Source organism: Lontra canadensis, unplaced genomic scaffold (genome assembly GCF_010015895.1).
Source record: "Lontra canadensis isolate GAN:19392208 unplaced genomic scaffold, GSC_riverotter_1.0 scaffold125, whole genome shotgun sequence".
Lineage (NCBI taxonomy): Eukaryota > Metazoa > Chordata > Mammalia > Carnivora > Mustelidae > Lontra > Lontra canadensis.
Genome location: NW_022631119.1, coordinates 5323956 through 5395380, shown reverse-complemented (window position 1 = coordinate 5395380; position 71425 = coordinate 5323956). Strand labels below are relative to the sequence as shown.

General features: G+C 42.5%; 3 protein-coding genes and 1 non-coding gene across 4 annotated transcripts; 3 read left to right on the top strand and 1 right to left on the bottom strand.

The window, feature by feature from the left end:
- Positions 1 to 2529: 2529 nt before the first annotated feature.
- Positions 2530 to 18603, top strand: LOC116857600 (zinc finger protein 780B-like). The gene is given in 8 exon segments (XM_032841845.1): positions 2530 to 2877; positions 7925 to 7979; positions 8234 to 8360; positions 9940 to 10035; positions 17014 to 17616; positions 17619 to 17822; positions 17825 to 18120; positions 18289 to 18603. Coding segments are annotated over 7 exon segments (1686 nt in total). The 5' UTR covers positions 2530 to 2877; positions 7925 to 7934.
- Positions 18604 to 26365: 7762 nt separating this feature from the next.
- On the top strand, positions 26366 to 26469 carry LOC116857795. Its single transcript, XR_004380803.1, has one exon. It is a non-coding gene; the product is annotated as a U6 spliceosomal RNA (small nuclear RNA).
- A 12919-nt stretch (positions 26470 to 39388) lies between these two features.
- Positions 39389 to 48874, bottom strand: PSMC4 (proteasome 26S subunit, ATPase 4). Its single transcript, XM_032841831.1, has 11 exons — positions 48768 to 48874; positions 47867 to 47965; positions 47565 to 47751; positions 45632 to 45778; positions 45441 to 45550; positions 45260 to 45353; positions 40556 to 40723; positions 40398 to 40474; positions 40081 to 40249; positions 39811 to 39866; positions 39389 to 39638 (listed from the first exon to the last, which is right to left on the bottom strand). The coding sequence occupies exons 1-11, from the start codon at positions 48801 to 48803 to the stop codon at positions 39525 to 39527; spliced, it is 1257 nt and encodes a 418-aa protein (XP_032697722.1). The 5' UTR covers positions 48804 to 48874; the 3' UTR covers positions 39389 to 39524.
- Positions 48875 to 65495: 16621 nt separating this feature from the next.
- LOC116857701 (40S ribosomal protein S24-like) lies at positions 65496 to 66039 on the top strand. Its single transcript, XM_032842012.1, has 2 exons — positions 65496 to 65907; positions 65948 to 66039. The coding sequence occupies exons 1-2, from the start codon at positions 65516 to 65518 to the stop codon at positions 65952 to 65954; spliced, it is 399 nt and encodes a 132-aa protein (XP_032697903.1). The 5' UTR covers positions 65496 to 65515; the 3' UTR covers positions 65955 to 66039.
- Positions 66040 to 71425: the final 5386 nt, after the last annotated feature.

Here is a 71425-nt window from a genome sequence, read left to right as displayed (position 1 = left end):
TGTAAATATTAAATAAAGTTTTTAGAGGGAACAGAAGAGAATACCTTCTTGACTTCGGAGGAGACAAAGATATACATTTTTAAAATATTTATTTATTTATTTTTTAAAGTTTTTTATTTATTTATTTGACAGAGAGAGAGATCACAAGTAGGCAGAGAGGCAGGCAGAGAGAGAGGAAGGGAAGCAGGCTCCCTGCTGAGCAGAGAGCCCGATGAGGGGCTCGATCCCAGTACCCTGGGATCGTGACCTGAGCCGAAGGCAGAGGCTTAACCCACTGAGCCACCCAGGTGCCCCCTCCTTCTTCTTTCTTTTCTTCTTCTTTTTTCTTCTTCTTTCTTCTTATCTACCCTCTAAGCAAGTTCGAAATATACACAACAGGATTGTTAGCTAGAGACAGTATGTTGTATAGTTTTCCAGAATTATCTTTATCAATAAAATTTAACAATATTAATTCTTGATAATGTAACTTGTAAAACTGTAATTTTGTAGCTCTTGAACATCACCTCCATGTTTCTTCCTCCCCAAGCCCCTGGCAACCACCATTTTACTCACTGCATCTGTGATCTTGACTATTTTGGATTCTACCTATAACTAAGAGATATAACTATCTGGCTTATTTCACCTGCCATAATGTCCTCCACGTTTTTCAATGTTGTCACAAATGGCAGGATTTCCTTCTTTTTAAAGGATGAATAATATTCCATTGTATGTTTGTGCCACAATGTACATCCCTGCATACTGTTTTCCATAGTGGCTGCACCAATTTACATTTCTACCGACAGTACATGATGATTTCCTCTTCTCCACATCTCCACCAACACTTACCTTTTCCTTTTTTTCTTTTAATGATAGTCACTCTGACAGATGTGAGGTAATATTTCACTGTGTTTTGATTTGCACTTCCCTGGTGATCAGTGTTGTTGAGGACTTTTTCATGTACCTGTTGGTCATTTGCATGCCTAGAAAAATGTCTATTCAGGAGCTTTGTCCATTTTTATTTTTTATTAAAGATTTCTTTTAATTTTTACTTATTTGACAGAGATCACAAATAGGCAGAGTAGCAGGAAGAGAGAGAGGAAGGGAAGCAGGCTCCCCACCGGGCAGAGAGCCTGATGCGGGGCTCTATCCCAGGACGCTGGGATCATGCCCTGGCCAAAAGCAGAGGCTTTAACCCACTGAGCCACCCAGGTGCCCTGCTTTGTCCATTTTTAAATTAAATATCTATAGATCTGAGCTCTTAACAATTACAGGAGTTCCTTATTTTTTTAATATTAACCCTTTATTGTATATATGATTTACAAATATTTTTCCCTAATCTGTAGGTTGCCTTTTCATTTTGCTGACTTTTTTTTTCTATGAAGAATGTTTTGACTTTGAATTAGGCTCACTTGTTTATTTTTGCTTTTGCTGTTTGTGCTTTAAGTGTCTTATCCAAGAAATCATTGCCAAGACCAACATCAATGAGCTTTTTTCTGTTTTCTCCTAGGGGTTTTGTGGTTTTATGTCTCATGTTTAATTTTTAAATACATTTTGAGTTGATTTTTTGTGTATGGTATAAGATAAGGGTCCATAATTCTTTTGCATATGGTATCCTGTTTTTCCAGCACCATTTATCCAAGAAACTCTCCTTCCACATTACGAATTCCCAGCTCCCTTGTTAATGACTGTTTGACTGTATATGTGTGAGTTTATTTCTGGGTTCTCTATTCTGTTCCATTGATCTATGCGTCTGTTTTTATTCCAGGACCATGCTGTTTGATTACTATGGCTTTATAATATAATTTGAAATCAGGAAGTGTGATGCCTCCAACTTTATACTTCTTGCTTAAGATTGCTAGGTGCCTGGGTGGCTCAGTGGGTGAAAACCTCTACCTTCAGCTCAGGTCATGATCTCAGGGTCCTGGGATCAAGCCCTGCATCAGGCTCTCTGCTCAGCAGGGAGCCTGCTTCCTCTTCTCTCTGCCAGCCTCTTGCCTGCTTGTGATTTGTCTCTGTCAAAGAAATAAATAAAATCTTTTAAAAAATTATTTAAGATTGCTTATTTGAAGGCTTTTGGGCTTCCATCTGAATTTTAGGATTTTTTTTTCTATTTCTGTGAAAAATGCCACTGCAACATGATAGCGCTTGCATCGAATTAGTCCATCACTTTGGGTAGTATGGACATTTTAACAATATTCTTTCAGTCCGTGAACACGAGATGTCATCCCATTTATTTTTGTGTTTTCTTCTATTTCTTTCATCAAGGATAATTTATGCACCTCCTTGGTTAAATTTGTTCCTACGTTTGTATTGTTTTGATGCTATTGTGAATGAGACTGTTTTCTTAAAAAATTTTTTAGACAGTTTGTTAGCGTACAGAAACACAGTTGAGTTTTGTTGAGTTTGTATCCTTCAACTTTAATAAATCTGTTTATTCCACATTTTTTGGTGGAGTCTTTAGGGTTTCCTATATATAGGATTCCGCCTCCTTTAACAGTTATGCACATTTGCATTTTTCTCCATAAAGAGAAAAGTAAGTTACAGAGACTCTAGGAAGAATCAATGTTCCCTCAGAGGAACCCTCAGTCACCAGCAGCCTGCACCTGCACGCTCCTGGGGGCTGGAACTCCCACAAATCTCTGGGCTGAGCTCCGTTAGGGGCGGACCCAAGTTGCATGCTGGGAACAATCTGAAACCGCAGAACGCTGGGCTTCGGAAGCGTTTCCACTTTGGGACTGCATTTCCCAGTGGCCACCACGGGGAGTCAGCGACCACTTCCGGCCATCCCAGGGTCGTCGTCGTCGTGGTGGGGCGAGGCCGTCAGGTCGAGGAAGGGGTCGGGGGCTGCTAGAGAGAGGCCTCTGCTGAGCAGGACCCCAGCCGGAGGGATCCGCCAGTGTGGGTGGGCAGACAGAGGCGCTCAGGACAGGCAGCTCACAAGCACCCGAAGGAGCCTCGCTTGAGCGTGCGCGCGCAGCGAGGAGGGGATTGTGCGACCGCCAGAGGCGGACGTGGAGGTTGGGGGGGCGGCTGCGTGAGGGCGCTCCTGGTGCTGAGGTGCTGTGGTGACGGGAGGGGGGCGTGGGGACACTGAGCGTGCTTTGCTGTGGCTGTGTGTGTCTGTCACTGGGATCAGTGGGCCCTCCGCTTCCGCCGTTTTCTCCCCTCCCAGCCACGTGGCTGTAGCCTACCAATGGCCCCAGTAGGGAGGTCGGATACTGTCCCTAGAATGAAAGTTTCCCCCTGAAAGCCCAGGCCTGGACTTGGAATAGGAGTTTGAGAGCTGCAAGTGTCTGTCTGCGTCCCGCACGGGGGCAGCTCCATGTTCAGAACCACCGCATTTTCAGAGTACTGTCCCCAGGAATCAGCTTCCAACTCGGGACAGATTGCTCCTTTAACTCCCATCCCATTCTGTGCGAAGTAAGGGAGGTGTGACCCTGGAGGGTGCTTTCAAATTTAGTCTGCCGTCCAAGAAAAGTCTGGGGTCTCATGCTTGTCTTTTCCTTCCCCTTCTACCATTATCCATAAGGACCCCAGGAAGGATGAGAGTAGTAGTATTGCTGCACGTCAAAGTCAAGGGTGAGTTCTGCTTTGTTTTGCATAAGAAAGGCGTTTTTGTTTTTAGAATATAGAGGTTCCAGTAAATTTTCAGGAAATGTAGGGAGACCTGCAAATTGATACCCCACCATTTGGTCCCCCGTTGCCTCTCACATCTTCACTTAATATTCACTTGGTAAATAATTTGATACACCAAAAACCGTTTGGTAAATGTGTTCACATCTTCTTGAGCACTCCGTTTTTCTAAGATGACACGGAAATAAACCTCCAGCGATTAATGCTAAAGCTTAATTTTAGACTCTGATTTGGTAAGAAGGAAATCAGTGTTTAGGTAGAGTCACACACTGAATATCTTTTGCTTTGTAAGGGCCTGCTTTTCGAAGGAGAGAAGAATGGAGATGGTTAGCTGATTTCAGTCAGTCTGAGGCTTTCAGAAAAGCGCCTCTGTCTGCCCACCCACACTGGCGGATCCCTCCGGCTGGGGTCCTATATGCTCATTTCTCTCAATTTCTATACAACGTGGGCCTTGGGAATATGTGATCCATGATTGCTGCCTGCATGTTAAGACAAGGAGTGAGATGCTCAGGCGATATAAAAATTCTTGGGGCACCAATGTGGTTCAGTTGGTTAAGCATCTGACTCCTGATTTCAGCTCAGGTTGTGGTCTCAGGAGTTGTGGGATCAAGCCCTGTATGGGGCTCCATGCTGGGCATTGAACCTGCTTAAGATTTTCTTGCTCTCCCTCTGCCCCTCCCTCCCCTTCTGTCTCCCTCTCTTAAGAAAAAAAAAGAACAAAAGTGCTTAACCTGAGTTGCTGTGACTCCATTTGTGGTCTCAGGGGACGACAAATCCCTTCAAATAGTATACGGAAGTGTTATGGTGGATTTGGTGGGGGAAGTGTATAGTTTCATGAGATTATTCGAAGCATGCATGACCTAAAAGGCTTGGACTCGATCTGTGTAGATCAGTAGTTCCTAACGGGGTGATTCTGCCCTCCGAGAGGCGTTGGTGGTATTTAGAGGGAGCTTTGGTTCCCACACTGGGGGCCAGTGATAGTTGGATCAAATAAGTAGAGGACAGAGATGCTACTAACATTTTACAGTGCGCAGGAGAGTCCTCCCCACCCTCCTCCCCACCCCACCCCGGAAACAAAGACTTTTCTGGTTTAATATGGCATTAATGCAGAGGATGAGAAACCCGGGAGTGCTATTTAAAATGATCTTGTACAAACTGAGTAGTTAAGCAAATCACACTAGACTTGTGATGGAGTATTATGCACTTAGGAAAATTACGTTCATAAATAATCATGAAAAGAGAAAACATTTGCTCTCGTGTTAAGCAGTATTCATGTTAGGGACAGTAATACTCAGGAAGATGTATATGAGTCCCATTTACTAAGCGAGGGCATTCTGTAAGGATTCTCTCCAAAATGATGTTTTCATCAGTTTCTTAAGAAAACCAAGCCTGGTACTGTGTATATGCGTATGATTTTCTTACTCAGTCTGTAGGTGCCACTTACCTGCCTTGTGTTTTTCAGAAAAGAATCTTGATCATGGAAGTTTGATTGTCTTGGTGAGATAACAGGTAAAGGTTAGAACTGGTTGCTGTTACTTGTGATAGTTACATTGATTTGTCGGCTCTCATGACAAGCTCGACTCTCCTGACTCTCCTGACGAGCTCTGTTCTTTAATGACTGATAGCTTCCTGATAGCTCTCTTTTTGTTTTTCTGGTTTAATTTGGAAGTAGCTTTACTGTGGGTCTTTGTTTGTTTGTTTTGGGTTTTGTTTGTTTTAGAGAGACAGCCTGAAGCAGGGGGAGGGAGGGGCAGAGAGAGAGAGAGAAAAATCTTCTGCTTCAGGCTCAGTGTGGAGCCCCATTCTGGGCTTGATCTCACAACTCTGAGATCATGACTTGAGCCATAATCAAGAGTTGGATACTTAATTGACTGAGCCACCCACGCGCCCCTTTATTGTCTATTTTTGATGATGGAATAGTGCAAAACTTATTTTTAAGGAACTTAAGAAGAAAGTTAAAATTACAATACCCCCCTCTAGGGGTAGTCATTATCTATGCCTTGGTTTATATTTTTCTCATTATTTTTTTGTGTGAATACGAGCGTTTTGTTTCTGTAGAATAGAATCAGAATCAGTTCAAAAAACAAATCAAGCCATTGTTTTCATTCATTTCTGGGCCTGTGAGAGAGGGCATGACACCAATGCCTCTCTCTGAGGCTTCTGGCCTGGAAGACTCCTTTTCTCCTTGTCTTTCTGAGAACCCTCTTTGCTAATGTGATTCTTTAAGAATTTCATTCTCCAAGTTAAGCTCTGAATATTTTTGGTTAGCATTCTAAAAAAGAACAGGCCTTACACTATATTTTGTTGTACGACTTACACAAGGAAAAGGGAAACCGTGGAGTTAAGTTTCTTTAACAAACGTAATCTTTATCCTCAGTTAATATGTGTCATTATGCATTTCCATTGAATTCTCTTAGTATTTTTTTAGGTTTCTTATTTCTGCAGCACAGAAGTCTGAACAAGAGTAACTAGAGCAGAGGTTGGCAGAGCCCAATCAGAAAAAGTCATCTCGTGTACTTTGAACGTTTACAGGAAAGACACCTCTTTTGGGCTGTAGTGTCACCACACTTTGACCAAATTATAAGCTCATGGAATTTCTATAGAGTTAAAGAAACTGTTGGAAAATTTGTACCTTACTTAGAAATTCTAAATCTGTTCAATGCAAAGTGATTAATAGTAGAAGATGATACAGTGGCTGTGTAGGGAATATTGTGGCCAAAATAATAGTTTTATTATTAATTAAACTTAAAAAAAAAGATTTTGTTTATTTATTTGACAGAGAGAAACACAGCAAGAGAGGGAACCCAAGCAGGGAGATTAGGAAAGGGAGAAGCAGGCCTCCTGCCGAGCGGGGAGTCCGATGAGGGGCTTGATCCCAGGACCCTGGGATCATGACCTGAGCCAAAGGCAGACGTGTAATGACTGAGCCACCCAGGTGTCCCCGAAGTTATAGTTTTAGAGACTGTTAAGAGGACATGTGAAACTATCAAATATATACAGGACATTGCTCGGGGCCTACAGACATTTTTTCCTACAAATTATTGTAACCTGCTCAGATAAATATAGATATTTTAGTGTTGATTCAAGAATTAGGAAATAGGGGCGCCTGGGTGGCTCAGTGGGTTAAAGCCTCTGCCTTCAGCTCAGTTCATGATCCTGGGGTCCTGGGATTGATCCCCGCATTGGGCTCTCTGCTCAGTAGGGAGCCTGCTTCCTCCTCTCTCTCTGCCTGCTTCTCTACCTACTTGTGATCTCCGTCTGTCAAATAAATAAATAAAATCTTAAAAAAAAAAAAAAGAATTGGGAAATAAAGGAAACAAACCCATTAAGTAAAAACAAGAGTTTATTAGAATATCTTGAGTTTTTCCAAGTTCATAGGGAAGTTGTTTAAGTAAAAGTTTGTCTTTCATCTGACTTAGAGAACAGCTTCCTCATAGGAAAAAATACATATAAATGTACACATACATATATGTATGTGTTAATGAATATAACTATATATACATTCCAAGTTGCCAACGCACCATAGTTGCAATTGTGAAGCACTCTTAAGCAAAAAATAGAGAATTGGAGCCACAATACGTGATAAGAACTGTTAATGTGAAATGTAATTTTCCAGAATTTTTTTCTGTCAATGTCTGTTAGTTTTTACATATATACACATGTTTTATAGATGTAATCATATTCTGCATCCTGTTTTGTAACATGAGTTTTCTGCTGACCATGTATCTTGAGAATGTAATGACTACTTAGTATTCTGTTATGAGGATGCCCTGCCCTGTGTAACCGGCTGGCTTTGGTGGACTTAGAAAGCCAAACTCTGCCTGAGTAATTCCATTTACATCCTTCTCAGTTTTCATGCCTTGCCCCACTTCTCCCAATTCTGAGTTCACAAAGAGGTTCTGATGTGGTTGATGTGACCCATTCTCAGCCCTGAAAGGTGGGATGGCGGAGGAGGATCTGCACAGAGCAGGATAGGGGGGCCCAGTCCTAGGCCTAGTCATGCGTCCCAAGAATGGAGGATCCCTCATGCTAAGATATTTTGGAGGACAGCATGTTCCCCGGGGCTTGGGAGAGCTTGATTTCGTCCAGACTCCTCATGTTTGAGGCCAGTTTGTATGGGGGATGGGAGGAAAAGGCAGAGGGATGGAGGGAAAGGGAGATTGTATGAAGCAGAGAGGGATAAAAGAGGAATTTTAGGGAGTAGGTGAGACATAAAAGTGGAAGAAAAAATTGTTGTATTAATATGAGTCACTTAGAGAGCACCAAGGCACGGCTTGGCTTGAGTCCTTCTTTGTTTTTTCTCTCTCTCTAGGAGGGGAAGCATGAGGAAGATGGACCAGTTTTGTCATTCTAAAAACATGGCCTATGTAAGTCGATATTTCTTCTCCCGAAATATAATGACTTTTTTTTTTTAGCCATTCCCTGCCATGCGGGTATCAGTAAGTCATCCCACAGCACCCAGCGAGTGTGCTGTGCAGCCACAAGATACTTCAGGAACCGGCAGGCACGCTGAGAAGTGGCATATTTTCCCTGTCCTGCATGGCGGTTCTTCGCCTCCTCTCTCTTCACCTTGCAGTAATTTCCTTCAGTTTCACGGTAAAGCATGTATGTGTGGTTTCAGGGATCTCTGTCATTTGGGGATATGGCCATCAGCTTCTCCCAAGAGGAGTGGGAGTGTCTGAACCCTGCTCAGAAGGCCTTGTACAGGCACGTGATGTTGGAGACCTACAGCAACCTGGTCTCCCTGGGTAAGACTATCCCGCAGTAGTAGTTCAGTCTAAAGATTTATATTACAATAAAGGGATGCCTTGGTTAAGTGACTGCCTTCAGCTCCGGTCACGATCCTGGGATCCTGGGATCCAGCCCCGCACTGAGCTCCCTGCTCATTGGGGAGCCTGCTTCTCTTTCCCCCGACCCTGCCCAGTGCTCTTGCTTACTCTCTCTGTCTCTCTTTTTCTCAAATAAATAAATAAAAATCTTTAACTAATATTACAATGAAATTGGTATTGAACAGTTATAATTAATAATTTAAATTTTAATAATTTTGTAATTTAAAACAATTAATAATTTAATAAAGTATTAATATCTCTTCTCTGGAACATCAGCTTGCTTCACCGTGAGTTTCAGGGCCATCTTTTAAGAAATAGCTGAGTTCCTTCTTGTTCCCAGAGGAAATCGTTTGGAATTTGTCAGATTGAAAATGGGCCTGTCTGTTTTTACAAATTTAGGGGCACCTGGGTGGCTCAATTTGTTAAACGTCTGACTCTTCATTTCAACTCAGGTCATGATCTCAGGGTCATGAGATTGAGCTCTGTGTCGGGCTCCACACTGGGTGAGGAGTCTGCTTGAGATTTTCTTTCTCCTTCTCCCCTGCCCCCTCTAAAAAAATATTACTACAGATTTAACCAGATCTCAACCAAAGGTTTTTGGTTTGTTTTATTTTGTGGGGTTTTTCTTGTTTGTTTGTTTTTGAATATTTAAAAAATTTTTTTCAGGATGCCTCGGTGGCTCAGTCAGTTAAGCATCTACCTTCAGCTCAGGTCACGTATCCCAGCGTCCTGGGATCGAGCCCCGCATCGGGCTCCACACTGAGCATGAAGCCTAAAATTTTTTTGTTCTGTCTCTCTGCCCCTCCCTCTCCCTGCTTATACTGTCTCTCTAAAACAAACAAACAGGGCGCCTAGGTGGCTCAGTGGGTTGGGCCGCTGCCTTTGACTCGGGTCATGATCTTAGGGTCCTGGAATCGAGTCCCGTATTGGGCTCTCTCCTCAGCAGGAAGCCTGCTTCCCTCTCTCTCTCTGTCTGCCTCTGCCTGCTTGTGATCTCCCTCTGTCAAATAAATAAAATCTTAAAAATAAATAAATAAAAATAAAACAGAACCCCACAATAAAGCAACTTCCAAATTAAACCACAGAAACAAAAACAGAGCTATCAGGAAGTGGGTACTTTCAATCATTAAAGAACTGAGCTTGTCATGAGAGTTGACAAATCAATGTGACTATCACAAGTAACAGCAACCAGTTCTAACCTCCTTTACCTGTATCTCACCAAGATAATCAGAAATTTCCATGATCAGGATTCTTTTCTGAAAGAACACAAGGCAGATAAGTGGTACCTGCAGACTGAGTAAGAAAATCCATGTGCATATACACCGTACCAGGCTTGGGTTTCTTCATTAAGATACTGATGAGCCTGTTTCTCCTTCTGCTTGCTGCTCCTCCTTCTTGTGCTCTCTCTCTCTGACCAATAAATAAAATCTTAAAAATAAATAAATTTCTACACCATATGTCATGTGATTTCTCTTTTTGTTTGTTTGTTTTTAAGCAGAAAGTTCCATTTCTAAGCCAGATATGATTACCTTACTGGAGCAGGAGAAAGAACCTTGGATGGTTTTGAGGAGAGAAACAACTGGATGGTACCCAGGTGAGTAGAGGAAAAGCTGGCAGAGAGGAGCAGGAGGGTCAGAGAGGGGTCATACCCCTGAGATGTGGTTTGGAAAAATGCCTTCAAAGACCCAAGGCCTGTTGGATTAAAAATGCCCGAGATCTGAGAAGGAAATAAAGATCACACAGCATGGGCTCTCACAGGAACTCCATCTTTTGCTAATTATCTCTAAGTTTTGTTCTTTTATTTCCTCTCCTTTCAGTGGAGTGACCTTTTTTTTTTTTTTAAAGATTTTATTTATTTATTAGAGATCGCACGCACATGAGCAGAGGGAGAGGGAGAACCCCAACCAGACTTCCACACTGAGTGCGGAGCCTGCCGAAGGGCTTGATCCCACGACCCTGAGACCATGACCTGAGCCAAAATCAAGAGTCAGACACTTAACTGACTGAGTCACCCAGGTACCCCCCCACAGTGTAACTTTTTAACATATATTTTGCATCCATCTGCTTTCTAGCTCTGCTTTTGCATTTAAATTTCTAAGATTTATTTATTTATTTATTTGACAGATCACAAGTAGGCAGAGAGGCAGGGAGAGAGAGAGAGAGAGAGGAGGAATCAGGCTCCTCCCCACTGAGCAGAGAGCCCGATCCGGGGCTCGATCCCAGGACTCTGGGATCATGACCTGAGCCGAAGGCAGAGGCTTTAAACCCCTGAGCCAATATGTGTTTCTAGGATCTAAAAAAATGTTTTCATATATTCAGCAAATATTTATTGAGGGTCCACTCCAAGCAAAGCACTGTGCTTGGCACTGTGTACAGTGAAATGAGCATGACTGATAGAGTCATGCTCTCATGGACTTCACCTGCCCTTGGCAAGAAAGACATGGATCAGTCATGTAAGCAGATGAGTAAGTCAGTACTGTCGGGAATGATGCTGTGCAGACAGGTGTACAGGAACAGTGCAGGGAGAATGACAGGGTTGGGTGGTTAGGGAGCATGTCTTGAAGTGGGCGTGCTTGCACAGAGTCATGAAGGAAGGGTTCAGGCCACAAATCTGGGCAGGAGCATTCTAGTCTGAGCAGGACACACAGAGGTCCTGAGCAGGAGATGGTCTCTTTATACCTGGGAACAGTAGGAAGTTTCAAGCCAAAGAGACAAAGGGATGGTGGGAAGGGAGGTCTGGGAGTTAGGCCAGGACCAGATCCTACAAGGTTCTGATTATCATTGTGAAGAACACAGAATGTTTTCTAAGAGTTACTTAGAGCCATGTTCTATGTTGAGAGTGTTCTTCACTTCTTAGTTTTTAAATAAACTAAGTATGACAAGGACACAGAAAACTGCAACACAGAGAATTGCATGATTAAAAGTACCTACACTTGTGGGGCACCTGGGTGGCTCAATGGGTTAAGCCTCTGCTTTCGGCTCAGGTCATGGTCCCAGGATCCTGGATCGAGCCCCGCATCGGGCTCTTTGCTCAGCGGGGAGCCTGCTTCCCCCTCCCTCTCTGCCTGCCTCTCTGCCTACTTGTGATCTCTGTCTGTCAAATAAATAAAAATTTAAAAATATATAAAAAAAATAAAAATAAAAGTACCTTCACTTGTAACCACCAGGCCATGAGTCACAATTTTGCCAGCTGTTCTGGAAGCCTGTTGTGGGTTTCTTTGCACTCACAAACTATCCCCTCCCTGCAGGAAAGGTTTTCTCTAGGGTTTTATTGTCTGAGTGAACATCTCCAGTCTGATTTCATTTTACCTATCATTTTAAAAAGTCTTTCAAGTCTCTTTTAGATGAAAGGTTTCTCTTTGTTTTTTTGTGAACTGTTTTTTTCTTCATTAAATTAGAGCATTTGTCCTGTAGTTTCAGACCATCTGGATTTTGCTGACGACATCTTGGTGTTATGGAGGAACATGTTCCTCTGTCTCCTCTTATGGGTCCAGAACCTTAATCAAACTTTTGGGAAACCTTTTTTCCCCCTAGGTGTTGGTGACACTCTTCAGTCCGTTGACTTGTGATGTCTGGATTTCCTGTTCTAGTGTTATCAGCAGCCACTGACAGGCAGTAACTATGTCCCTTAATTCGTCAGAGGTTGTAAATTGGTGGATATTCGAATTCTGTCATTTATTCTTTATTAGCTGGAATGCATGTGTAAAAAGAAACTTCACCTTATTTACTACTCAGTTACTCAGTTGTACAGCTCATATGAAAATTGAAGATAAATATTCTTTTCCTTTGTTTACTAATTTTCTAAATAACGTGTTGGTTTCTTACATCCGTTCAAAGGTGACCCTTTTGGGGGGCACCTGGGTGACTCAGACGGTTAAGCGGCCGAGTCTTCATTTTGGCTCAGGTCGTGATCTCAAGGTCCTGGGATCAAGCCCCGTGTTGGGCTCCCTGCTCAGTGGGGAGCCTGGTTCTCCTGCCCCCCCCCAAGCTTGTTTTCTCTCTCTCTCTCAAATAAATGAATAAAACCTTTAAAAAACAAGAAAGAAAACTAGATTCACCGGTCGTGAACATTTGGCCACCTTTGCTGTATGTATTTATGTATCTAAATGTTTGAAACCTTTTTTTTTTAATTTTTATTTAAAAAGATTTTATTTATTTATTTGACAGAGAGAGAGAGATCACAAGTAGGCAGAGAGGCAGGCAGAGAGAGAGGAAGAAGCAGGCTCCCTGCCAAGCAGAGAGCCCGACGCGGGTCTTGATCCCAGGACCCTGGGATCATGACCTGAGCTGAAGGCAAAGGCTTTAACCCACTGAGCCACCCAGGCACCCTGTTTGAAACCTTTTTTGCTGAACCACTTGTAGGTCTAAGTCACTGATGTTTTGACATGTGGTACTTAAACATTTCACTTTGCATCTTCTAAGAATAGGAAAGGTCCTAATAACCTTTCATTATTCCTAATTAGCTTTATTATCTTAATTAACCTAAATAACATACTATTGTCACACCTAAGAAAATCACCCTATTTCAGGAGTATCATCTGCAGGTCACAGCTCACAGCTCATAGCTCACAGCTAAATTTCTCTCATTTCTCTTTAAAACTTTCGTTTATTTGGTTTTGTGGGAGTGTGTTTCAATTTAAGATCCAGTCAAAGTTCATGAACTGATTTATGGATCGGTTTCTTTTTAAAACATTTTTGTTTACTTTTACTTTTTTTTTTTTTTTTTTTTACTGTTAGGCTTTTTCAGTCCCTTTTTATCTGAAGAGCTTCTGTGCCATAAAATTTATTTAAATTTAATTTTTTTTTAATTTGGCTTTTATCTCTCTCTCATTTTCTAAGTCCAGTCTTGTTTACCTAAACTATGACATTCTGAATTTTTTTTTTTAAGATTTTATTTATCTATTTGACAGACAGAGATCACAAGTAGGCAGAGAGGCAGGCAGAGAGAGAGGAGGAAGCAGGCTCCCTGCTGAGCAGAGAGCCCAGTGCAGGGCTCAATCCCAGGACCCTGGGATCATGACCTGAGCCGAAGGCAGAGGCTTTAACCCACTGAGCCACCCAGGCACCCCTGATTGGTTCTTTTTAATACTTACTGTTTGTTTTCAAAGGTCTCACTGAGATCATCCACTCTTTACTCAAGTCTAGTGAGTATCTTTATGATCATTACTTTGAATTCTTTATCAGGTACATTGCTTATCTCTGTTTCATTTAGCTCTTTTGCTGTGATTCTGCCCTGTTCTTTCGTTTGGGACATTTTCCTCTGTCCTCTCATTTTATATAACTCTGTTTCTGTGTATTAGGAAAGTCAGTTACAGCTCTTGATCTTGAAAATAGTGACCTCTGGGCACTTGGGTGGCTCAGTGGGTTAAGTGTCTACCTTAGGCTCAGGTCATGAACCCAGGGTCCTGGGATCAAGTCTTGCATCGGGCTTCCTGCTCAGCAAGGAGTCTGCTTCTCCTTCTGCTGCTCCCCCTGCTTGTGCTTGCTCTCTCTGTCAAATAAATTGATTGAATCTTAGGAAGGAAGGAAGGGAAGAAAGAAAGAGAGGTAGGCAGAGAAAGAAAGAAAGAAGGTCCTGTGGTACCCTGGGGTGCAGTGTCTGTCGTTCACCAGAACAGGCACTTCAGGCTGTCTTTGTGTGGGTTGCCTGTGCTCTGCTGTTGTGGCAGAGCCTCTTTTGCCTTCAGCCCATTGGTGGCGATGGCTCACTTTGCTTGTTCTGGGTAAGGTTTGGTCTCTCTGCTGTTAAGAGGTCTGTTGGGGGCCACTAGGGGCTTGCAGATCGGTGGTGTCAGCAGTCAGACTCCGTGCTTGCTCTCAGCCTGTCTACTGGGACTGTAGTTGCGCCACCTTGCAAGGCACTGTCTCTGCCTTTCCCCCTGAGAGGGGGCCAAGTTCCCTTGCTCACTGGTAGGCAGGACTGGCAGTCACACTGCCTGCTCCTAGACCATCTGCCAGGGCTGAAGGTGCACTGATCAGCAGGGTACTCTCCGTACCGCTAGCTATAAGGTTTGGTTGCTGGAACTGTGGGTACACTGGTGTGTGTGCTTATCCTTCCCCTGACCACAAAGCAGGAGTCTCTTTGGAGTGGCACTTGTCCCGACTGGGGCTGCTTGGAAGGTGTGTTGAGGCCGGAGCCTCTCTGGAGTGCAGTGGGTTGGATGGGGCAGATCCTCAGGAGAATGCGAAGGTGGGGCATGCAGTGCTAGAAGGGTAGGTGCTGTGTGTTTACACTGGTTTGCTAAAGCTTCCAGCTATCTAGGCAGTGATTGGGGGTGGGCAGGGAACGGTTCCTGCTGGCTCTTTTGTTCTTGGGGAAGTTTCCCAAAGATCCGTGTCCCTCCAGCGCACATTCTGAGATTAGTAAATAAATGTTCTTCATGTATACCCCAGGTGCTTTTTCAAACTGCTTATTCTATGTTGTTATCTGAGCAGGTTTTTTGTTATGCTGGCTCTAAAAGGACAGGGACTCGAGTTTCCTGTCACCCTCTGGCTCTCTCCCAGAACCAAACCTGCTGATTTTTAAAGTAACCAGAGTTAAGCCCCACTGATTGTAAAAACTTGTGAAGTTAAGCCCACTGGTTTTCAAAACCAAATGTAACGGGACTCATCTTCCCAGTGTGGGTCCCCCATTCCTGGGGTGCCTGGTGTGAAATCTGATCCTCTTCTTTGTGTTTGTGGTGTCCCTCCTGTTTGTGGTTATTCTCACTGGGGGTTTGGTTCCCAACTTCATCTCCACCCCTTCTACCCTTTTTGATGTGGCCTGGTCTATGTTATTACCTGTGGAAAGTCTGTTCTGCCATTCTCAGGTCATTTTCATAGTTGCACTGATGTGGCTGTTATCTTGGTGTGTCTGTGGCAGGAAGTGAGCCCAGGATCCTTCTAATGCACCATCTTTCAGAACTCTCCCTATATCTATATTTTTGTTGAGATTTTCTATTTTTCCATTTGTTTCAAGAGTATTTGTGTTTGCTTATTGGAACATTTGCGTAATTATGGTTTTAAAGTCTTTGTCAGGTAATTCAAACACCTGTTAATCTCAGTGTTGGCATCTGTTGATTTTCTTTAACATTGTGATATATTTCGGCAGGTGCTCAACCTAGTTAAGGTTCCAGCTTCAAGTTTCTACCTGTTTTCTGTGGTTGGTTTTCCCATAGTGACATATACATGACCAGTGGGGTTCAGATGTGAGTTTGTTCCCATTTGAAACAAATAATCCGAGAATGGTTCAATTTATCAATTTAAGTAGTTTTGAATGAGTGATTATTATGATAAGCCTTTCCCAGTGGCTCATTTTTGCATTATATACCTTTATTCTCAGCCTTACTTCTTTTATCAGTACTTTTCCAATTACTTAACACCTACTGTGTGCTATGGGCTTATTATTCAGTGGTGAATTCTATGAGGATTGTGTCTCCTCCTAGGCAGATTTAGGAATAAGAAAATATACAGAATGAGAAATGAGCTATTGAATGAGTGAATGTATAATTAAAATAGAATTGTGAAGGCAAGGAATGAGACTTTTGAATAGAGAATAAAGGAGAGGGATATAATTAGATGGGCCCAGCAGGAAGGCATTTCTTTTGAGTCTTAAAAATGAGACTGTTGTCTCCTACAAGCAACTAATGCCACAGGATTCTTGTGTGATGGATGAAACAGTCTGACCAAAGCATGAAGATACTGAAGAAATCACTATAATGTTCAGAGCACTAAAAGAAGGCAGTGGGGTAGAAATAGGGTCCAAAGGATGACAGTGGCTTCATAGGTCTTGTTATCCATGGTAAGCGTTTTGGATTTTATTATAAGAGTAAAGACTAACCATTCAAAACAGTTTTTAAGTGTGGATCCTTGAACTTTGATCTGCATCACAATTATCTGATAGAGATGTTAAAAATACAGCATCTTAGGACTTATTCCTAACAATTCTGATTCTTTGCATCTGAGTTGCTTGAATATCAATACTTTTAACAAGCCTACCAAAGGATTTTGATTAACACTTAAATTTCACAGTTCATCCCTTCCCATATTATGAACATCACCATCTAACATAAACTTTCTGCATTTTCGGAGCTCTTCTTAATCCTTTTCCAAATATTCTGGAAGTGTCTTTTATATACTTCACTATATATTTAAAAAAATTTTTTCTAAGACAGTTATCATATGATCTGTCTGATATGAGAAATTTGAGAGAGAAGGCAAAGGTCTGGGGGGTAGGGAAGGAGAAACAAGATGGGATCAGGAGGGAGACAAACCATAAGAGACTCTTAATCTCACAAAACAAACTGAGGGTTGCTGGGGGGAGGGGGGTAGGGAGAGGGTAGTTGGGTTATGGACATTGGGGAGGGTATGTGCTATGGTGAGTGCTGTAAAATGTGAAAGCCTGACGATTCACAGACCTGTACCCCTGGGGCAAATAATATATTTATATGTTAATAAAAATAATAATAATAAATAATCCAAAAAAATTTTTTTCTATATGTATATATATTTTTAGAGTTATATACTCTTCAGTGGATTTTGTACATGTGTGTACAGGAAGATAAAATGTGTTTGTTTTCTCCTTTTCTTTCAGATTTGGAGTCAAATTATGGAGCTGAGAAGTTACCTTCAGAAAATTATATTTATGAAATAAATTTGCCTAAACTGGGTATAAAACAAATAAGTAAAACTCTTGGCCTCAAGGCCTCCAATTTTAGAAATGACTCAGATAGCAAAAATAGATTTAGGGAACAACAGGGACATCAAGATGGGTATATCAGTCAACATATAATAAGCTAAAAAAAAATGCATACTTCTACTCATAGTACTTCTCCTATTCACACTACAGATAAGCCATATGAATGTAAGGAGTGTGGAAAGTACTTTAGTCGTGGTTCAAATCTTGTTCAGCATCAGAGTATCCATACTGGAGAGAAACCCTATGAATGTAAGGAATGTGGGAAGGCCTTTCATCGTGTGTCAAACCTTGTTCAACATCAGAGTATTCATGCTGGCGTGAAACCGCATGAATGTAAAGAGTGTGGGAAAGGCTTTAATCGTGGTTCAAATCTTGTTCAGCATCAGAAAATTCATTCTAGTGAGAAACCCTTTGAATGTAAGGAATGTGGCAAGGCCTTTAGTCTTCTGACACAGCTTACTCGACATCAGAACATTCATACTGGTGAGAAACCATTTAAATGGAATGTGGCAAGGTCTTTCATCGTGGCTCAAATCTTGTTCAACATCAGAGTATTCATACCGGGGAGAAACCCTATGGATGTAAAGAATGTGGAAAGGCTTTTCGACTTCACCTACAACTTTCTTGACATCAGAAAACACATACTGGTGAGAAACCCTTTGAATGTAAGGAATGTGGGACAAGCTTCAGACATCAATACCAACTTAGCATCAGCAAATTCATACAGGTGTGAAACCCTATGAATGTAAGGAATGTGGAAAGAGCTTTAGTCGTGGTACAGACCTTAGAGTACATCAGAGAGTTCACACTGGTGAGAACCCCTATGAATGTAAGGAATGTGGGAAATGTTTTACTTGTGGTAGTGAACTTAGAGTACATCAGAGGATCCATACTGGTCAGAAACCATATGAATGTAAGGAGTGTGGGAAGGCATTTAGTCGTAGCTCAAACCTTATTCAACATGTTAAAATTCATACTGGCGAGAAGCCCTATGAATGTAAGGAATGTGGGAAAACTTTCAGACTTAGTTCAGTCTTTACTGCCCATCAGAGAATTCATACAGGTATGAAACCCTATGAATGTAAAGAGTGTGGAAAGACCTTTAGTTGTAGCTCGAACCTTATTCAACATGAGAGGATTCATACTGGTGAGAAACCTTATGAATGTAAGGAATGTGGAAAGGCCTTTAGACTTAGGTCGGTTTTTATTACCCATCAAAGAATTCATACAGGTCTGAAGCCCTATGAATGCAAAGAATGTGGAAAAGCCTTTACTGTGAATGGTCAGCTTACTCGACATGAGAAAATTCATAATCGTCAGATGTCCCATGAATATAAGGAATGTGGGAAAACCTTCACTGGATATGAACAACTTATTCAACATCAGAGAGTTCATAGTGGCAAGAAGTCCTATGAATATAAAATGTGGGACGACCTTTCATCATGGACTGAGATTCACTCAACAGCACAGTATTCCTACTGGTGAAAAACTTTGAGTAGGAGTAGCATGGAAAGATTTTACAGTCAAAGCAAACACCTTAGTGTTGAGAGGACCTTCTGGTGAGAAAGTCTTTGAATGTAAAGAAATAGAGTAGCCTTCACGTTCACAGTTTACTAATCATGAAAGAATTTTCCTAGGTATTTTAGTTTCACGCGCTTAGAAAAGCCTTCAAACTCAAACTGGAGGAGAATTTGTTGGAACAAACGCAAGCTAACATCTACTTGAGGCAGGTGCTTTATCACCACTGCCATTTCACTACCTGCATGACATTAGGTGCCTATCCTCTTTGTGCGTCATTTGTAAATGGCAACAATGGTGAGTGCATACTAGTGCAATTACGGAAATAATTGTGTTACAATACGTACAAAATCCTTACAAGAGTACTTGGCACATGCTTGTGTTCATAAAGAACAGCTTTTATGTTTCATTAGCATCATTGTTGATGACACGAAAATTATATTATTGTGTATAATTTAGAAAAATCTATTCCTTAATTATTAAGTTTTAAATAAGTACTGTATAAAATTTTATGGTAAGGAAAAGAATATGAGGATTTTCGTTAAGAGTTCATTCCTTAAGTTACATCAAAAAGTTAATATTGAAAAAAAGAAGTTAATTTTGAAAAGAAACCCTATGGATTTAGGGAATGAGGAGATGTTAAAAAACCAGCTGTTGAAGAGTCAGTTTTTGAAGTGATTTGTCTATAAAAATAACATGCAGAAAATGTATAATTTATTTCCCTGTCCAGAAGTTAAGATAAGTATTAGTGAAAGATCAAAATAAAAGCATCCATTTGTATATTCAACTTTATCATGAAAATTGCTGCACATATGAAAAGTTGAAAGAATGAACACCCATATACCCCTATGTAGATTCAAAGTTGTTAACAATTTGACATTTATTTTTCTGTATATTTTATGTTGTACCATTGAGAATATGTTTTTGACCTCATGATACTTTCCCCTTTATTACTTCAGTATGTCTCCCAAACATAAAGACAATCTCATATAGAGCCATAGTACCATAATTACCCTTAAGGAAATTCTCCATAATTCCACAGTATCTATCTTACCAGTTTCTTCACCAGCCTCTAAGAGTGGGTTATTTAAGGTTCATTTAAATAAATGAACCACAGAGGTTCATTTAAGTAGAATGCATTCCAGATTCTGTACTGTATTTTGTTAGCACTCTATATTTTAGTCTACAACGGTGACTCAAAATTTCCTGGGTATCAGAATCATCTGTGGTTCTTAGTAAAAATACAAAGGTCCAGGCCCACTGAACCTCTGTTTTTTCTAGCTGTCCAGGCGATTTTGGTATGCAAAATGGTATCTCTATAGAGAGCCACAGATCTAGAACATTTCCCCTTTTGCAAATATTCTTAAATAATGTTGACTTCTTGAGAAGTCCAGGAAAATTGTCTGCCATGTGTTTAGATTTTTTGTTTCTGTATAGTGTCATTTGGCCCCCTTTTATTCTTTGTGTTTTCTGTACAAAGGAGATGGGGGTGGGGAGCTTCAGCCGCATTCCACAAGTTCAGTCATGTTTGCATTTTAATGGATTTCATTCCTGAATAGTCTATTTCATTTTTTAGTTTTCTATTTGATTCAGAATTTAAATACATATGATTATAAATTTCCAAAGAGGTGACAGTCTCTCCACAGATCTTTACAATGGAGGTCTGGTGTCCTCTGACCCACATGATCAAACTTAGTTTTACTAACAAAGCAATGACCTGTCCTTACATGCTTTCTGACCTGTTGCAATATGACATATAAACATAACCTACAAAGTATTCTCCCCTTAAAACATGTAATCTGAACCTAATGGAACCTCTAGGCCCAGTTTTCTTTGTTTTGTGCATTTTTTAAAAGACTTTATTTATTTGACAGATAGAGATCACAAGTAGGCAGAGAGGCAAGCAGAGAGAGAGGAGGAAGCAGGCTCCCCACCAAGCAGAGAGCCCAATTCGGGGCTTGATCCCAGGACCCTGAGATTATGACCTGAGCCGAAGGCAGCGGCTTAACCCACTGATCCACCCAGGGATCCCAGCCCCTGTGGTTCATATGATTTCAAGATACACCTCAACAATGACCATCAGAGAACTTCAAAGAACAGGCATTATTACAGATCCCAGAAGGCACACCCAAGGGTAACACAGTGGGGTTGCAGGTATAGGGAGAGAGAGTTCAGACCTGGGGCTCTGCTTTTATTAGGAACTGAGTGTAGGATGTCTAGGGTTTCACAGTTTCCTTATTGGCCAATTTAAAGCCTGAGCAAGAATTAACTTACTGGAAGGGAGAAGCAAGGTTAATCAAGTGGTCAATTATCTAGGTTACCCAGGGCTTTCTGAAACAAGGAGCCTCATGAGTGAAGGTGGCCTAATTCCTTCTCTGGTTGTTTTGCTAGTAGTTGTGTCAAACAGCTGGTGATATGTCTATTCAACATGGCTGTCTTTTGAAGTGGGTGCCTCAGCGGTGAAGATTAATGTCAGGTATTTACACTATCTATTATCAAAAAACTTAATGTCAGCACTTATTACCCTGCTATATTTTACACGAATTGCTTTTTCTTTAAATTCATTTAAGCTTTTTTATTTTTAAGATTTTATTTATTCATTTGACAGACAGAGAGCACAAGTAGGCAGAGAGGCAGGCAGAGAGGGGGCGGGCAGCAGGCTCCCTGCTGAGCAGAGAGTCCCTGGGATCATGACACAAGCTGAAGGCAGAGGCTTTAACCCACTGAGCCACCCAGGTGCTTCAAAATTCATTAAGCTTTTAAATCACATAAAAAGAAAAAAAAACTACAAAACATTGCATACTAGTTTGTCTTGTTGCTCAGTATTTACCTTTATTGAGATCTTTATTTCTCTATATGGCTTGTGTTACTGGCTAGTGTCTTCATTTGACCTTGCAAGACTCCCTTAAACATTTCTTGCAGGGTAGGTCTAGTGAGCACCTGGCAATGTCTTCATTTCTCTGTCAATTTTGAAGGGCAGTTTTTCTAGATATAGGATTCTTGGTTGAAAGGTTTTTTCCTTTGGCATTCTGCATATATTGACCCACTGTCTTCTGGCCTCTAAGATTTCTTCTGAGAAATCTGATAATTTCATTGAGTATCCCTTATATGTAATGATTCACTTCTCTCATCACTTTCAAGTTCTCTTTGTCTTTTGAAAGTTTGTAATGTGTCTTATGGATCTCTTTTTATCAATTTTTTAAAGATTTTATTTATTTATTTATTTGACAGAGATCACAAGTAGGCAGAGAGGCAGGCAGAGAGGAAGCAGGCTCCCAAGCAGAGAGCCCGATGCGGGACTCGATCCCAGGACCCTGAGATCATGACCTGAGCTGAAGGCAGAGGCTTAACCCACTGAGCCACCCAGGCGCCCTATCAATTATTTTTTAAATTGAAATGTAGTTGATACAGGCATGGATCTCTTTGACTTCATTTTGTTTTATTTAAACCATTTTGTTTTATTTGACAGAGATCACAAGTAGGCAGAGAGGCAGGCAGAGAGAGAGAGAGGAGGAAGCAGGCTCCCCACCAAGCAGAGAGCCCCATGTGGGACTCGATCCCAGGATCCTGAGATCATGACCTGAGCTGAAGGCAGAGGCTTAACCCACTGAGCCACCCAGGCACCCTGACTTGATTTTATATAAAGGTTGGTGTGCTTTTTGGATGTGCATGTTTACATCTTTAATCAAATTTGGGACATTTTGGGGCACCTGGGTGGCTCACTGGGTTAAAGCCTCTGCCTTCGGCTCAGGTCATGATCCCAGGGTCCTGGGATCGAGCCTCACATTAAGCTTTCTGCTCAGCAGGGATCCTGCTTCCCCCTCTCTCTCTGCCTGTCTCTCTATCTACTTGTGATCTCTCTCTCTGTCAAATAAATAAATTTAAAAAAATTTTGGGACATTTTCAGCATTATTTCTTCCAATAATTTCTTCAGATTTTTTCTGCCTTCCCCCGCGACTTTTCTCCTTCTTGGACCTGCCTGATGCATATATTGGCCACCTTGATGATATCCCAGAATTCCTTTAGGCTGTTTGCTTTTCCCTAATATTTTTTCTTTCTGTTCCTCATACTCACAAATTTTCATTGTTCTATATTCAAGTTCCCGGAGGCTTTCTTCTGCTGCCTTTGGATCCCTCTAGTGAATCTTTAATTTCAGTACTTTTCAGGTCCAGAATTTGTTTTCTTTTTTAGATTTCCACTCTTTATTGATATGTCCATTTTGTTTGTGCATTATTTTCCTGACTTTCTCCACATTTTCCTTTAGTTTTTGAGCATCTTTTCAGCGAGCATCTTTAAGGCAGTTGTTTTAAGGTCTTTGCCTAGTATATCTGCCATTAGTTCTTTTTCAGGGACAGTTTCATTGATTAATTTGTATTTTCTTTGAATGCTCCACACTTTCCTATTTCTTTGTATGCCTTTTGATTTTGGTGTTGTTGCTTCAGTTGGCCATTTGAATCTAATAAGTGTGGTAACTCTGGAAATCAGATTATCTCCCCTCCCCTCCCTAATAATTACTATGCTGTTTTGTTTTGTTTTGGAGGTTATTTGTTTATTTTTGGTTTTTGGTTTTGGTATTGGTTTTTAATTATTGTATGTCATCTCTGTGCCAAGGAGAAGTCTGAAGTTTATAGGTCATAGATCTTTTCTGATCTAATACCTCGTGTTCCACTTCCAGATCATAGAGTAAAAAGATATCTCTGCAGACCCATTCCCAAGTAAAAGAAGTAAAGCTGAAAAATAACATTTGAAATTCCACAACTAAATATTTACAATATGGAATATATCCTAAGGTCATATGGCAAGTGAAATATTCTTCCAAAAAAAATTTACTGAAACTTGGCAAGAACATCAGGAGTCTGGCCTTTAAAATATGGCCTGTTCCCTCCTCCACTCTGGAGCTCCCCTTGATAGAAGCTTCATTGTAGGTAGGTGTGGCCAAGAAGATGGGGTTCCCTCTCCCTCCAGGTCTTGATCAAGTGTTGCCGTATCTCAGAGGGAGGGGGAGAATGCAAGTGTTTCTCATCCTTACCAACTCAGTTGAAGAGGCTAAATGCCTGATGAGTATAGTTGAGTACTTAGGGACTTCTGCCACCAGCCCCTACCCTACGTAGGTGGGGTACTCTACTCAAGCACAGTAAGCTCAGAATACTGGGACCTGACTGTCCTCATGTCAGGTCACATTTTAGACAGATTCTACACTGAGAGAAGCAGGATGAGAAGCACAGTGCCCAGAATAGTTGTTCAGAGATTTTGCCCAGAGGGAATAGCAGTTTGTAAGAAAAGAGCTCTGAAGCTCTCTCCAAAGGAACTGATTTTATTTGAAACAGTATAGGAAAATTCAAGGCTGAGGGCAGTGTTAAAGCAAATAGTTTGTCTCAATAAAAATAACCAAAACCATAGAATAGCTATTTCATCATACACAACTGGGGCCTGAGCTAATAATTACTATGTATTTTAAGGCCAATGGCATGATTACATAAATATTTTTTCCATACAACTTTTTAAATCTCCTAGGAATAAATATGAAGCTATACTGTATTATATACTGTACTTTTTACACTGTACTTTTATACTGTACTGTTACTACTTTTGTTTTATTTGATTTTGAATTTCTGTCCAGAATTACTTCATTTCAACATGAAGAACATTCTTCAGTATTTCTTTTTAAGGTAAGCCAGGTAGGAATGAACTCTCAGTTTCTATTTTCTGGGAATGTATATTTTACCACCTTTTGGGGGAGAGGTGTTGGGGAGGAACAGAGAGAGAGAGAGAATCATTTTTTTAAATTTTTTAAAAAATATTTTATTTATTTGTTTGACAGACAGAGGTCACAAGTAGGCAGAGAGGCAGGCAGAGAGAGAGGGGAAGGGAAGCAGGCTCCCCGCTGAGCAGAGAGCCCGATGTGGGGCTTGATCCCAGGACCCTGAGATCATGACCTGAGCTGAAGGCAGAGGCCTAACCCACTGAGCCACCCAGGTGCCCCGAGAGAGAGAATCTTAAGTGGACTTCCCACCCAGCATGGAGCCCAACGTGGGACTTGATCTCACAACCCCAAGATCATGACCTGAGCCAAAATTAAGAGTTGGGCGCTTAACTGATGCTTAACCGACTGAGCCACCCAGGCACTCCTACCATCATTTTGAAAGATAATCTTGCTGGTCATAAGATTGGTTGGTAGAGTTTTCATCTTGAACAATTTGAATATGTTTTCCCACTGCCTTATGTCCTCCATTGTTTCTAATGAGAAGCAAGCTGTTAATCTTATTGAGGTACCTTTGTGATTGATACATTGATTTCCTCTTGCTGCTCTCAAGATATTCTCCTTGTCTTTGACTTTCAGCATTTTTACCTTTATGTATCTCTTTGTGGGTGTCTGCACGGATCCTGCTGGGAGTTTGTTGAGCTTCTGGTATGTATATATTAATGCTTGTCAAAAAATCAGGGATGGTTTGGGGTGCCTGGGTGGCTCCATTGGTTATGCATCCAAGACTCTTGATTTTGGCTCAGGTCATGGTCTTGGTATCCTGAGATCAAGCCCTTGTGTTGGGCTTTATGCTCAGTGCAGTGTCTGCCTGTCTCTCCTCTCTTTCCCTCTTTCTCATAAATAAAATTCTTGAAAAAACTGGGGATGGTTTTAGCCATTTTTTCTTTTTTTTTTTAACTTCTTCGATATTTTAATACTGTGAGGAAAACAGAACAAAGGTGTTTTTAAAAATACTTATTTTCACTTCACAAACTACATTTAGCCATTATTTCTTTAAATATTTTTCCTCTTCATTTTTTTCTCTCTTCCTCGTTTTCTCATTAAATGTACTTTGATGCACCTAAAGATGTTCCAAATTTATCTGAGTCTCTGTCCATTTCCCTTCATTGTATTTTCTCTGTTCTTCAGATTGTATATTATCTGTTTACCTATCTTCAAGTTTTCTGATTCTTCTGCCAATTGAAATCTACTGGTTACCTCTTGTGATTTTTTTTTTTTAAATGTTAGTTATGGCATTCTTCAACTCCAGAATTGCCATTTGGTTATTTTTATTATTTCTATCTCTTTACTGATATTCTCTGCTTGATAAAATATTATCTTCATATTTTTGTTCTTGTTCCTTTTTCTTCCTAAAAACTGGATTAGTCTCCAGCTATCTTTTCCCCTGAACTCTGTGAAGCAATCTGCCTCATTTGTATCATTTCCAGCCCATTAGGCTCCACTGATTTCCTGCTGTTTGCTGTGCTGTTTTCAACAATTTCTTGGAGGTGTAAATTGCTCAGTAGTCTCATCCAATTTAATTCTGGAAGGGCTAGTTTTTAAGTTCAATCTTTGAGGTGTGTTTTGATCTCAGTATTTATCCATGGATATGTATAACAATAAGAGTGCAGAAAGTGGGAGGATGGAATGAAACTACATAGGAGTAACATATACATCAGTGGAATTAAGTTGCTATAACCCCAAAGTCAATTCTACATTAAGATGTATATGGTATGTAGGGCACCTGGGCGGTTCAGTCAGGTGTCTGCCTTCAGCTCAGGTCATGATCCCAGGGCCAGGGTCCTAGATCAAGCCCCACGTCGGGCTTCCTGCTCATCAGGGAATCTGCTTCTCCCTTTCCCTTTCCCCCTGCTCCTCCGTCCCTTCTCGTGCTTGCTCTCTCAAATAAATAAAAATTTAAAAAGATGTATATGGTATGCTTCAGAGAATCTACTAAGAAAATAACTTGAAATATATAGTGAATGAGTGCTTGCTTCAGCAGCACACATTCTAAAATTGGAACAATACAAAGAAGATTAGCATGGCCCTGGTGCAAATAGGTGATAGGTTAATAGGAGGGCACTTGTGATGAGCACCAGGTGTTGTACCTAAGTGATGAATCACTAAATTCTACACCTGAAACTAATATTATGCTGTATGGTAACTGGAATTTATTTTTTTTAAGATTGTAATTAGTTTATTTATTTGACAGAGGGAGAGATCACAAGTAGGCAGAGAGGCAGGTAGAGAGAGAGGGAGAAGCCAGCTTCCTGCTGAGCAGAGAGCCCGATGCGGGGCTCAATCCCAGGACTCTGAGATCACGATCTGGGCTGAAGGCAGAGGCTTAACCCACTGAGCCACCCAGGTGCCCCTGGAATTTAGATAAAAACTTGAAAAACATATATAGTGAATGAGAAGAGAATCAAAATTTGTCACTATATAAAACAAACTAACACCAAGGAAGGCAATAGTGGAGAAAATGAGAGACAATAAGATATAGGAAACAACAAAATAGCAAAAATAAGTCGTTATCAGTAATTGCTTTAAATGTAAAGGGATTAAACTCTCCAACCAAAAGATGTAGATTGGCAGAATGGATATAAAACAAAACAGAATCCAATTATATGATGTCCACAAGAGACTCACTTTAGATCCCAGACATATAGTTTAAAAATGAAATGATTAGGAAAGATATTGTGAATAATTACCAAGATAGAGAAGGAATGGCTAATACACAAAATTGACTAAATTGACTAATACACAAAATTGACTAAATTAAAAACTGTTACAAAAAACAAAGAGGGACATTATATAATATAATGATAATGAGGTCAATATACCAAGAAGATATATCAGTTACAAACATAAATGTGGCAAACATCAGAGCTCTGAAATATATAAAGCAAATGCTGACAGAATTGAAGGGAGAGACTTCAGTACTCTACTTTCAATAATATACAGGACAACCCGATTGATGATCAATAAGAAAATAGAGGACTTGAGCAATACTAGAGAACCATTGGACCTGCCATATATACCACCCAACAATAGAAAACATTTTCCTCAAGTGCACATGGAATATTCTTCATGATAGACCATATGTTAAGCCACAGAACAAGTATTAAAAATTTTTAAAAGATTGAAACTAGAATTCAATGGCATAAGGAAAACTGGAAAATCAACAGATATGTGGAAATTAATCAATACACTCTTAACTAATGAGTTGAAGAAATCACAAGGGAAATTAGAAAATATCTTTTTAAAAATATTTTATTTATTATTTTTTAGAGAGAACATGAGAGGGGGGAGGATCAGAAGGTAAAGCAGACTCCCAGCTGAGCAGGGAGCCCAATGTGGGACTTGATCCTGGGACTCCAGAATCATGAACTGAGCCAAAGGCAGTCACTCAACTGAGCCATCCAGGCACCCAAAATTAGGATTTTCTAATATCTAATATCTAATATCTAATTTTCTAGTATCTAATATCTTGAGACAAATGAAAACAAAAGCACTAACTACCAAAACTTGTGAGATGCAGCAGAAGCAATAATAAGAGTAGACAGTAAATGTCTATATTAAAAAGATTTCAAATCAACAACTGAACCTCACACCTGAAAGAACTAGAAGAGAAGAACTAAACCCATAGGTACTAGAAGGAAAGAAACAATAAAGATCAGAGTAGAGAAATAAAATAGAGGATAGAAAAACAGTAGGGACAATTAAGTAAACAGTAGAGGAAATTAATGAAGTTGTTTCTCCAAAAAGATCAACACATTGACAAATCATTAGGTAGGCTGACTAAAAGGAGAGAAGACTCAAATATCTACATTAGAAATGAAAGAGATGGAGGTTCCTCAGAATGTTAAAAATAGAACTCTGGAAAACAGTATGGAGTTTCCTCAAGATGTTAAAAATAGAGCTACCCCATGACCCAGTAATTGCACTACTGGGTATTTACCTCAAAGATACAGATGTAGTGGAAAGAAGGGGCACATGAACCTCTATGTTCATAGCAGCAATGTCCACAATAGCTAAACTGTGGAAGGAGCTGAGATGTCCTTCAAGGGATGAATGGATAAAGATGTGGCTCATATATATAATGGAATATTACTCAGCATCAAAGGATGAGTACCTACCTTTTGCATTGACATGGATGGAACTGAAGGGGATTATGCTAAGTGAAATAAGCAGAGAAAGACAATTATCATATGGTTTCACTCATATGTTGAATATAAAAAATAGTGCAGAGGACCACAGGGGAAGGGAGGGAAAATTGAGCGGGAAGAAATCAGAGAGGGAGACAAACCATGAGAGACTCTCAACTCTGGGAAACCCACTGAGGGTTACAGAGGAGAGAGGCATAGAGGGATGGGGTAACTGGTAATGAGTATTAAGGAGGGCATGTGATGTGATGAGCACTGGGTGTTATACGCAACTAATGAATCACTGAACACTACATCAAAAACAAATGGCTAATGAACATAATTAAAATAACTTTCTAGTATATGATAAAAATTTTCAATATTTATAGTACATTCTTACAACTAATAAGAATAGGGACTTTTTTTTTAAAGATTTTATTTACTTATTTGGCAGACAGAGATCACAAGTAGGCAGAGAGGCAGGCAGAGAGAGAGAGAGAGGAGAAAACAGGCTCCCTTGCTAAGCAGAGAGCCCAATGCGGGGCTCTATCCCAGGATCCTGGGATCATGACCTGAGCCGAAGGCAGAGGCTTTAACCCACTGAGCCATCCAGGCACCCCAGAATAGGGACATTCTTATAGTAAAACTTACTCATTGTTTATCTGAAATACAAAAATTAAAATACAAATTCGAAGGGATACATGCATCCTGATTTTATAGCAGCATTATCAACAATAGCCAAACTATGGAGAGAACCTAAGTGTGCATTGACTGATGAATGGATAAAGAAGATATGGTGTGTATCTATGTATGTGTGTATACATATATAGGTATAATATGATGAGCACTGGGTGTTGTATGTAAGTAACGAACCACCGAATTCTACTCCAGAAACCAATATTGCGCTGTATATTAACTACCTAAAATTTAAATTAAAAAATAATTTAAAAAATAAATAAAAATTTTAAAAAAGAAATGAAAGAAGTAATATTACCAAGTTTATAGGAGAGTACTATGAACAATTTGTGCCAGCAAACTGGTAGCCTAGATGAAATGGACAAATCGCTAGAAACACAACCTCATAAGACTGAATCATGAAGAAATAGAAAATCTAAATATACTTAGAACTAGAAAGGAGATTGAATCAGCATTCCAGTACCTTCCAACAAAGAAAAGCTTGGGATCAAACAGCCTCACTGGTGAATTCTTCCAAATGATTTTAGATCTTAATTCTTTTATGGTACCATAGGCATGTATGTAAGCTATGAATTTCCCACTAAAAACATCCTTAACTGCATCCCATACATTTTGATAGGCTTTGTTTTTATTCTCCTTCAGTTCAAAATACTTTCTAATTTCTCATAATTTTTTTGAGTCCTAGAGTATTTAGAAATGTGTTGATTAAAATATTTTTGGGTCCCACATTTCCTTAGTTATTGATTTCTGATTTATTTCCATTGTAGTCAGAGAACATACTTAGCATGATTTCATTTTTTAAAAAATTTATTAAGATGCTTTATGGTCTAGCATATTACTTTGCCTGGAGAGAATAATAGGGCATGCTACCTTGAAAAGAGTGTGTATTCTTCTCTTGGTAGAGTGTTCAATAAATGTCAGCTTAGTCAAATTGTTTGCTAGTATTATTTAAGTTTTCTGTATTCCTGCTGATTTTCTGCTGGATTGTTATATCAATTATTGAGAGTATATTGCTTAATTTTCCAACTTCTATGAATGAATTGTCTATATCTCCAATTTTGTCAGTTTTTATTTTGTATAACTGTGGGTTCTGTTGTTAGGGGCATACATATTCATAATTGTTATATTTTCTTGAGGAAATTACCCTTTTATTATTAAATAATGTCCTTTTTCTCTAATAACTTTTTAAAAACATATTTTATCTGATATTAATGTGACCACCCCTTCTCTCTTCTGGCCAGTCTTCATATGATGTATCTTTTTCCATTTTTTTCACCCTATTTCTGTCTACTGATATGGTTCAATTTATGTCTGCTAGTTTGCTATTTTTCTATATGCCTCGTGTTTTGTTTTGTTTTTTAATATCTAACTTGTATTTGTTAAGCAACAATGTATTAGGCATCTCCAAGGAAGATCTGGGGTTTATCTTCTTGTTTATGAGTTTGGTATGCTGATTAAAATCATTAGATGCTTTTTAAAAATTCTTTTTAAAATTCCAGTCCATATACTAGAGAAGGGGGGAAGGGCAGAGGGGGAGAGAGAGAGAGAATCTTAAGCAGGGTCCACACCCAGGATGGAGCCCAACATCAGTGCTTGATCTCACAGCCTTGGGATCATAACCTGAGATGAAACCAAGAGTCAGCAGCCCAACCCCTGATTGCACCATCCCGGCATCCTTGTCAGAACTTTTCAAAGTCCCTGTCCCTGTCTTATTTTCCAGTTCTCCCAACCAGTTTCATAGCCCTAGGCAGATGTGATGCTGATATTCAGAGTGACACCCCTTGCTATTGTTTTCAGTAATGCCCTGAGGACAGACCTTTTCCAGAGTTTCAAATCAGGCGAGTCCCCTCTGATGACTACCAGACCTCACAGTTTCTGTACTTTCTAGTGTTGGTTGAGAACGAAGGAGAGTGACCCAAGGTAGAATGTCACAAATTCCACCGCTCTTAGTGAAGTTCAGTAGTGTTTCTTCAATAAATGCTTTTTAGTTTGTCATGTAAATTCAGTTAATTTATAGTGTTCTAAAATGGTAAATTTGTTTGCTTTTTTTTTTTTTATCTGAGGGAGATTTACTGAGATCCTTACTGCACCATTTCAAACGTCCCTTCTTAGCAGTTTCTCATAGGGTTAAATGTACATATGACTTAGAAATTCCATTCCGAGGTATTTATCCTAAAGAAATGAAAACTTATGTTCACACCAAAACCTGTACAGTAATGTTTGTAGAAGCTCTATTCATAATCCCCAAAACTTGGAAACAAGGGAAGGACAACTCACAGAATGGGAGAAAATATTTGCAAATCATATATCTGATAAAGAATTTATATCTAGGATACAGAAAAAAATGCTTATAATTCAAAAATCAAAATATAAATAAATATATTTATATTTTATATATAAATATATAATATATAAAATATATTCAAATTACACAAATCAGGGGCACCTGGGTGGCTCAGTGGGTTGGAGCCTCTGCCTTCGGCTCAGGTTATGATCCCGGGGTCCTGGGATCGAGCCCCGTGTTGGGCTCTCTGCTCAGTGGGGAGCCTGCTTCCTCCTCTCTCTCTGCCTGTCTCTCTGCCTACTTGTGATCTCACTCTCTCTGTCAAATAAATAAATAAAATCTTTTAAAAAAATTACACAAATCATATAAATTTATAAATTATATAAATAAATATATATGAAAGTATATAAAAATATATAAATATAAGTAATTACAATTTGGCAAAGATTCTGAATGACTCTTCCACCAAGGACAATATACAAATGGCCAGTAAGCACTTGAAAAGATGGTCAACATTATTAACCAGCAGGGAAATGCAAATCGAAATCACACTGAGTTACAATTTCATACCCATTAAGGTGACTAGATTTAAAAAAAAGAGATAATAGGGGTGCCTGGGTGGCTCAGTGGGTTAAGCCTCTGCCTTTGGCTCAGGTCATGATCTCAAGGTCCTGGGATGGACCCCTGCATCGAGCTCTCTGCTCAGCGGGGAGCCTGCTTCCCCCCTTTCTCTGCCTGCCTCTCTGCCTACTTGTGATCTCTCTCTCTCTCTCTGGCAAATAAATAAATAAAATCTTTAAAAAAAGAGAGAGAGAGATAATAGGTGTTGGTGAAGTAGAGAAATTGGAATTCTCAGACACTGCTGGTGGGAGTGTAAAATGGTGCAGTTACATGGGTTAACAGGCTAGTGGTTCCTTAAATGATTAAACGTAGTGTTCCCATATCACCCAGCAATTCCACTTCTGGGTGTGTACCCAAGAGAAATAAAAAACATGTTCAGACAAAAACTTGTAAATGGAGGAGTACCTTTGATGGGTGGGGAGGGCCAATCTGTGCAGCTCTCCACTCACACTGTAGGAAGATGGCTCAAAGACTTCTCCTGATGAGGTGGGCACCCCTTACCTCCAGGGCTCTGCAGAACCCACAGTACAGTCCTGGAGGCCTGACATGAACAATATACACCCACCAGAGTCTCTACAGTGACTTTTAACATCCAGGTGGACCTGACTTTCAAGACAGAGCTGTCAACAGTGAGACACCAGTGCTTGTGGGTTTCCATGCATAGTGGTGTGGCCCCTGCAGTTTTTTTCTCTCGGGCCAAGGCTAGAGAAGACAGTGGCCGAACAACATGGAAAGGTGGTAATGACCAAGGTGGACATTAATGACCACACATTATGAATATGATATATCAGCTGTTCCCCAATGTGCTGGCCATCAAGAAAGGGACATGGGACACAAGTTTGTAGGTATCAGGGACAGTTGGAAAGCCTCCTAAAGAAACCAATCGACTGACAAACAGGGAAGAGTCCTGTTTCCTCTTATCCCCTGGATCCCCATGGTCCCAGGGAAGGACTCTGGTGGAACTCACAGCCCTTCTGTGCCTTCCCTTCCCACTTCTTCCCTTTGACCCCCATGGGCCCATGCTTTGGAGACCAGGCCTCTAGACATAGGAGCCTCTAATATTTTCAACCCAGTTGACTGCCCATAGTGGCCACCAGAGGAATGGTACTGCTGCTAGTCTGGAGACTGCCATCTTCCCACCTTTGTCTTTCCTTCTAGGGCTTGTTGCCATTCTCCCAAGATCCCTGGAGAGAGCCCTGGGTCCAGCCAGAGTGTTACTGTTCCAGCAGTAACAGCCTGGTTCTCATCTCTCTGGTCCCTTCTGATCTGAACCCAGGTTTCTGGCTCATTTGCTTCTTGTATTTTTCTTTCCTGCTGTTTTTGTTTCGTTTTGGTTTTTTTGTTTTGTTTGTTTTGTTTTGGTTAAAAAAATTTAAGGAATAAAAAACCCTCAAAAGTAAGAATAATATATAATTCTCTCATTTATTATGTTTATAATAAAGCTTTATGTAGGGGCACCTGGGTGGCTCAGTGGATTAAGCCTCTGCCTTCGGCTCAGGTCATGATCCTAGGGTCCTGGGATCAAGCACCACATCGGGTCTCTGCTCAGCAGGGAGCCTGCTTCGCAACCCCCCCACCTCTGCCTGCCTCTCTGCCTATTTGTGATCTCTGTCTGTCAAATAATAATAAAAAAAAACTTTATGTGATTACTACCTCCTGCTGTGAAGAACAGACCCTGGGCTTTACAATAAAATTATCCCGTAGCTGCCTCTCACTCCCCCACCCAAAGAGCCTCTTTCATTTTTTCCTTCTAGGCACAAAGGCAGAGAATAGCTTTGGGCTGGGGGAGCCCTGCAAACCCATGACTCTGGAAGGCTGGGGACACTGTCTTCCCTCACCATCAGCTGGCCCTTTGGTTCTCTGAGCAGGAGGCTTAAACTGTGAACAAACCAGACCAATCAAACTAGAGTTCGAATTACCCACCACCCCCGCCCCCCGCCAAAAGATAGTTAAATTTATAAATGGATTTTTACAACAGCATTATCCACAATAGCCAAAATGTGGAAGTAAGTGTATGTCCATCAACAGGTGGAGAAGCAAAATGTGGCTGTTGTGGGATGAATTTGTCTCCCCAAAATTCATATATTGAAGTCCTAGCACCGAGTACCTCAGAAGGTGATTTGGAGATTGGGTCTTGAAAGAAGTAATTAAGGTTTAGTGAAGTCATGAATGTGGGCCCTAGTGCAATAACTAGTGTCTTTATAAAAAGAGATTGGGGGCTGGGGCGCCTGGGTGGCTCAGTGGGTTAAAGCCTCTGCCTTCGGCTCAGGTTATGATCCCGGCATCCTGGGATCAAGCCCCACATCGGGCTCTCTGCTCAGCAGGGAGTCTGCTTCCTCCTCTCTCTCTGCCTGCCTCTGCCTACTTGTGATCTGTCAAATAAATAAATAAACTCTTTTAAAAAAGAGAGAGAGATTAGGGGGCACCTGGGTGGCTCAGTGGGTTAAGCCTCTGCCTTTGGCTCAGGTCATGGTCTCAGGCTCCTGGGATCGAGCCCTGCATCGGGCTCTCTGCTCAGCGGGGAGCCTGCTTCCCTTCCTCTCTGCCTGCCTTTCTGCCTACTTGTGATCTCTGTCTGTCAAATAAATAAATAAAATCCTTAAAAAAAAAAAAAAAGAAATAAAAAGAGATTAGGACACAGGCTTGCCCATACAGTAGGAAGACCATGTGAAGACTCAGGGAGAAGAAACAACCCTGCTGACACATTCATGTTGGATATTGAGCCTGTACAAATACGAGGAAACACCGTTCTGTTGTTGAAGCCACCACTCTGTGGTACTTTGTCACGGCAGTCCTTGCAATCAAATCCAGTGGATCAAACACAAGGAATGAGGTAGTGATCTACACTATAACTGGGATGAACCTTGAAAAACATTCTGCTAAGTGAAAACAAACAAACAAACAAACAAACAAACATAACATAACCCAGTCACAAAAGACCACACACGTTCTATGATCACATTCAGATGAAATTCCAGAATAGGGAAATTCAGAGATGAAAGTAGATTAGTGGTTGCTTATGGCTTCAAGGACTTGGGGGTGGGGGGTGGTCTTTTTTTAATTGAGTTGTGCTTATGTGTAAAATTGTTGTTAACATTCCTGAACAAGTTTCCTGTAGGTATATATTTCTAATTCTCTCGCACAGATGCCCAGGAGTGAAATTACTAGATCATAGTATAGACCTGTGTTTAATTTTACAAGAAATGCCAAATTGTTTTATATAGTAGTTGTGCCAGCTTATACTCTCAGAAGTGATACGTGACAGTTCCAGTTTCTCCACAGCCTTGTTAACATTTGACATCGTCTGTCTTTCACATTTTAATCATTCTGGTAGATACGTTGTACTTACTATTGTGATTGCTTTGTGTTTTTCTTGGTGACTTGAGGGCTCATGATAATACCATTCTTACAAATGGGTAATCCCCAAATGCTTTTAGACCCTGGCTAGAAGTCAGTCAGTTGCTCTTCTTGAGCTGCTGGTTAAGTGCACACCCTAACTACCTCTCTTCTTGGGCAGTCACACTGCAGGACACTGTACACGCACCCTAATTGCCCCAGCACCAGGTACCAACCAGGGACAGCCCCTCTTCCCCAGAGCCTGCTGAAATTATTCAAAGTCACAGTCCTAAGCCTGCTTACCTTTGCCTCTTTCATTTCTTCCCACAGAAAAAGCAATAAAAGTGCTTGCCCACTGTTCTCTTCTCTCCTGTGGCCTTGTGTGTGACACTGGCACTTTCCCAGAGCGACCCCATGTGGCATGCTGTGTTCTCCCCTGGGAACTGTGAGTATAATAAATTGTAAAATTCTCCATTCACTCTCTCTTGATCTGCATCTCCATAGCTTACCCAAAGTAATATGGTTTAAATACTCATGATGTGAACTTTTTTCTTTTTCTCTTGGTGTTTTTTTGGCCATTTGTCTATCTTTTGTGAAGTGTCTGTTCATATCTTTTGCCCATTTTTTGGTTTTGATTTTCATCCTATTAAGTTGTTTGAGTTCTTTAGATATGCTAAAGAGAAGCCCTTTTTGGATGTATGTATTATAAATATTTTGTGTTAGCCCATAACTTAATTTTCACTGTCCTAATGGTATCTTTTGATGCTAAATTTTTCATTTTGGGGAAGTTCAATTGATATATATATATATTGTTAGGGCTTTTTGCTTGCTCCAAGGTCGTAAGGATATTCTACCATATTTAATTTTAGAAACTTCATAGTTCTTTTATGTCTTTGATTCACCTCAATTTAATTTGGGGGGATGGAGTTAGATATAGGTTGAGGTTAATTTTCCCAAGTTTATCCCATTGTTTCAGCACCATTTTTTGAAAGCACCATCCTTTCTTGCATTGAACTGCCTTGGAGTTTTTAAGGACAATTAAATGACTATATGAATATAGGTCTATTTCTCGATCCTCTATTTTGTTCCACTTATCAATTTATCATTATACCAATACCACATTGCCTTGATTTTAGCTTCAGAGTAAATTAGCTTGAATTCCGGTAGTATAAATCCCCCAGCTTTGTTCTTCTTTTAATAATACCCTGAAGTATTCTAAGTCCTTTGCATGTCCACATGTTTACAATCAACCGAGCAATTTCTGAAGTGCCTGTTGGGATTTCAGTTCACTTCCATTAAACATACAGTTCAATTTGAGGAAGATGGATTTCTAAACTCAGCCATGATTATGGCACATCTTTCCATTTATTTAGGCATTCTCTAGCTTTTCACAGCAAAATTGCGTAATTTTCAGGTGTGTGTTTTGTTAAATTTATTCCTAGTATTTTATGTTCTCTAAAAATGGAACTTTTCTCTTTTAAATTTCATTTTCATTTCTCTGCTGTAATATAAAAATTCAAATTGGAGGCATATATCATCCTTGGAACTATAAATCTTTCCCACAAAGAAAACTCCAGGTTCAGATGACTTTAATGTCAACTGGACCCAAGATTTAAGAAAGAAATAATACGACACCAGTATCCCTTTCAGAAAATAGAGAAAGAAGGAACATTTCCCATTTCAACTTAACACTGATACTAAAATCTGAGAAAGATATTATGAGGAAAAAAAATCATAGACCAAAATCAGTAATAAGCATAGACACAGGGGCACCTGGGTGGCTCAGTGGGTTAAAGCCTATGCCTTTGGCTCGGGTCATGATCCCAGGGTCCTGGGACTGAGCCCTGAATGGGGCTCCCTGTTCGGGGGTGGGGGGGAGCCTGCTTCCTCCTCTTTCTCTGCTTGCCTCTCTGCCTACTTTTTGTGATCTCTGTCAAATAAATAAATAAATAAAAATCTTTAAGCATACACATAAAAATCTCCAAACCTTCCCCCCACCACAAACCCACAATTAGCAAATGGAATTCAGCAGTATATATAAAGGATAATACATCATGACCAGGTGGGGCCTAACCTAGGAATTCAAGGCTGGTATGACATTCTAAAATTAATCAAAATAATTCAGTATCTTAAGGAAAGAAACCAAAAGATCGTGTCAGTAGTTGCTTTTTATGTATTTGGCAAAACTCGATACAATTCATGAGGACTCTCGATAAGCTACGAATGAAACAAAACTCTCCCAGTTTGAGAAGGGATGTGTACGAAAATGAACATCTAACAGACACCTTGTGATGAAATATTCATTGGTTTTTCCCTATGGTCAGAAACAAGGTGCTTCCATTCAACACTGTCCTGTTACGTGTATACGTATAGTGTAGAGCAAAACAAAAAGCATGCCCATCGCACCCTCACCGTGTATTTCCAGTCTACTCCAAGAGTCAACTACTTCCCATCCTCTTGTTTGTTTTGAAATTCACTTCCATATTTCCAAAGTCTGTGCTTTTGTTAATTCATCAGTTTTAGGTATTAGCTGCTACTGAGTGGGAAAGATGAGGGTTTAATGTGTCTGAACAACCCGTTCTCTTTTCTTTCTCTCATGCTGCTCAGTTTCCTGATAGAATCCTTCAGTTGCCTGCCTGGGGCTCTCACTTAGGCTTCTTTGGCACACGCGCCCTCTCTCATCCCCGCTTCAGGCCTGCCAGTCCAGGGACCCAAGGTCCAGCCTTTCCTGGAGTAAACCTCCAGCCAGGCTGGAGAAGGGGCTTGGAGCCTGGAATAACAATTCATTCCTTCACTGCAGGTCAGGTTCAAGTCCCACTTAGTGTATGAATTGATTTTTGTGAAGCCGTTCTGGTAGTCCACGTTTCCAGCCCTCCCCTTCAGATCGGGGCACCTGTGATCTCTCAAGTGTGAGAATCCGTTTGGGCTCCCCTGTAGCTCAGGCTCAGTTGGGTTGATGAGCAGTTATCAGCCTCTCCCCAAAACTGTGTTGCTCCTATGTCCTCTCTCCTCCTGTGTCCTTGTGAATGTCCATCTTGCTTTCTTCTCTCCTTACTCTTATTTTAGCGAGTTCCGGGGGGGGGGGGGGGAAGAAAGGGTAACATCTCCACTCAACCTGTCATGCTCCTCTGCAGAAGAATCACCCCCATCTCAAGGACCTGTGACTACTGTTTTTCCTTATATTTTCTTCCTAGCTCACCTTCAAATATATAGTGACATTCATGTATTTGTTCAAGAAATATTAAGTGAAAGTCTACCATGTGTAGGCACTGGGACTTGAATTGTGATCAGGTCACAATCCCTCGCCTATAGGAGGTTCCAGTTCGGAGGAGGGACAGGCAAGCACGTGAGAAAGCCTAAGGGGGCGTAAGTGCCAAGCAGAGCAGGTACATGGGGCCAGTGGAGCACAGAAGGGTTCCTTCCCAACTTGGGGCATTAGGGAAGGCTGCCCAGAGGGAGAGCCCTCAAGAGAGAATGGGCATTGGCCCAACCAAACACATTCATGCCCCAAAAAGACCACATGGAGGAGAGCCAGAGACAGTCACAAAACCCAGCCATCCCACTTCCTCTCCACAACTCTCATCCCTACTCTTGGGGACTCTGCGGGGCAATCTCCTCATCCTTGATACTCCCTCTGAGTGTGAGGAAGGCAGGAATCACCAAAGACACAAATGGTCTTCTGCCTACGCTAGGAAATGTGGGTGGTGAAATGTGCGGGGGCTTTATTTTGTGGTCAAGGGCCAGTCTGTGATTCGATTTCTGCTCTTTTCCCCAAATTTCTAGTCATCTGATTTGAATTCTTTGCTTCTCTCTCAATCTGTAACCCAGGCCTGTACCTCACCCATTCATCTGTCAGGAGAGCAGGAGGGACAGAATAGCCTATTCATGGCCCAGTTTTCTCCAAAGGAGTGAAACTTTTAGGAAGAAATTGAACAGATTTAATCTTGTATATTTATTGAGTAAACCAATCCTGGGTAAAGAAAAAAGAACACTAGGTTTGGGGACAGAATTTGGGAGGTGAGAGAAGTCCCCTCCTCTCCCCTCCCCTTCCCCCACAGGGGCTGGGTCACTTATAAAACTCATGCTCCTGCTCATCCTTCTTGATGACGGTCTTGTACGCTTTCTCGAAGTCCTTTGCCAGAACAATGTAGCGGTTCTCACGGACTGCCAACATTCCACTCTGTTGAGGGATGACAGTTAAAATCTATTCCCCAGCCCTAGTGATGGTGGGGGAAGAGAACAGGCCCCAAGCCCCAAGGAGACAACGTAGGACACGAGGATGGCGGCAGAGTGGTCTCAAAAAGGAAGGGTCTTCATACAACCCTGCCTCTAAAAGAGAAACCCTCACTCACCTCCTGACAGATGGAGTTGATATCAGCTCCCGAAATCTTATCAGGTCGGGCCACATCTGTGGCAGGTGAGTTAAGGAAACCATTCCCTGCACAAGAGGGTAAGTGCCTGGAACCAGAAGTCATCCTCAAGCTGTCCTTGTCACCACCCCCATCGTTGGACCCTGGTGTCCTGCCCTGCACAAGGTGGGTCGCGGTGAAGGCAGAGGTGGTGATGAAGATCCAGTCCCCACTCCCAACCGGGACCCTCCCCTCCCTTCTAGAGCAGGATACAATCTTCCAAGTCAACCTCCTCAGAGAGATTCATCTTGCTGGTGATAGTGGAGAAAATCAATCTCTTCTGGCGGCGGTCAGGGAGTGGAAATTCGATTTTACGGTCAAGGCGTCCTGGCCGCAGCAGGGCAGGATCCAGAGTGTCTGCTCTGTTTGTGGCCATGATCACCTGGCATTGGGGACAGGCCAGCTCAGACCTCTGTGCCCCCCCCCCCACACCCTCCTTCCTGTCATGATACCTGCCCCCATACATGCCAGCCTCCACTTTTCCCTAATTCCCATACCACACCTCCCCCTGTCCACCCTGAACCCCGAACCTTGACGTTAACGTTCTGGTCAAATCCGTCCATTTGATTCAGCAGCTCCAGCAGGATTCTCTGAACCTCCCTGTCAGCTAGAGAGCACAACACAGTCAGTCCTAGGCATCCCGTTCAAGCCTGCCCAAGACCCCAGGCCCTGCTGAGGCATCACTCACCCCCCGTCTGGGCATCAAATCTCTTGGTGGCAATGGCATCGATCTCATCGATGAAGATGATGGCAGGTGCGTTCTCCTTGGCCAGGCGGAACACGTCCCGGACCATACGAGGGCCCTCGCCCAGGTACTTCTGTACAAACTCTGAGCCCACGACCCGGATAAATGCAGCTGATGTCGGGATGACAAGGGTTAGATGAGGAAGGGCCTCCCACGGGGCCGTGCTGCTTTACTGAAACTGAGAATCCCCTGAAGACATCCCTTTCTTTGACACCCACTCCAAGTAACCCAGCCATTCTCTCATTCCCTGGGGCAGCATCCCAGTTCCTGCTGGGAGAACCAGCCATCTGCCTGCTCCCCACAGCAACCCAGCAGCCCAAATCATGAATCCTACCACAGATGTGTCGTTTTTGGCACAACATTTAAATACCAGGACATCATAAAAAAAAAAAATGCATCTGTGCTTCAAAAGCCCATATGGAGGAAAACAGAGACATCTGTGGAATCTAAGACAAAAAACAAACCCCTGGATCTCCACATGTTGAAAAAAATCAATAAGAGAAAAAAGAGATCTGTGGGGTGCCTGGGTGGCTCGGTTGTTAGGCGTCTGCCTTCGGCTCACGTCATGATCCCAGGCTCGTGGGATCGGGCCCCACATCAGGCTCCCTGATCAGGGGAGCCTGCATCTCCCTCTCCCACTCCCCCTGCTTGTGTTCCCTCTCTTGTGTCTCTCTCTCTGTCAAATAAATAGAATCTTTACAAAAAAAAAAAAAAAAAAAAGGAGATGCTGTCCATACACTACGGTATCATACCACTTCACTGAGAGCTTGGAGTTCTGTTTGGTATGGAAAAGGACCCACTTCTGAATATCATGCAAGAATCCAGGACCCCAAGCACATATTCTAATTAACCAGCAAGTGGCAATGTGGCTGAAGACAGGCTTGTTCTGGGCCTCTCCTTTTGAACTTATTTCTTAAAGTCTAACTTATTTGTTAACGACTAGATGTGGCTCTGCGAGGCATGGATCAACCCCCAGACCCCTCCTTTCAGCCACCGCAGGGAAGGGAGCCACACTGTCCACGATGCAGCCCTGTGGGTCTTCTGTCCTCTAACGTGGAGCCGTGCACTTGGCTGGCCTGCCCTGCCATGCCCTAACATCCAGCATCCACAGCTGGCTCAAAGTGTCCCTCCTCTGCGATACCTTCATTACGTGCGGGCTTGCTCAATGGCAAACCTCAGGGTATCTAAACACATCCCAGGGTCTGCTTCCGCCACACATTTCTGTGGCTGCTCTGCAGGTGTCCATGCTGTTAACTGTGAAATCCCAACTTCTGAGCTCCCCGTATCTGACTTGGGTCTTGGTCTGTCTGCCTTCCCCACACTCAGTTGCTGCAGTGCCCCGTCCCCCTGCCTCCCCTTCCCCATCCTCCCAATCTCTTGTACTGTGTTTCAGTGAAAATCTCCAGGTCACTGAATTATAGCGCGTCCCACATTCACTCCGTCTTCTCCTGACCCCAGTTCTGTGAAGGTCACCATTACTCACCCCCACCATGACCCAAGGGAGGAAATGGAAGTTGCTCCTGACCCCTCCCACTTGCCAACCCCTTCTAGTCAGTCAGTAAATCCGGTCACTTCTGCCCCTTGATTCTACCTTCTCTCCAACTACCTCCAAGGCCTTTGCCCAAGGCTACAACAGTCCTCCCGATCACTCCAAAGTCTTCTGATTGGCTGTCAGATTTCTCCTCCCTCCAGTTCACTTCCAGCTGCCAGGATCATCTTTCAAAAAGCTAATCTGATCATACCACTTCTCTAATGGGGTGGCCACTGGCTACATGTGGCTGCTGGGGAAATGGAAATGTGGCTGGTCCAAAATGAGACAGGCTGTCACTGTGAAATACTCATTGGACTTCCAGAGACTTAGCATAAACAAGTGTAAAATATCTTCATAGATGTCCACATAAAGAAAACAGGGTACATACATACAGTGGAATATTATTTGGCCTTAAAAAGGAATTCTGTTTTGACACCTGCTCCAGCATGGATGAGCCCTGAAGACAAGAGGTTAAGTGAAAAAGCCCGTCACGAAAAGACGAACGTTGTACGATTCATCTACTTCTATGAGATACTCCTATATGATAGCCAAATTTATCGCCACTGAATGCAGAATAGAGGTCATCAGGTTTGGGGGCGAAGGGGTCTGGAGAAACACGGAGTTAGCGTCTAATGGATACAAGTTTCAGTCTGGGACAACAAACAAGTTCTGGAAATGGGACAGTGGTAGAGGTTGTGCAGCACTGTGAATGTTTTTAATACCACTGAATTATAGACTTAAAAATTGGTTAGGGGCACCTGGGTGGCTCAGTTGGTTAAGCAACTGCCTTCAGCTCAGGTCATGATCCTGGAGTCCCAGGATGGAGTCCCACATCAGGCTACCTGCTGGGCTGGGAGTCTGCTTCTCCCTCTGATCTCTCCCCTCTCATGGTCTCTCTCTCTCAAATTGAATAAATAAAACCTTTAAAAAAATTGGCTAAAATGGTAATTTTTGTTACATATATTTTATTAAAGAAAGTAATAGGAAAAAATTTCAAATTTTCTATCTGCTACCTGTTCAAATAATGGTATTTTGAGGATACTTGTTATATAAGATTTAATAGGTTCACCTATTTCGTCTAACTTATTTAAATAGGTACTTAAAATTTTTAAATTCTAGATGCAGCTTGCGTCGTATTTCTATTGACCCCTGCCTGTCTAAAGCCACCCCGCTCTCAGGACAATGTGCAAAATCTGAGATTCATGCTGAGACTATATTTACAACCTTTCTGAGTTCCCCAGTCTCACCACTGGGGTCCTGCCAAGCACAGCCCTCCTTCAGCCAGGCCCCCAACATTGGCTGACCAAGTACCACAGTGAGATTACTGGGCAGGCGCTGGAAACATGGGAAAGAACCAATGTACAAGGTCCTGCCCTTGTGGAGTTTAGTCATGGTCTACTCACGACTCACTAAATAAAAGTTCTTTCCCACCCCAGGCCTTTGCATATACTACTCTGGGATGCTCCCTCCCAGCTGCGTGCCCAACAAATCACTCATGCCTCGCTTCCTCTGGGAAGCCCCACCTGAGAGGCACAGGCAAAATGGACCTACGCGCCCCCCTGTAAGGGCAATCCCATTTCTCTCCCTGCTTCTCCAGGGCATCTGCTGCTCGGCAGACTGCTCCCACTCGACCTCCCCTGTAACTGTGAGCCCCTCGTTCACTCCTTTCGAGTATAGGGCCTCCCTATGATTCCTGGGACACTAAGCACGTTCCAGCCTCCCCCAGACATCCTCAGGACTCACTCTTGCACGTATTTTAGGTCTTTATGTAAACGTTGCCTCATAAACGTCTTCCGAGACCACCCCCCCAGTTCTGCCACGCAAAGTGGCCGCCATACTATTCTCTACCCCCTGGTCCTGCTTCCTCTCATCGCACATTCGGCACCACGTGATCTCTAATCTGTTCACCTGTTTATCTGTTCAAGTGCATCCCCAACTAAGACATCACCTCCACAAAGAAAGAAAACTTCGTTCTGTTCACTGCCACGTCTCTGGCACCTAGGACACGGCTTGGCACACATCAGGTATTCAATAAATAGTAACTGAATTCTAAGTGTTTCTTTTTCTTTTTCCCCAGTCACACCGGGAGATTCTCCACCACAGGGGACACGTCTGAGCTCAGCTCAGGGCCTGGGAGAGCAGAAGTCACAGGAATCTCTAAGCAAATGAACGTTCGTGACAATGGCTGACATTTCTTGTCCACTCTCTACGTGCCAGGTATGGATCTAGCTTTATATTGATTTAATCCTCTGAGTAATCCAGACAGATAGGAAACAGGAGTCAGAGAGAGACTAACTTACTGAGTAGTGACATACACGAGCTTACATAAATGGTTGTAGGGGAGGCAGATCTCAAACCCACTCGGCCCAGAAAACCCACTGCTTAACCACTGCCTCCTACTGCCCCCCAGCTCGCATGTTAGGATTTTAAGATGTACTGAGCTGATCCTCGGCTTTACAAACAGTAATATAGCGATCTTCAGACATTTTTGTCTGGAATCTATGATAAGAAATACGTAAGAATTACGTGTATAAGAAAAAGAGGGTGCCTGGGTGGCTCAGTGGCTTAAGCCTCTGCCTTCGGCTCAGGTCATGATCTCAGGGTGCTGGGATCAAGCCCACATCAGGCTCTCTGCTCAGCAGGGAGCCTGCTTCCCCCCCTCTCTCTGCCTGCCTCTCTGTCTGCTTGTGATCTGTCAAATAAATAAATAAAATCTTTAAAAAAAAAGAAAAAGAATACATACATAAACAACCACAAGCGTGTGTGTGTGTGCAACAGGTTTCGACAAAGTCATATGAGCTCCTACTATGTGGGATGGACCCTGATGTTTCCGGTTTCATTTTCTTATATGCTGGTTGCAACCCATGAATTTGAACTCATGGTTACTGATGGGTGACAACCCACTGAGAGGCAAGTCTTCTGTGAGACGAGGGAGCTGAAGCACGAGGCAGTGAAGCCACCTCCCCAAGACAGCACAGCCAGTAAGAGTCACCCTGGGGCTTTGACCCCACAGCCTCCGTTCTTAATCACCACACCTCGTCACTTCCTGGGGAACATGAGAAAGCAGGGGGTGAGGTCCCGAGCCCAGAAGGCCAGAGCTCCAGGGAGCGGCTCACCTGTCGTGTGATGAGCCACGGCCTTTGCCAACATGGTCTTCCCGCAGCCGGGTGGGCCGTACATGAGGACACCTCGGGGAGGGTCGATGCCGATCTGAAACGCGGAGGTAAGGGAGGATGAGCCAGGGAGTCCCACCGCCAACTCGAGGCCCAGGGCGGGGGGCCCCTCCCAGCCCCTCACCTGCTTATAGAGCTCGAAGTGTGTAAGCGGGAGCTCCACAGCCTCCCGCACCTCCTGCTTCTGGATGTCCATGCCCCCGATGTCTGCATACATCACGTCTGGCTTCTGGTCTGGTGGGAGAGCAGAGCGGAGGCTCCCAGCCTGGCCTCAAGGTCCCCTCAGGCCCACCGGCCCCAGGCTTCCCCTCCCACCTGAGGTGAGCATCATGATGCTGCTGTCGGCCTCGGGCGGCAGCACGTCCACCAGGGCGTTGCTGTGTTTGTGGAGGGCCACCGAGGCGTTCGGCTTGAGCAGCTCCCGGTCAATGGTGCTCAGGATGCGCACGTAGTAGTTGGAGCCTTTGGGAGACGGGGCGGGCGGTGGGGGGCAAGTCAGAAGTGCCAGAACCTCAGAACCATCTCCTCCCCCGAACCCTGCAGTCGTAGTAGCCGCTAGGCCACTGGTATATTTCACTCAGACCCAGAATGGCCCTCCTGGCCTCTAGTCTTGCATTCCCCTAGCCATCTCCATGTTCATGATGACAGTTTCCTTGTCCATCTTCAGCTCCAATAGTCTCGTGAGCTCCAGTCCTAGCTGAACAGCAGCCTCCTGGACTGCGTCCCCCAGCATGTCCCCAGGGTCTCCCTCACTCACTGGGTTCCAATATGGTCTCGGTATCTTCTCTCAAACTGTGCTGCTCCTCCTGGGTCCCCGTCTCAGGGAGGCCCGTGGTCCCTAGTCACCAGCCAGAGTCCCAAGCCTCATTCTGGACCTTTCTCCCCGGCCCTCCACAGCCCATCAATCCCTACGCAATTCCCCTCAGCCTCCTGAATGTCTCCAACCAACCTCCTCTCCTTCCTCACAGAAGCCCCCTGATTCAGCCTTCTGCTCCCACCTAGGTCTCCGCACCAGACTCCTCCCTGCTTGCCCAGCCCCCATCGACCTTCTGCTCTTATAGCAGTGATACACACCTCTGTCTAGCATCAGTCTCTCTCCTGACCTTCAGACCTGGCTGTCTAGCAGCCTCACAGACCCCTCCCTGTGAAGTCCAAAACTGCCCACACTGCCTCCCTCCAAACCTATTCTTCTGCCCATGTCAGCATCTCAGGGACAGCGCCATTGTCCCCCTAAGTCCTACAGGTCCAAGATATACGCCTCATTCCAGGTTACCTCCCTCCCTTCACCACCTCACCTCCAGCCCAACAGTCCAATTCCAGGCTCAGTTATACACCTTTCCCCACCCTTCCAGAACATGCTTGGTCCGCAGGAGTAGAGGCCAAAAGCAGGAAATGACAGATAACACACAGAGATAACACCCATCATGAGGGCAGGGCCTGAGCCCGTGTTAACAACAGCAGCTACCACATACTGAGTCCTACCAGAGCCCAATCCCTTCACACTTCACCCATGGTTTCAAATTGCAGGTCCCAACTCAGTAACTGTCACATGAAATCAATTTAGAGGATCACATCCCGAACACAGTTTAAGACAAAACCAGACTAGAATGGAACAGGAAACATCAGAGTATGTGACACACAGTAAGGCTAAATATCATTTGATGAGACTTCCAACATGTATACGTATGCCACTGACCCTTGAAGACTGCAGGGGTTAGCAGCGCAGAAACCCCCAGGCAACTGAAAATCCATACATAACTTGACTCCCTCAAAACTCAACTATTAATAGCCATTGACCAGAAGCCTTACCAATACCGTAAACAGTCAATTAACATGTGTTTTTTATGTTTTATCTATTACGTACTATATCCTTACGGTAAAGTAAGGCAGAAAAAATGTTACTGAGTGATTCGTAAGAAAATACGTTTACAGTACTGTACGGTATTTATCCAAAAATCCGTGTGTAAGACCCACACAGTTCAAACCTGTGCTGTTCAAAGGTCAGCTGTACATGTGGGTATATACATATACACGAACACACACAAAACATACACACACGTAGAGAGCGAATGTGAAATATACGTCTACTCTTATATCAAAGTTAGAAAAACACCATTACGTTGCTTTGCCTTGTTCGCTCTTCTAAGACTCCAGCACACTTCCTGGTCCGTGACCAGAAAGAGTTAACCGACCCTGAACGAACAGATGAGCGAATGAGGTGCCCCCACCCACCCACCCGCCTGTGCACCTGTGGTGGAGCCCACAATGGCTGTGTTCTGATCCACAGCCTCCAGAAACTGCCCGATGACCAGTGGGATGCTCTGGATCCGCTTCACCTCTTCCTGGGCGTGGAGGAATTCCTTCTTCAAATTCTTCTGCTCATCCTTGATGTACTCCTCCTGCACCTCGAGGAACTCCAGCTCTTGCTGCAGCTTCTGTGAGTGGAGAGGGGTAAGGCAGACGGCTGGCTCTGGCCCAGCTGAGCCAGGCGGGAGTGGAAGGTATGGCATGCTGGGCCCTGTGCAGGGTCCAGACTGGGGGTGACGGTACCTTGTAGCGGCTGTACAGGTCCTCCAGGTCCTCGGGCTCAGGCCCCAGGAAGGAAAGGCCAGTCTGGGGCCGTGACACAGACAGTGCTGGGATCTCATCCTAGAACAAGAGAGAAAACTCAGGCTGGAAGAGCATCTCCTCATGAAAGGATCTAGAGCATCCTCCCCACTCCACCATGAACCACTTGAGGCTCCTGACATCATTCAGCCCCTCTAAATAGACCCTACAAGCCTCTCAGCCCCCTAAATGGGCTCCTGATGTTACCCATTCCCAGGGTCACCTGACTCTCAACGAGGGCCTAAAGGTCACATCAACTCCTTACAGGACTCCAAGGCCTCTTAACCCCTCAACAAGTTCCTAGTATCATACGGCTATCTCATTCGAGGCTGTTAAAGTCACCTTCGGACATTCCAACAATACCCAGTTTTCCCCCAAACATCCCTCATGTCACAAAACCCAAACTCACATGAGGTCCTTATGTCGTCCAGTTCCCTACGTCGGCCGCAAACATCACGCGGCCAGACCACTGATAATACGCAGCCCCCCAACACCAGTCAAGCCCCAAACGTCAGTCAGCTCCCCCGCCCACATTGAGACATCATTCGGCCCCCGGCACATCCGCAGCCCCGCCGGGCCACCGATGTCACTGAGCACTCCTGGCTAGCCCCCGAAATCATTCCGTGCCAAAGAATCCGGAACGTCACTCATTCCTGCAGCCGCGCGTTCTGAGCCTTACTGCCCTCCTAACATCATTCAGCCACCGAGCCAGGCCTCGGGGCGGCACAGAGCTCTCCACCGCGGCCTCCAGAACCAGCCAGACCTGGGCCGGAATTCCCGCAGCCACTCAGCACCCCACTCAGGTGGGCCTCGCCCTCTCCCCGCGAGCCTGGCCTCACCGGACCTGAGCTTTCTCCACCAAGATGCCTATTTCCTCCATAGTGACCAAGCCGACCCCTGTGTGGCTCAGCCAGATCTAGTCACCGCTTCCGCCGACGCTGACGGAAGACCAGGGCCTCAGTGGGTTCTGGGAAACGTAGTTTAAAATGTCGCTAGAGCAGGCTGGGTTGGGCCGCAAAGGATGGAGGGAAGGGAAGCCTTCGTCCTCGACTCCGCCCCCAAGACTCGCCAACGCGCCCTCCTTACCAGGGCTTGGGATAGTGCGCTTGCGCAGTAGTGCGTGGAGGCAGGGCCTCGAGAGACGTCTGCGCGGGTTTTTTCTCGCCAGGAGGAGGCTCTGCCTCGTTGCTTTTTCAATTGAGGAACTGACAGATCCGTCAGGGAGAGCGTTCTGAGCCTTACTGCCCTCCTAACATCATTCAGCCACCGAGCCAGGCCTCGGGGCGGCACAGAGCTCTCCACCGCGGCCTCCAGAACCAGCCAGACCTGGGCCGGAATTCCCGCAGCCAAGTGCTGGTGGCTCTCCAGCCCCATTTACTGGCGGGGCTGGAGATGCTCTGGGCGAGGTTCCCTAGAGGGGTTCCTTTAGGAGATATAAATGTGGGCTGCGTCCGAGGATTACCCGCCGCGTGGGGGCAGGAAGCACCGGGCGCCACCCTGGAGGTTGATGTGCTGTGGGCCAGGGGCTAATGCTGGAGAAAGAATTCTTGAGACGTTTTTGATGGAAGAAGGTGCTTTATTATAGTAGGGGGACAGGACCCGTGGGCAGGAAAAGCTGCACTTGTGTTTGTGGGGAGTGACGGATTAAATACCTTCTAGTTTGGGGTGGGGGCGGGCTAAGGATAGAGTAAGTCTCTAAGGAATTTGGAAGTATAGATTTCAGGACCTTGAGGGGCTAGCAGCTGCTAAGATAAGATTATTTACTAATACCTAGTAAAATATCAGTCTTGAGGCTCTTCAGATGTGTATCAGTGGGCCCTATGCTCGGAAGGTCATTGCACATACATCTTGGGGAGTGGTTATAGCGATCAGAAAAAGTGACACTAACAGGAGTAAAACTATGGTGGTAAAGCAATAGAGAGCTTGAGAGGAATTCCACCCCGGGAATTCAAGACTCAGCAAAGTTAGGTTTCTTTTTCTCCCATCAAGGGTGAGAAGCCCCAAGCCTATGTTATAGATTAGCAGTGAATCAGGTAGAAACACCGTCAGGGCTGGAGAAAATGAGGCAGTCGTGCCAGGCATTGGGTTGAGAGGGAGACCTGCAGACCTATCCACCCCAGGCCCTGCCTAAGTCATAGGTACCTCAACTCACTGAATCTTGACAGTATCTTCCCTTTGACAGAGAAGGGAACAGGCTCAGAGCTTTGAAGCTACTTGTCTGTCACAACATTCAGAGCGTGGAGCCCCGGATCTATCTGTCCCCACAGCCCAGGCAGGCCTCTGGCCCCGGAGATAGACGGCTCAGTGTTTGATAAGTAAACATTTTATTGAACTATAAATACAGAGAAGTCTACACATCATTAGTGTGCCATTCAATGGCTTGACACAAAGTGAACACACCAGTATAACCAATACCCAGATCAAGATACCAAACATTAGGTGCCCCCAGGTGCCCCCCACAGGCTCTTTTCCTGCCACGCCATCGCCTCTGAAAGTTTTTCCTTTTCTGACCTCTGGCCACCTGGATTACTTTTGTCTGTTTCCATTCATGCAGCACGTACTGTGTATTTGGCTTCTTCTTCTTCTTTTTTTTTTTTTTTACCTAAGTCACGTTTGTGACGTCCAAATTGCACAGAGGAATAGTTCCTTCGTTTTCATTTCTGTCTGCTTTCTATTGTGTGAATATGCCTCAAACTGAATATTTTCCTTCTTGGGGTTATTCGCATGCTGTGAACATTCTCATCCATTTCTAACATAGACATTTAGGTATATCCCAAGGAGTAGAATTGCTGGTCAAACGGCAGTTGTGTGTTTGGTTTTAGTAGAAGACACTGTCAGACTCTACTAACTTGCACTCCCACCACTTGTGCACTCACTTGATACTCTCTCTCAATTTTTTTTTCCATTCTGGTGGGTGTGCTGAGGGTTGTCACACCAGACACCGTTTGTGCACTTTTCGCTGGCACTTTCCAAACTCAGAATCCTTACAACACCCTCAGAGGTGGATTTGCTATTTCTCATTTTACAGATGAGGCAAGAGGCTGACAGGGGAAAGTCACTTCCACGAAGTCACAAAGAGAATTAGTAGCACTTGCTCGGTGCCAGCCCTGTGCTAGGGGGACCCAGAAATCAATCAGATCTGGCCCCTGTCTTCTTTCTTTCAAGTCCCAGGACTTTTATTTCCATTTAAAAAAATGGAAACAATGATGACAACTAATCTTCTGTTCTTTCTCTGCATTGACAACCCTTAGTTTTGTCTTCCATATTTCCGTCTCCTCCAAAAGGTATCCCAATTTCTGCTTGAGTCTTAGAATCTATCTTCAAACAAGCACTCATCATCTCCGTCCTTGCCTCTTGTTCCCTAGCTTCCCAGTTTCCAGACTTCAGACTCAAACCTATGTGAGAGCCTTGCCTTTACTCCCACAAGTCCTGTCAAACCAACACCGAGCTCTCTCTGCCATCTTTGGCAATGATAAGTCAATGAATCCCTTTGGAGTTTTATGGATAATAATTATAAGTAACTATTTCCTGAACACAGACTGGGTACCTGGCTCTTCACTAAAACATTTTATTGTATTATCTCATTCAATCCTCACAACCTTATGAAGAAGGTAGTAAAAGTAACCAACATTTATACAGACTCTTTACTTTTACTACATGTTTCATAAGGTTGTGAGGATTGAATGAGATAACACAATAAAGTGTTTTATACACATCATTTGATTTAATGTCCTATTAAAGTGGGATTTGAAATGGAAACTGTTGTCTTACTTCCTACTTCCTCATTTCTGATACAAGATACCAGACTCAGGGAGGTGAAGTCACTTGGCCAAGGTCACACAGCATGGAAATAGTAGAGCTGGTATTCAAATCAGAACCTGGGCTCTTAACCTGACATGATAGTTATTGTTTGGATTTGCAGATGATCTTCAACAAGCAAGGTAGTCATTCTCAAGCAGGAGGAAATCACATCCTTTAGGGAGTAAAGCTAGACCCACCTTTACCTTATTTTAACATTATGACCTTTCCTCCCATCTTCCAGTGAAGAACTACCCATCTAGATCATTTAACAGATGGGTAAACTAGAACGAGGATCAGGTCAACTGACTAAAATTTCTTCCTCCTGGGTCAAGTCCAGGGCTTTCTTCCTCTAAACTACACTGCCTTCTGACACAGGTCCTGGACAGCTCTTGTGTTTAGTGAGGGCATTCCCAGATCTGGGTCTTCAGAGCCCTGCGTGAGGCTGGGTGCATACGGGAGCCAGCAGACAGGTAAGTAAAGACAGCAGGGCTGGCAGAGAACCTCTTCCTCATCTATAGAGGTCAACTGAACTCCAGTCATGACAGCCGTGCCAAAATGTGGGCCCACGGTTGCCAGATCTGATATTTCAAGAAAGTCAAGAATGGAGATTTTCAAGTGAAATCTTCTAATTTTTAAATCTTGACAATAACTTCAAACACTTAAAAACACCATGCCACAGGGTGCCTGAGTGGCTTGGTCAGGTAAGTGGCCAGTTCTTGATCTCAGCTCAGGTCTTGATCTCAGGGTTGTGAGTTCAGGCCCCACATTGGGCTCCATGCTGGCTCTGGAGCCTACTTAAAACAAAAACAACCACACACCATGCAGGTCAAAGTGGGCTTCATACAACAGATAGATGATCCCTGGTCTAGGTTCATCCTGTCCCCAGCATTGCCATCAAAGGCCCAGGAATGAAAGGTTTTATTTAGTCCCAGGGTGGAAGTGGAGGGAGGGTCTGAAACATTGAGAAGGCAGCAAGAATAAGAGGTAAAGGATGAATAAGGATGAAACTCAGGGAAAAGCAAGTGTAAATCTCTAGCAATAGCTGATTTGTTAAATAAACTGACCATCTTTTGTTATGGACTTGGTTTTTAAAAGTGGGGTAGAATATTTAACGGTATACCATGTGGTCACAAAATATGTAATACCTAAAAGAAAAAAAGAGATGACAAAACAATAAGTATAAACCCTTTAAAAATCTTTCTGTATGGGGACACCGTGGTCGCTCAATTGTTAAGTGTCTGCCTTTGGCTCAGGTTATGATCCCAGGGTCCAGAGATTGAGACCCATGTCAGGCTCCCTGCTCAGAGGGAAGCCTGCGTCTCCTTCCCCCACTCCCCCCTGCTTGTGTCCCCCCTCTCACTGTCTTTCTCCCCTTGTCAATTAAAGAAAATCTTTTTTTTAAAAGTACTACCTTAATTTAAAAATACTTTATCGCTGAAAATGTTAACAATCATCTGAGCTTTCAGTTAGTCATAACCTTTTTGCTGGTGGAGGGTCTTGCCTTGACGTTGAGGGCTGCTGACTGATCAGGGTGGTGATTGCTAAAGGTTGGGGTAGCATGGCAATTTAAAAAATAAGACAGCATTGGGACACCTGGGTGGCTCTGTTGGTTAAGCCACTGCCTTCAGCTTGTGTCCTAATCCCAGGGTCCTGGGATCCCCACATCGGGTTCCTTGCTCAGCGGGGAGCCTGCTTCTCTCTGCTTCTGCCTGCCTCTCTGCCTGCTTGTGCTCTCTCTCTCTCTTGACAAATAAATAAATAAAATATATTTTTAAATTAATTAATTAATTAATTAAAATAAGACAGCATTGAAGTTTGCTGCATCAATTGACTCTTTCAGGAACAGTTTCTCTGTAGCATGTGAGGTTGTTCGATAACATTCACCTGCTGTAGAACTTTCAAAACTGAAGTCAGTCCTCTCAAATTCTGCTGCTGCTTTATCAACTACGTTTATGTAATATCCTAAATCCTGTCATTTCAACAATCTGCACGCCATCTTTACCAAGAATAGGTTCCATCACAAGACACCATTTTCTTTGCTCATTTCCAAGAATCAGCTCCTCATCTGTAAAACTTTGATCATGAGATCGCAGCAATCCAGTCTCGTTCTCAGGATCCACTTCTAATTTCAGTTCTCTTGCTATTTCCAGAACATCTGCGGTGACTTCCCCACTGCAGTCTTGGATTTCTCAAACTCATCCATAAAGATTGGAATCAACTTCTTGCAAACTCCTGTTCATGTTGCTATTTTTACTTCTCCCCAGGAATCACAGATGTTCCTGATGGCTAGAATGATGAATCCTTTCCAGAAAGTTTTCAGCTTGCAGTACTAGCCTTATGAAATGTTTTTCTTAAATAACAAGACTTGAAAGACAAATGTCTCCCAATCCATGAGCTGCAGAATGGATGTGGTGTCAGCAAGTACAAAAACAACATAAATCCCACTGTCCGTCTCCTTCAGAGCTCTTGGGAGACCAGATGCATAGTCTGTAAGCAGTGGTGTTTGGAAAGGATTCTTCTTCTTCTCCTTCTCCTCCTCCTCCTCCTCCTCCTCCTCCTCTTCCTCCTCCTCCTCCTCCTCCTCCTCCTCCTCCTCCTTCTCCTCCTCCTTCTCCTCCTAATCCTTCTTTTTTTTGGCTGAGCAGCAGGTCTCAGCAGTGGGCTTAAACCATTCTGCAGACCGTGCTGTAAACAGATGTGCGGCCATCCGGGTTTGGCTGTTCCAGGTACAGAGCACAGGCAGGGTAAGATGGGGCATAACTCGTCCCGGCCTTGGGATCTTCAGAACGGTCCGGGGGCACCGGCTTCCACCGAAGTCACCAGCTGCATTCCCCCTACCCAGCGAGTCAGCCAGCCTGTCCTTAGAAGCTTGAAAGCCAGGCATCGACTTCACCTTCCTCCAATAAAAGGCTGTCTTTGTCTGTATTGAGAATTCGTTTGTGATAGCCACTTTTGTTAATGGTTTTTGTTAGATCTGGTTAATTGACGGCGGCTTCTATGCCAGCCCCTGCTGGTTCACCTTGCACTTCTACGTCATGGAGATGGCTTCTTTCCTTGAACCTCAGGAGTGTCACGGCAGGCGTGACAAATCGACCAGGGTCGAGAGGGTAAGAGGATGCTGAAAAGAAATTAAGAGACAAAGAGATGGGGGCAGGAGGAGCACCAAGGAGGATGTCGAATAGCGCCTCTCAAATTTCTTCCCATATGCTCATAGTTCCTTCAGGGCAGGCAGAGGGGCCTTGGAGTTTAAGCTGATTTTTAATTTCTTGCCCTGCCTTTTGCCATGCATCTAAACTTACAGTTCCTTCCTTTGGGAACCATGGACATAACACTGACACAGTGTCAAAGAACTGCTGCAAGGTTCGTCTAGTAACCTTGGACCCCTGCTTTTTCATTAGGGCCTGCAATGCTGTCATAAAGAAAGTTTGTTCCACTGACTGACCTTGCCCCATGTTATTTTACTCCTGTTGTGGCCCTGAAAAATGGGGCTCCTCTTACCTGGATTTGGTAACTACTTACCTATCAGCGCGCGCCTCCTGAATGTGCTCAGGTCCCTGTTCGGGCGCCACTTGTCGCGGCCGGCCACGACACAGGAGCCAGTCTCTTCTGGCGTCCAACTTCTGCAGTTGCCCTACCTCTCTCAGCCTTCATGGAACTGAAGAGTCCTGAGGCCTTGCTCTGGATTAGGCTTTGACTTAAGGGAATGTTGTGGCTCATCTGATCCTTGAGCCAGACCCCTGAGACTTCCTCCATATCAGCAATAAGGCTGTTTTGCTTTCTTAGAATTCATCTGTTCACTGGAGTAGCGCTTTTAATTTTCCTCAAGAACTTTTCCTTTGCGAATACAACTTGGCTGTTTGGCTCAAGAGACCGAGCTTTCAGCTTATGTTGGTTTTCGACATGCCTTCCTCACTAAGCTTAATTATTTCTTGCTTTTCATTTAAAGTGAGAGATGCAGGACTCTTCACTTGAACACCTAGAAGCCATTGTAGGATGGGTCACTGTTCTGTGTGGGCAGGGTTCATGGTGACCCCAAACAATTTTATTTATTTTTATTATTTTTTAAAGATTTTATGTATATATTTGACAGAGAGATAGCGTAAGTAGGCAGAGCAGCAGGCAGAAGGAGAGGGAGAAGCAGGCCAACTGCTGAGCAGGGAGCCCAACACAGGGCTTGATCCCAGAATCCTGGGATCATGACCTGAGCCAAAGGCTGCTGCTTAACCCACTGAGCTACGCAGGTGCCCCGAAACAATTTTAAGAATAACATCAAAGGTTATTGATGTTACTGATCAGAGATCAGTCACTGATCAGAGATCACCATAACTGATCTAATAATGAAAAATTTTTAGGGACGCCTGGGTGGCTCAATGGGTTAAAGCCTCTGCCTTCGGCTCAGGTCATGATCTCAGGATCCTGAGAGCAAGCCCTGCATCGGACTCTCCCCTCAGCAGGGAGTCTGCTTCCCCCTCTCTCTGCCTGCCTCTCTGCCTACTTGTGATCTCTCTCTCTCTGCCAAATAAATAAATAAAATCTTTTTTAAAAAAGAAAATTTAAAAAATATTGTAAGGATTACCCAAATATGACACAGAGACATGAAATGAGCAAGTGTTTTGGGAAAACAGTGGCAGTAGATTTGTTCAGTGCAGGGTTGCCCCAAACCTTCAACCTGTAAAATCACAGTATTTGCAAAGCACAATAAAGCAAATGCAATAAAACAGGGTATGCCCTTGCCTATTTCATTTTGTTCTAGCTATTTAAAATAGTATCTCAGGACGCCTGGGAGGCTCAGTCAGTTAAGCATCTGCCTTCGGCTCAGGTCATGATCTCAGGGTTCTGGGTTCGAGTCTCACATCCAGCTCTCTGCTCAACTGGGGAGCCTGCTTCTCCCTCTCCCTCTGCTGCTCCACCTGCTTGTGCTCTCTCTCTCTGTCAAATAAATAAATAAAATCTTTAAAAAAGAATAAAAATAAAACAGTATCTATAAAAACAGGGGGTACCTGGGTGGCTCAGTGGGTTAAAGCCTCTGCCTTCAGCTCAGGTCATTATCCCAGGGTCCTGGGATCGAGCCCCACATCAGACTCTCTGCTCAGCAGGGAGCCTGCTTCTCCTCCTCTGCCTGCCTCTCTGCCTACTTTGTGATCTCTCTCTGTCAAATAAATAAATAAAATAAAATAAACAGGTATAATTGATATATAATAAATTGTATGTATTTAAAGTATACAACTTACTAAGTTTGGGTACATGTACATACACACGGAACCATCTTTAGAATCAAGATGATGAACCAATCTATTACCTTCAAAAGTTCTTTCAGGTCCTTTTCTCTACACTTCTTGCTTCCATCCTGGAGAACTCTAATTTTTTGGCATTTTTTAGAATTTTATGTAAATGAAATCAGACAGCACATACTCTTTCATTCCGTATAAATATCCCGAGAGTTATGCATGTCACTGTGTGTGTCACACAGTTCGTTCCTTTGCACTGCTGAGTACCCACGGTATTGAGTATCAGCCTTTGGCTATTACAAGTGCCATTGCTATGAATGTACGAGCTGGACATGTCCTTTTATTTCTCTTGGATAAACACCGAGGAGTGGAGTGACTGGGTCCTAGGGTAGGTGTAAGTTTAACATTAAAAAAAAAACAAACACCACACCGATCCCCAGCGTGGTTTTACCGTTTCACATCCCTGTCGGTGATACGGGAGTTCCAACTACTCCATAGTCTCACCAAATGCTCCTGGACTTTGAAATCGGTCTTTCCATTTCAGACATTCTAATAGGTGTGATTTTAGCTTGAATTTACCTAATGACTAATCGTGTTGACCCTTTTATCACATGCTTATTTACCACCCACATATTTTCTTGGGTGGGGTGTCTGTTTAAATCTTTTGCCCATTTTTCATTGTGTTGCTTTTTCATTATTGAGTTTCAACAGTTTTTTTATTTATCCTGGTGTCTCAATCTGCTTGGGCCACCATAACAAAATATTGAGCAGCCCAAGCAAAAGGAATCTATTTCTCACAGTTCTGAAGGCTGGGAAGTTCAAGATCAAGGTGCTGGCTGTTTGGGGTCTTGATGAGGGCTCTCTTCCTAGCTGATAGATGGTTGCCTTTTCACTGTGTCCTCACATAATGGAGAAAGAGAGCTCTGACATCTTTTCCTCTTGTAATAAGGATAAGGTGTCTATAGGATCAGCACCCCATGCTTTAGGAGCTCTTGAAACCTCTACCACCTTCTCACAGGCCCTATCTCACTGATACAGTAACAGTGGGAGTTAGGGTACCAACCTATGAATTTTGAGGGAACACATTCAGTCCATAAAACATACTAGTCCTCAATCAGATATGTTATTTAGAAATGCCTTTCTAATATGTGCCTTGCCTTTTCATTCTCTTAATGGCTGGTGTCTTTTAAGAGGATAAATTCTTTTTTTTTTTTAAAGATTTTATCCATTCATTTGACAGACACAGATCACAAGTAGACGGAGAGGCAGATAGAGAGAGAGAGAGGAGGAAGCAGGCTCCCCGCAGAGCAGAGAGCCCGATGCGGGACTCGATCCCAGGACCCTGAGATCATGACCCGAGCCGAAAGCAGCAGCCTAACCCACTGAGCCACCCAGGCGCCCCAAGAGGATAAATTCTTAATTTTAAGTCAGATTTATCAATTTTTTAAGAAATGGATCACTCTGTCAGTGTTGTTATCTAAAAAATCTTTGAATAATGGAAATTCACATTTTATATTAAAAGTTTTGTAATTTCATATTTTACATTTAGATCTATAATTCATTTTGAAGTTTGGGGGGTTTTGTTTGTTTTCTGTTGTGGTTTTTGTTTTTGTTTTTGTTTTTGTTTTTTTTGGTGTATGGTACAAAGTATTGATCAAAGTTTATCTTAAAAAAAAAAAGAAAAAGTTCACCTTTTTTTGCCTATGGATACCCAGTTTTTCTAGCACCATTTTTGAAAACACTATCTTTCCCACTGAATTGTCTTTCAGCTTTGTCAAAACTCAATTTACTATGCATGTATGGACCTATTTCTTTTTCTTGCTTACTTGCATTGGCCAGAACTGAGTACAATACTGACTAGAAGGTGGTGAAAGCAAATATTCTTTTCTTGCTTCCAGTCTTTTTTTTTTTAAAGATTTTATTTATTTATTTGACAGAGAGAGAGAGAGAGATCACAAGTAGGCAGAGAGGTGGAGGGGGGGTTAGGCTCCCCACTGGGCAGAGAGCCCAATGCGGGGCTCAATCCCAGGACCCTGAGATCATGACCTGCACTGAAGGCAGAGGCTTAGCCCACTGAGCCACCCAGGAGCCCCTCTTGCTTCCAGTCTTAAGTGGAAAGTATTTAGAGTTGTTTTTTCTTAAAGAGTTTATTTATTTATTTGACAGGCACAGATCGCAAGTGGGCAGAGAGGGAGGCAGAGAGAGGGGAAGCAGGCTCCTTGCTGAGCAGAGAGCCCGATGCGGGGCTCGACCCCAGAACCCTGAGATCATGACCTGCACTGAAGGCAGAGGCTTAACCCACTGAGCCACCCAGGAGCCCCTGTTTTGTTTTGTTTTTTTAAAGATTTTATTTACTTATTTATTTGAGAGAGAGAAAGCATGAGCAGAGGAGGGGCAGAGGGAGAAGCAGGGAGCCCAATGTGGGGCTCAATCCTGGGACTCCAGGATCATGATCTGAGCAGAAGGCAGAAGCTTAACTGACTGAGCCACCCAGGCGCCCCAAGTATTCAGACTTTTAATGTTATCTTTCTAAATGCACTTTGGCAAGTTCAAGAAGTTTCTATGATTCTTTCTATTCCTTTGTTCCTGAGTTTTGTTTTGTTTGTTACTCTGACTGGATGTTCAATTTTGTTGAAATTTTTTTTAATTTTTAATTTTTATTAACATATAATATATTATTAGCCCCAGGGTTACAGGTCTGTAAATCGTCAGGCTTATACACTTCACAGCACTCACCATAGCACATGCCCTCCCCAACGTCCATAACCCAACCACCCTCTCCCTACCCCCCTCCCCGCAGCAACCCTCAGTTTGTTTTGTGAGATTAAGAGTCTCTTATGGTTTGTCTCCCTCCTGATCCCATCTTGTTTCATTTTTTCCTTCCCTGCCCCCAAGTTCCCCCCCATTGCCTCTCAAATTCTTCATATCAGAGAGATCATATGATAATTGTCTTTCTCTGATTGACTTATTTCGCTCAGCATAATACCCTCTAGTTCCATCCATGTCATTGCAAAAGGCAAGATTTCATTTCTTTTGATGGCTGCATAGTATTCCATTGTATATACACCACATGTTCTTTATCCATTCATCTGTTCATGGACATCCACTTTCTTTCCATAGTTTGGCTATTTGTTGAATGTTTTTTATCTATTGAGATGATAATGAAGTGTCTATCTTTAGTTCGTTAATATGATGACTTTCATTTATTGCTTTTTAAAAATTTATTTGTTTGTTTGTTTGTTTGTTTGTTTGTTTAAAAGAGAGAGATTGATCCAGGGGAGGGAAGGGCAGAGGGAGAAGTAGAAGCAGGCTCCCCACTGAGAAGGGAGCCCAATCTGGGGCTGGATCCCAGGACCCTAGGATCATGACCCAAGCTGAAGGCAGATGCTTAACTAACTGAGCCACTCAGGCACCCCTCATTGATTACTTTTTGAATGTTTAACAAATCTTGTATTCCCAGAATAAGCCCTACTTGGCCTTTTTATATATTATCACTTTAATGTGTTGATGGATTCAATTTACTAACACTTTTGTTGAGGATTATTGTGTCTATGTTCATGGGAGATATTGATTTATAGTAAATGTCTTTGGTCTCTGGTATCAAGATAATGTTAGTATCATGAAATTAGTTGGGAAAAAATAAAATTAGTTGGAATGTGTTCCTTCCTCTTCTATTTTCTGAGGGAGTTTTTTAGAATTCATGTTACTTCTTTAAATATTTGATAAATTTTTCCAGTAAAATCATTGACCTAGAGATTTATGTTTCAACAGATATTTAACTATAAATTCAATGTCTTTAATAGTTGTAGGACTTCCCAGGTTATTTTTTTCATCTTTGGTGAATTTGCAGTAGGTGTCCCTACTGAATTATATTTAAAGTGAGTTTCTTAGGGTAACTGGGTGGCTCAGTCAGTTAAGCCTCTACCTTCAGCTCAGGTTATAATCTCAGGGTCCTGGGATGGAGCCCTGCATTGGGCTCCCTGCACAGCAGGGAGTCTGCTTCTTCTTCTCCCTCTGCCCCTTTCCCCTACTCATGCTTTCTCTCTCAAATAAATAAAATTTTTTAAAAAATAGAGTTCTTTCTCTCTGTCAAATAAATAAATAAAATATTTTAAAAAGAGGTCCCTGGGTGGCTCAGTGGGTTAAGCTCTGCCTTCGGCTCAAGTCATGGTCTCAGAGTCCTGGGATCGAGCCCCACATTGAGCTCTCTCCTCGGTGGGGAGCCTGCTTCCTCTTGTCTGCTTGCCTCTCTGCCTACTTGTGTTCTCTCCCTCTCTGTGTGTCAAATAAGTAAATAAAATATTTTTTTAAAAAGAGAAAAAAATAAAAATAGAGTTCCTTTTAGATAGCATGTGGTTTAAATCTAATCTGACAATCTCTGTCTTTTATTTGGTATACTTAGATCGTTTATGTGTAATATAATTATTGATAAATTATATTTAGGCCTATAATTTTATTGTTTTGCTTGTTCTCTCTGTGTTTTTTTTTTATCTCTTTCCCCTTTCTGCCTTCTTTAGGATTTGAAATTTTTTTCATTTAATTTTTCCATTGGCTCCCTACTTTGTCCCCAAATACTTTCTGTTTACATGTGATCCCTCCCCAGTTCTCTGGCCAGAAAGAGAGTATTTCTCAGAATTTTTCTGTCTATATCTGCTGCCCAGGTCTGGTATTTGGATCACCTAGTGGTTAAAGTAGGGAGGTACCAGAGGAGAAAAATACCCACAGAAACCTCACCACCATATCAGTCATTTTTCAAATTTCGACTTGGTTGAAATTTTTGAAATTTTTCATTGAATTCATTGAAAATTGAAATTTTTCAAGTTTTACTTATCTACTCTCAATTACTTTTTAGTGTCCTCAGGTTGTTGGTTTATGTATTCTGGCAAAGGCTTTTAGTTGTAATCAATGAGAGATTACATATAGTAGGCTTAATCAACCTTAATGAGAAGCATAAGTACACTTGCACAAAAGTCTTTTGATAAGAGTGACATTGTTTTGAGTTTTTGCAAATCTTGTTAATGTCCAGCTGAATAGAAAGCAACTAGATTCTGATATCAGTTTCTGCATTCAGTGTATTATAATACATTGTTCTGATGGAAGTACATGAAGAAAATCTGGCCTCACACACATAGAAATAATTTTGATTTAGAAGTGTATTTAATAATCTTTTCAGATAAATGTGAATCTTCTTTAACACTACACCAAAACTACAATTGTTTTTTCCTAAAAATTCATTGCAATGTAGAGCCTGAAACTCAATCAACAAACTTAAAAATCCATCAGTCTATCTTGAACTTGGAATGGATTTTTGACCTGTTCATACTTTTATAACAACATGCATCAAGCATTTGGAAAATACTGGCTTACTGAGTTATTCAGCTTTCCATATGTTGACATAATATCCATGCTGATTTCACCAGAAAAACTGTGTTTGGAACACTATTAAGCTCAGATATGTGTTTTTTTTTCCCTTGAAAGACTCAGATTTTATCATTTGTAACAAATTCATCAGTTATTTTCCTTAAAGGGACAGGTTCTGTTCATATTTTAGAAAATATCGAGTCCCGCATTGGGCTCTCTGCTCAGCAGGGAGCCTGCTTCCTCTTCCCTCTCTCTCTCTCTCTGCTTGCCTCTCTGCCCACTTGTGATCTCTCTCTGTCAAATAAATAAAATCTTAAAAAAATTTATATGAAAAAAGCTACTAGTACGGTTCATAATTCAAATGATCAAATACTTTTTTTGAGACAATTCATCATATATCAATGTGCAGCTTTAAACATATACCTTGCATTTTGTTACAGAGAATATTAAGATGACTTGGTACTCAAGGATAGAGATATTTAATTAAATTAATAATTTTTACTGTTTCATCAAGGACATTGTGTTTTTTTGAAAGATTTTATTTATTTACTTGAGAGAGAGAGTAAAAGAGGGCAAGCAGGAGAGGGGGAAGGTCAGAGAGAGAAGCAGATCCCCCACTGAGTAGAGAGCCCAATGCAGGATTCAATCCTGGGGCTCCAGGATCATGACCTGAGCTGAAGGCCTTCGCTCAACCACCTGAGCCACCCAGGTGCCCCCATCAAGGATATTGTTAGGTGAAACTGGTTTTTGTTGGTTTTTTTTGTTTGTTTCTTTTGTTTTGTGTTTTTTTTTTTTTTTTTTTTTTTTTTTTTTTTTTTTTTTTGATTTTTGTTTTTTTTTTTTTTGCTGTGAATGAGTGGTTGTGGAGAATACAACTTCTAAACATTTGGTGCCACCACCTCAATTTGAGACAAGGGCCAGCAGTTTTATCCACCATTGTTTTTGCACCATCATTGCAAATTTCAACACAATGAAAATTCTGAATAACATCTTAGTTATATTATGAAAATAATTTTGACCTCAGGGACTCTCTAAAAAGCTCAGGGACATGAAGGGATCTGAGAGGACTACTCTACTAGGGTTAAGTATTAAGGAAGTGTACAGGGTTCTCCTATGAAAATAAAAATAATGGCACTTAGACCAGCCAGGAAACTGTAGCCAAAGAGATATGAAGAACAGTAGGAATTAATTGGATTAGGAAAGCAGAAGGACACTCCAGACTAAAAGAAGAGGCAGGACAAGTGAGAATATATGTGTGGGAGACATGTAGGCTGAGACCAAGAGTGAGGTTGAGATAGAGTTGGAGTCATATTATGGGAAGTATGGAATATCATCTAAGGAGTTTAAAATTGATCCTAAGGGTAAAGGACAACCACTAAGGGGTCTTAAGCAGGGAAATGACTTGACAAGATTTTGTGTTTGTTAGGATGATCACTCCTACTGCAGTTATGATATGGACTCAAAGGCAATAAGACCTTTGAGCAAAAAAATCCCAGAAAGCTGTTGCATTAATCCAAGTGAGAGATAGCTGCCTGAATCCCTAAGTAAAATGACAGTGGATTTTGGAAATAAATAGATTAATTGGAGAGATATAAAGGAAGTATATGTAATAAGATTAAGTGACTAAATAGAAGTGAGAATGAAAGGAACAGAGAAGAACCAAGTATAACACTCCTAGCTTGGGCTGCTGGGTGATGGTGTATTCCCTGAGAAGACATGATGTTGAGTAAAGATGCCTGTGAGACATACCAGTGGAAATATCCCATAGTCAGATGGGTATATGGGACTGTCAGATTCCATTTATAAGACATACTTGAAAAAGACAAAACTACAGGAATGTAGAACAGATAGATTGGTGGTTGCCAGGGGCTAGGGGGAGAGGATAGGTGTGACAGAAAAGATAGCACTAGGGAGGGTTTAGGATGATGGAACAATTCTGCACCCTGATTGTGGTAGTGGTAACATAAATCCACACATTAATTGTACCGTGTGTTGATTTAAAAAATAAAATAGGCAAATGACTCTCTGGCTTGCAGAAGTAGTGCCAATGGCAGCATCATTTTCTGAGATTCAGAACAAGGAAAGGAGCTGAGGTAGGTGGTGGGAGACAATGAGATTTGGGATATACTGAGTTTGAGGTAGACTTTGAGACATTCAGTAGGTATCAAGTAGGCAGTGAGACACACTGTCTGGAACTCAAAAGAAGAGCTGTGTCTATTCTTAAAATTTCTGAATTCCTCACTTGGTATAAAATCATGTTTTTCATGGTGGCTGGGTGGCTCAGTCAGTTAAGTGTCTGCTTTTGGCTCAGGTCATGATCTCAGGGTCCTGGGATCAAGCCCCACATCAGGCTCCCATAGGGAGCCTGCTTCTCCCCCTCCCTCTGCTTGCTGCTCCTCCTGCTTGTTCTCTCTCTCTCTCTCTCTGTGTCAAATAAATAAAATCTTAAAAAAAAAGAATCATGCTTTTCTTCTGAACTTCTACATGAGTTATCAAGAGTCACTATTTCATGTTCCCTATCACTGGTGTTTATATTGGCCTGGCACAGGCCAACTTAATCCTTTCATCTCAACCATAACATGATGGTAAATAATGAATTTTGGTAACTTCTGCTTGTGTGCATGGGGTGGCGGGATGTCTTGTTTACAATATAACAAAGGCAGGGGCATCTGGGTGGCTCAGTTGGTTGGACATCTGCCTTCAGCTCAGCACATGATCCTGGAATCCTGGAATCAAGCTCCACATTGGGATCCCCACTCAGCAGGGAGTTTGCTTCTCCCTCTGCTCCTCACCCTGCTCGTGTGTGCACTCTCTCTATCTCAAATAAATAAATAAAACTTTTTTAAAAAGCAATATAACAAAGACAGAAGGTCACTTAGAACCAACATGGGGCATGAGTCACCATGAGTCAGTGGTATCTGAAGCCAGGAAAGGGTTTGAGAAGGCTTAGAAAGACTGTAGAATGTCAGAAGAGGCTTGAAAATGAGAAGTGACAGAGGATAAGGAGCTTGAAAGTTGCAACTGGAGGTGTTGGTGGGAGACCAGGGGTGTGTGTGGGGTGGGTGCATTCGTGTGTGTGTGTGTGTGTGTGTGTGGTGGACATCAGTATGTGATGCCAGAAAAGCCAATGGAAGGAGAACATTAAAAAAGAAGTGTTTAGGGGTCTCTTTTTCTCTCCGGTGCTTGAAACTCGGGAGCCATCATGAACGACACAGTAACTATCAGGACCAGGAAGTTCATGACCAACCGTCTACTTCAGCGCAAACAAATGGTTATTGATCTCCTTCATCCTGGAAAGGCAACAGTACCTAAGACAGAAATTCGGGAAAAACTAGCCAAAATGTACAAGACCACACCAGAAGTCATATTTGTATTTGGATTCAGAACCCATTTTGGTGGTGGCAAGACAACTGGCTTTGGCATGATTTATGATTCCTTGGATTATGCAAAGAAAAATGAACCCAAACATAGACTTGCAAGACATGGTCTGTATGAGAAGAAAAAGACCTCAAGAAAACAGCGAAAAGAACGCAAGAACAGAATGAAGAAAGTCAGGGGGACTGCGAAAGCCAATGTTGGTGCTGGCAAAAAGAAATGAAGTGTCTAGCAGTGAGCTGGAGATTGGACAACAGAAGGAGTAAAGATGCTGCAGTGGCTTTATCTGTGGTGAGTGTGCAGATTTTTCATGAGAGGATTAATAAACTAAGAATGTTAAAAAAAAAAAAAGAAGTGTTTATTCTCTGAGACCAGGAAATGTTCTCAGGTCTTAATTACAAGGGGTTATTGGCAGCCTTGTTTCGCTTCAACTCAGACCAGTGGTGGGGTAGAAGCTAGACTACAGTGGGGGAAGGATATGGAAAGAAAGCGGAAGACAGGGACTGTACTGAGAAGAACAGTATTCTGATGGGTGATGCCCCCATCTTCAGTCTCTTTCACTTTGTGTTGGAGCCATGCGCCAACACCAGTTAGAGACACGAGAATCGGAAACTATCTCTATTTGATGAGAATATATTCAATAATCAATGGAAAAGCAACTACAAATAAGATAATTTAGTTAAGTAGCATGACATAAAATGAATATGCAGAAATCAACGGCCTTCAACTGTGTTCAGTTAGAAGAAAAAACAGAAAGGCAGACCTTGTTCCTAAGAGCAAAAATAATAACAATAGAATACCTAGGCATACGCTTGACAAGAAATCTGCAAAATGGATAAGAGGAAAACTATAAATACTCCTGAAAGACACAAAAGTAAACATGAACAAATGGAAGGGCAACATTTTTGGACAGAAGACTCCCAGAATAGAGGCATCAATTCTTTCAAAGTTAATTTACAAATGTAGTACAATCTTCCCCCAAAGTGCCATCAAACTTTTATCAGGAACCAGAAAAAGGTCGATGACAAAACTTATTTGAAAGAATAAACGGACAAGGACAGCCAGGAAATCTCTGAGATAGACTGTGGTAGGAGGGCAGGATTGACCCTACCAGATATTAAAACATATGATAAAACCCCTGTAATTACAACAATGTGGTATCAGCACATGCGTGGATACACCAAAAGAGCAGGATAGAAAATCCAGGAAGCGATCCAAATGCGTATAGAAATTTAGTACATGTTGAAGGTTGCATCTCAAACCTTTGGAGAAAAGGATTTTTTGAATAAGTGGTACTAGAGTAAGTGGGTAACTATGTGGGAAAAGTTCAAATTAGATCTGTTCCTCACAACACACATCAGGATAAATTTTTAGTGAGATCTCAATTTTTTTAAGTGAAAACTGTACAATTACTAAGAGAAACATGATTAATTCCTTTATAACCTTGAAGCAGTCAAAATGTAGAAGTAGCACAAGAAAAGCTTGACACATCTGGATCAGGAGAACAAAAGCAAAAGAAATGTAGATAAAATTAAATTTCCTTACTTTTTTTAAAGATTGTATTTATTTATTTGACAGAGGGAGAGACAGAAGAGAGGGAACACAAGCAGGGGGAGTAGGAGAGGGAGAAGCAGTCTTCCTGCCAAGCAGGGAGCCTGATGCAGGGCTCGATCCCAAGAGCCTGAGATCATGACCTGAGCCAAAGGCAGATGCTTAATGACTTAGCCACGCAGGCACCCCAAAATTTCCTTACAACTTGCAGCCCACTGACAGATACTGAGACAGGCAGAATATGACAATCCTCAAGGAGTTCACAACTGCCTTAATGTTGATGCTTTGCTAGGAAAAGAAGCAACCTTAGATTGGTAATAGCCAGACCTCCAAGTTCCTCTAAGTCTTCTTTAACAGATGAAAATCCTTTTGGAAACTTCCTTATTTCTAACCCACCCCCAACTTAAAAGTATAAATCAATCGCTCCTCACAACCCCAGCTCAGGTCTTCCTACCCATGGGTCCTATCCCTGTGCTTTAATTTAAAAAAATAATAAAATAAAAAACCCAAAACAAAAAACAACCTTTTTGCACTTGAAGACATCTCAATAATTCTTCCTTGACTGTTGCTTCCAGCCCCCTCACATCATTTTGGCGCCCAACATGGGGCCTGAGTTCAGACGTGGAAACTTGGTATAAATTTGGTGAGTACTTGCGCTTCTCTTCTTTTACTTTCATTTCAAGGGCTTTTCAAAGACTGCGGTCTTATTAAAATACTTTGATGTTGTGGGGCGCCTGGGTGGCTCAGTGGGTTGGGCCACTGCCTTCGGCTCGGGTCATGATCTCAGGGATTGGATTGGGATTGAGTCCTGCATCAGGCTCTCTGCTCAGCAGGGAGTCTGCTTCCCTCTCTCTCTGCCTCTCTGACTACTTGTGATCTCTCTCTCTGTCAAATAAATAAATAAAATCTTTTAAAAAAATACTTTGATGTTGATTGTTCAGGCTACAATCCTCCAGCCCATAGCTACTCAATGGGGAGGAGAAAGCCTGCCTTTTGGCTGGAAGTTAGTACTCTGGCTCTAATGGTAAAAAGATCCAGAAATTTGATGCCCTCTCTTTATTCCTATTCTTACACAAAGTTGTCTGTCTTCGGCATGGGACAGCCACCTAAGTCATTAGGATAGCTGCCAACTTTAAGACTCCTGTGTGAGGTTTCCTCCTCTTTGGCCTAATGTGATCCCCTCCATATCTCAGGTCTAGCTGCTTCTGGCCAGGTAGACCTCTGCTTGGAGCTAGCCAAAACTACCCAACTGAATTAAAACCTCAACCTGGACGGTTTCCTAGGGAAGTCAGGTGTAAGGATTACATGTTTGGGCTTGTCACTTAGATCATGATGAATTTCTATCTTTACTGTTTTCCATCTACTAGTTAGTAATGTCCTCTACTAACTACTTAAATTACAAAATTGGGTGATTTCCCCTTATAAAACTTTTCTAGTGTTTTCCATGGATTACAAATGCCAGATTCTTCACAGCCTTCAAGGCATGGCATGGTATTTTTGTTCATTCACTGGCATTCATTTATAGCCTAGGATGCAATGGGGAAGTCAGGGTGGGAGGGGACACTGGCATCCCTCCTACACGGCAGAGCATGGTGGTAATCATAGTGATTCCATTTGAGGGATGCCTCCAATTCCATTTGAGGGACGCCTCCATGGGATGCCACGTGGGATTGGGGGGGTGGTTCTTAGTAATGCATCTTCTCTACTTTTCTAGGAATGTGAGATCTTCTTCAGTTCCCAAGGACTATCCCTTGGAATGTCTTTTAATCCACTGAAAACAATTCAGACTGTAAGATTTCGGGGGTGGGGGGGGACTGAAACAGGACTTGACCTAAGGGCCTCTGGCAGAATGTTTGGCCACTAACCAGGCTAATAGACCCCCTCCCACCATATTGCATGATGATTATCCAAGTAGGTCTCCTCCTAATAGAAGCAGGTTGCTGGAGGAAACACAGGCCATCCCTGACAAAGGGAGACACTAATTCTTACTGTTCCTCTTCCCAGTTGGTCCCCCTCTTATAGGGGGGATTCTCCCTCATTTATTTCCCATTTCCCTCATTAAGACAGTTGGAGCTTTCTGGAAGAAAGTCACACATAATGCAGCCAGGAGCAGGTGGGGGAGGTTGTAGGATGCCAGCTTAGTCTTTGTCTTTAGCTAGCCTTCTGCTTCCTCAACAATCTGATACCTTTAAAATCATAAAACTAAAATGGGTAAAAATTTCCAAAACTAACTTCAAAAAGCTGCTTTCAAACTGAACAAGAATTAGTAAATGGGGCTAAATGAACTGAGGAAGATGATTATAACTTTTGTGACTCTTGTTTGAAACATTGCTGGTTCTCTAACGTTTGCTCTTCCAGATTAAGGAAACTTTCTCTTAAGATATCTCTGACTTACAGAAATATGATAAAATAGTCTTTTGTGAACAAATTGAAGCCTTTTACTTTTCTCTCTACCTGAACCCTCTGAAATTCAAAAGGTCTCTGTAGGTATTCTTTCTTCTATGGCAATCACAGTCATTTGCATGAGTTCAATAAGAATCTGTTCTTCTCTTGACAGGACACCATTGGAAACATTGGTTATTGTACTAAGGCTTCCACTGGAATGTCTTATTTGAGAAAGATATGCATAGACTCAGATATGACCAAACAGCTTTAAGGAACTAAAGTTGACTTTATGAAACATGGAGCCACAAAGCTCCTTGGAAATGTTGGCCTGACATCTTGCTTACAGAGTTCCCAGCAGCTGTACCAGGTGAGTAAAGAATGTCATTTCTGGAAGGTGCAGGAAACTCAGGATATTTTGGGGACCTTGAGAAGAGGAACTCACATAAATCTGCATGTATTGAAGGCATGTCTGATGGCAAATATTTGGCTTGGCTTCTTACCTTGGGGCTACTATAAGTTCAATCTAGAGATTCCTTATAAAAAGTTCTGACAAAGCAGATTTTTAAAGATCTATATGATCGATCACTATTCTTGCTGAGCTTATGTAAATAATTACATCAAGTTTGTTAAAATCGAACTTGTTTTTCAAATAAATTAGTGTTGGCTTGGCTATCTTTGATAAAAATGAGGGCGATTATAGAGAAAATATGTTTCAATAACACATCTTTGTAGATACTAGATTTTAAGCATTGAGACTCAAGAAAACTGGTTTCTTTTCCTGGTAACATGTCTCAAAATGAGAATTGTCCTGAAACCAACAAGATTAAGTCCCACTGAGTTACTATTTAGAAAACCTTTCCTCACCATAGACTTATCAATAGATGGAGACTATAATAGTCTGTTAAATTATTCACTTGAGGCTGAGTTAATTAATAAATCTCTAAACAAATACACAGACCATATTGATGTGGAGAACAAAGGCAGAAGGAAATGTAGATAAAATGAAACTTCCTTATACCCTGCAGCTCATTGACAAATACTTGAGGCAGAGTGTAATGTTCCTCCAGGAAACTCCCACCTGCCTTAAGATTAATGCTTTGAAAAAAAAAAAAAAAGATTAATTCTTTGCTAGAAGGAAAAACAACCTTAGCTGCACAATAACCAGGTCTCCAGGATCCTCTGAGTCTTCTTTATTGTATGGAAGTCTTTTTGAAAACTCCCCTTTGTCTTTACCGCCCCTAACTCCAAAGTATTTAATCAGCCATTCCTCACAACCCTAATGCAGCCCTTTTATGCCCGTGGGTCCTGTCCCCTCGCTATAATAAAACTACCTTTTTGCACCAAAGAGTCTCAAGGATTTTTTCTTGGCCATGGGCTCTGAACCCCAACATTTCCACATCAGTATCCTCCCTGAGCCTGACCTGACAGTCATTAGCAACCCACCCCATATAAGCCAAGGAGACATGGTTTATTTAAAGGAATGGAAGTCTCACACAGCAGGGGATTTAACTACAAAATAGAAGGGCCCCTACTAGGTTATCATGTATTCCTGTGACCATAAAATTTGAAGGACATTCCTCCTGGACTCCTATTGTTATAGTTTTGGAATGTTGATGAGGTTGGGAGCCAATGACCAAGAAAGAATTCTTGACATTTCTTTAGTGTAAAAAGGTGATTTTATTAAAGCACAGGGACAGGACCTGTGGACAGAATGAGCTGTTGCCTGTTGCTACCTGCTGCCCCAGGATTGTGAGGGGCAACTGATTATATACTTCAGGATATATAAGTAAAGGTAAGAGAA

What these genes read in the sequence shown, in the direction of transcription:
- PSMC4 (XM_032841831.1), bottom strand. Translation starts at nt 48,803, where the DNA reads ATGGAGGAAATAGGCATCTTGGTGGAGAAAGCTCAG. An exon ending in CATCATGATGCTCACCTCAG is followed by an intron (nt 45,551 to 45,631) that starts GTGGGAGGGGAA and finishes CTCTCCCACCAG; the next exon opens with ACCAGAAGCCAGACGTGATG. An exon ending in GGAGGTTGACTTGGAAGATT is followed by an intron (nt 39,867 to 40,080) that starts GTATCCTGCTCT and finishes CACCTGCCACAG; the next exon opens with ATGTGGCCCGACCTGATAAG.
- LOC116857701 (XM_032842012.1), top strand. Translation starts at nt 65,516, where the DNA reads ATGAACGACACAGTAACTATCAGGACCAGGAAGTTCATGACCAACCGT.